The 71,855-nt window shown below is 40.1% G+C and overlaps 6 protein-coding genes across 7 annotated transcripts in view; 4 read left to right on the forward strand and 2 right to left on the reverse strand.

Moving 5' to 3' along the window:
• The first annotated feature begins 1,410 nt into the window (after window positions 1-1,410).
• LOC117461333 (CKLF-like MARVEL transmembrane domain-containing protein 8) lies at window positions 1,411-3,333 on the forward strand. Its single transcript, XM_034103154.1, is given in 6 exon segments — window positions 1,411-1,542; window positions 2,314-2,487; window positions 2,588-2,627; window positions 2,630-2,686; window positions 2,689-2,699; window positions 3,247-3,333. Coding segments are annotated over 6 exon segments (501 nt in total).
• A 185-nt stretch (window positions 3,334-3,518) lies between these two features.
• On the reverse strand, window positions 3,519-7,142 carry LOC117461332 (zymogen granule membrane protein 16-like). The gene is made up of 6 exons (XM_071206140.1): window positions 7,114-7,142; window positions 6,555-6,604; window positions 6,344-6,473; window positions 5,310-5,409; window positions 5,020-5,109; window positions 3,519-4,404 (listed from the first exon to the last, which is right to left on the reverse strand). The coding sequence occupies exons 2-6, from the start codon at window positions 6,601-6,603 to the stop codon at window positions 4,264-4,266; spliced, it is 510 nt and encodes a 169-aa protein (XP_071062241.1). The 5' UTR covers window position 6,604; window positions 7,114-7,142; the 3' UTR covers window positions 3,519-4,263.
• Window positions 7,143-48,512: 41,370 nt separating this feature from the next.
• ncoa7a (nuclear receptor coactivator 7a) lies at window positions 48,513-52,732 on the forward strand. The gene is made up of 6 exons (XM_034103155.2): window positions 48,513-48,705; window positions 49,751-49,897; window positions 50,006-50,158; window positions 50,269-50,364; window positions 51,226-51,299; window positions 51,454-52,732. The coding sequence occupies exons 1-6, from the start codon at window positions 48,568-48,570 to the stop codon at window positions 51,590-51,592; spliced, it is 747 nt and encodes a 248-aa protein (XP_033959046.1). The 5' UTR covers window positions 48,513-48,567; the 3' UTR covers window positions 51,593-52,732.
• A 5,485-nt stretch (window positions 52,733-58,217) lies between these two features.
• On the forward strand, window positions 58,218-61,099 carry hint3 (histidine triad nucleotide binding protein 3). Its single transcript, XM_034102671.2, has 5 exons — window positions 58,218-58,680; window positions 59,144-59,261; window positions 59,491-59,560; window positions 59,984-60,110; window positions 60,200-61,099. Exons 1-5 carry the CDS (start codon window positions 58,543-58,545, stop codon window positions 60,245-60,247), a joined length of 501 nt encoding a protein of 166 aa, XP_033958562.1. The 5' UTR covers window positions 58,218-58,542; the 3' UTR covers window positions 60,248-61,099.
• A 978-nt stretch (window positions 61,100-62,077) lies between these two features.
• Window positions 62,078-63,061, reverse strand: LOC117460637 (actin-binding Rho-activating protein). The gene is made up of 2 exons (XM_034102192.1): window positions 63,021-63,061; window positions 62,078-62,622 (listed from the first exon to the last, which is right to left on the reverse strand). The coding sequence occupies exon 2, from the start codon at window positions 62,612-62,614 to the stop codon at window positions 62,078-62,080; it is 537 nt and encodes a 178-aa protein (XP_033958083.1). The 5' UTR covers window positions 62,615-62,622; window positions 63,021-63,061.
• Window positions 63,062-63,637: 576 nt separating this feature from the next.
• The window catches only part of trmt11 (tRNA methyltransferase 11 homolog), a 13,345-nt gene continuing 5,127 nt past the window's right edge, over window positions 63,638-71,855 (forward strand). Inside the window, exons 1-11 of one of the 2 annotated variants that reach the window (XM_034102639.2) lie at window positions 63,638-63,749; window positions 64,102-64,167; window positions 64,280-64,353; window positions 64,511-64,592; window positions 64,695-64,787; window positions 64,876-65,010; window positions 65,100-65,256; window positions 65,369-65,449; window positions 65,877-66,041; window positions 66,191-66,263; window positions 66,487-66,621. In XM_034102639.2, coding sequence (XP_033958530.1) covers window positions 63,672-63,749; window positions 64,102-64,167; window positions 64,280-64,353; window positions 64,511-64,592; window positions 64,695-64,787; window positions 64,876-65,010; window positions 65,100-65,256; window positions 65,369-65,449; window positions 65,877-66,041; window positions 66,191-66,263; window positions 66,487-66,621 — 1,139 coding nt within the window. In that variant the 5' untranslated portion in view covers window positions 63,638-63,671. The remainder of the gene's footprint in view (window positions 63,750-64,101; window positions 64,168-64,279; window positions 64,354-64,510; window positions 64,593-64,694; window positions 64,788-64,875; window positions 65,011-65,099; window positions 65,257-65,368; window positions 65,450-65,876; window positions 66,042-66,190; window positions 66,264-66,486; window positions 66,622-71,855) is intronic. The other variant, XM_034102640.2, reaches the window with a different exon arrangement.

Raw genomic sequence — 71,855 nt, forward strand, 5'->3', positions numbered from 1 at the left:
TGTCAATATACAGCGCTGGTGGCTATCCGCAAATCACTGCCTGCAGTAAAGGCAACATTTACAGAGATCATGTCTCAGCCCAATGCGCGGAGGAAAACGGAGGCCAGAGCGGTGAGTGGACTAATTGATGAGCAGTTTGTCTTGCTTCACAGGCTCTTTAATATCTGATTTGTAAAACATCACAGACAGAAAGGTATCCGTAATTTAAAGGTAAGCTATTGAAATTCTGATTCCATAGATGTGTCTCCCATCACCCAAAACCCCTGACTAGTCCTTTTCTATCAGCTGTGCACCGTTATGGTGTAAATATAACCTATCTACCAATTGGATCAAATATAAAAGTCAGCCTAATTAGTGTTGATACTGCAAGGAGACGTATTGTGTGAAGAGAAATTGCTGATATATTTATGATCAACGTCACATATTCAGTTTCGGCGGCATTTCTTCCAGTGTTTCCAAAGGTCTTCTAATCAGGGCTCTATGAATAAAGAACTACGGCAGATGTGTAATATTTAATGCAGCCGAACTATGTATTACAATGCCGTTATGTGATGACTTTCAAAGACAAAAGCAAGCACACTCGGAATAAAGTATTATTTTCTTCTTTTAAAAAAAAAAGGTTTTCAGATTTCATATCGCATTAACACCATATCCCAACGTGTATTGCGGATAAACAATCCAATCACCGAGCTTAAACCATAGCTGAGGATCTTGGGTAATCAGTTCAGTGGGTTTGTATCTGTTTCCGGTTATTTTATTTTGAAATTCAGTTCCTGACGGACGGCACAAAAGCCCGAGATTATAGAATTAAACAAATAAATAAAAACAAGGATAATTGTGTGTTATTGTTGAGTAAATAACAGTGTGTTATTTAGAAAAGAATTAGAAATTAGAAGGAAAAAAAGATTTAAAAAATACAGATTTCAGTATTCTGAGGCTCTGAGCCCCATTTCTTTTCCTCATTGACGGCAAAAAAAGTCAGACATTGTACGATTTAAAATAAAAACAATAATCGTGGCTTGATATTGAGTAAGAACATGTTTTTATGAACCCCACAGCTTCCGGTCTTCCAAGACCCAACCGGACAAAAAGACGTGTTGCAGGCACGAAACATACTACCAATAGAAATACATTGCTTTTAAAATCGTTCTGTTTGACACGGAAAAAAAGGCGGAAATCGTGTTGGTCAACACGAATCAATAGATTAAATATCATGACTATAACTAACACGAAATGCCGTGAGACTGGGTTGATATAATACAGCGCACAAGTCGAAAGTTTCATGCAATTTTTGTTAACATGTGAGCTGAAACAGTTTTTATCCATTCATGGAGGGGTGGCCTTGTTGGATTCTGGGACAGGGACTCAACTCCCTCTGGCTGAGCGACAGGCTGTCTGCGTCAGTGCACCATGAACCGAGCTGCTGTGGGGTCGCCCCGCAGGACTCCCTCAGCCCCAGTATGCAACATCTCTACCCCCACCTTGGCCTTCGACCAGCACTTCACCACAACTGCCACAGGAAAACTCCACCTGGCTGAGATAGTAAGTGTGAATATGGATTTTAAGATGTTCTCTTCAGTGTTTGAAGAGAAATTGTTACCAAATTAGACATACAAGAGACGACTTGATCTACGTTTGGGTTGTTCCTGAGCTACAGTACTGCCCATATGAGATTCATGTGAATAACAGCATCATTTTTATGTAGTTTAAAGAAAAAAAATGTTTTCTATGAAAATAGGACATAAATCAAAGACAAAACAAGCAAACCCCGTCTTCCTCCTTGCTCTCCCTTATTGTGTTTCTTCCTTTCCAAATCAGCTGAGGAAAAGAGACAGGACGGCCTCTAAATACAGTCTGGCTGGCTGCCATGCAGAGGATGGGCAGGCCTCACTGAGTCATTTGATGACAAGCAATTGAAACATGGGGAAATCCTACAAGAGTTTCTATTTTAGGAAAGTAGAAACCAACCATGCTTAAAGGCGCATTCTTTGCACGAATCTTTTATCATGAAACAGGAAGAGCGGGTTTGGAATAGGTTTGGGTGTTCGGAATTTGGAAATGATTCATTGATCAACAAATACATTCGCCCAAAAGGTTTCTATCAACATTGAACTGATGTGACACTACCTTGTGGTGTTTTTTTAAGTTAGATATTTTTCAAGTGACGCTTCAAAATGCTTCACTTTGTGTTCCATATTGGTGACTTGAAAATATGTATCTGGTGAAATCAATGAGGGGTTTGAAGTGTTTACCTGAATGTATTCTTTCTTTTCTCCACACTCACATGCACTCTTTCTGTCCTCTCTCCTCCAGGTGTTTGGTATGTTAGTGTGGATTCTGGTTGGGGGTACAGAGTATTTTTATCCGTCTGCTCGCTGCTGGGTGATGTTTGTTGCCATTTTGTGCTAGGTTCTGACCATTTGCCTGTTTATAATGTACCTCACTGGAGCCCACAACAGGATACCACAGGTCCCCTGGACTACACTGGTAAAACAAACACTCACACACATTTCAGTTTTCGGCTTTCTTTTTTGCATTTTTACCAACTTGTCTGACTGCCTTGTCTCTTTATCTGTTGATCTTCAAGGCGCTGTGCTTGAACTGCAGTGCTACAGCTCTGTATCTGGTGCAGTAGATTTTCTCTCAGTCAACCAGGCTGTCAGGGGGAGACACAACTACAACTGCTGGGAGCATCTGCAGTAAGGGCACTTCTCCCCAACTTGTTGTAATGTTATACTGTATGTGTTTACAAAAGATAAATCACCAGGACTCCAAGATGGTGTCCTCAGTGTGGTATTTTTAAACATTTTTCTTTTAGGAAAGCCTCAGAAAACAGTATTTAACAGTTTTTTTATGTCCTTGTGACAAGTATATCAGTCTTTGTTTGTAAAAGAGAATTTAAAAAATGAAATCAAACTCGTCATCTCCTGATCCTGATTCCGATATTCAGGGTATCTTCTGATCGGACACCGGTGTTCTCTTGTACCAGAGTTAAAAAGTATGTATCTCATTGTGTAGAACTTCCTGACTCAGCTGTCAATGTTACAAAAAGGGACACTTGTTTATTTTTTAGCAAAAGATCATTGTAGTTTCAGGCTTAATTTTGGTTTTATTTATAGTGAACAATGGTTTCGGACTTTAAATAAAGGTCCTCCTTTTCATTGTTTCCCCGCCCCTCTTTATTTCCACATGACCCATGTCCTTTTTTTTCTTTTCTTCCCCTTTTCACCACCTCTCACACTTCAGTTATTTGCATTTCTGACCACACTGTGCTATGCAGGAAGCAGTTACCTGAGCTACTGTGCCTGGAAAACCGCAGAAGAAGGACAGTAGTTTGTTACTTGCTGAAAGCAACAATGAGAAGATCTTCTCTGAGTAATGTTTCTGATACCTTCACAGCAGGTCAAGGCTGCAGTCAAATGAACTGTCATATGTTCAGCAGAACGTCATAAAGTCAGATGTCACGTGCAGCGATACACGAACAAATAAAAATAATATGTCCACAATCCTGCACACAGTAGTTTTCAGTAATTTTATGTTAATACAATACAATACAGCTTTATTTATAGAGCACTTTAAACCTCCAGACCAAAGTGCTGTACAGGCAAATAAATAAAACAAAACATACAAAAAAATAACAGCACAGCTCACACATCATAAAACAAGTAGGCTACAAGTAAAACAATAGACAATTTAAAAGCAATAAAAGCAACGCTCTGAAAGATGTTAATACGCTAAGGAGTAGAGGTGCGTTTTAAGAAGCGATTTAAAAGCAGGCAGTGTGGAGGCCTGTCTGATGTGCATGGGCAGATCGTTCCACAGTGTGGGAGCCGCGACAGAGAGGCAACGGCCCCCTCTGAGCTTTGACTTGGTTCTGGGCACGTAATCCAAGTATAATTTGCCCCTGATATACGAAATAAAGTTAAATACATTGAGTATATACTTTTTGCAGAAGACCAGAGTGTGTTTGTTTACATACAACCAACTTGCTTTGAATGTGTTTGTTTCTTATTCATTTTGCATAATAGCCACAATGTCATAAGAAAAACGGAGTACCTTAAAATGCAACGAACGGTAATGAGGCTGAGATTGAATATCACATTCAAATCAAAATAATTTGCATACATATATACATTGTAAAAATAATCCATTAATAAACAGAGGTATTGATACATACAGCGATATACTATTATCACATTAAACAAACCTTATTCCATATTATTACATGATAAAGATAAAGGTTGATTATTCCCAGTTCCTGGATCAGTCCTGGTTGGTGCTGTTGTCTTGAGACTGGGGGACAGCCCAGTGAGCAGCAATCGAAAGGAGCCCTGCAGTGTTGTGGGTGCCACTCAAAAACACTAGCTCTTGGCCCGGGTGGGACGGGTAGAAGTTAAAGGACAGCTGTAAGAGATCATCAACAAGTTAATACCTAACAATAAGTACTTGCATTGATAATTGCAGTGGTGGAATGTAAGATAAATAATCAAATAATCATTTAAGGTATTTTTCATTTCCTTCTGCACTCTACTACAGTAGAATTCACAGATAAATATTACATTTCTTACTTCACTACATGTGTCTGACAATTTTAGATCCTTTAAAAATGCATTATTTCCCAAACAAAACATATAGAAAGCTGTAAAAATAAGATGTTTTGTAATAAATTAGCGACTCATCAGTTTACACAATGCAGCTAAAATCATTAGTCTATTCATTTGATGGAATAGTGACAGTAATATCCTGCATTTAAATAAGTGCATATAAAAATAATCTAATTATTTAATATATATATATCACCGTATAACAGTCACAAGGAGGTGTTTCTCTACATTATTTACATTTACTTTTAATAGTTTAAGTGCAGATTAATCTTCATTTCACTTAAATAACATTTAATGCAGGGCATTTACTTGTTACATACTGTAGTTCTTTTAAAGTGTGATCATTAAAGATCAGAATACTTCTTCCATCATGGTGTGATTGAAACAAACACAAATTGTAGAGGAAGGTATTTACTGTAATGGGCTGGCCGACAATCAGAGAACGTCCACTGGAGGTCACGAAGATCAGCTGATAGATGTAGTTGGAATGGTATTTCCCAGATACCTGAAACATGTCCGTGAGAGCACAATGACATGTTAGTGCGTGTGGTTTGTCCCAAGTGAGCAAACAAATGATGTATTTTTTGTTAACGATAGATGAATATAGTGTTATTAAATATAATATATTATAAATGTCAATACATAGTACAATGCATTGTCTTGTAAATGTTCAATGTATTACTTTAATATTATAAAGTCTCTCACCTGAATAAAGGACTCTCCTTCATTCAGGATCAGCTCTTGTACAGAGTTAAGTTCACGACCAACCATTTGTCCCCAACCAAATCCATAGCGCAGCTGCAAACTGCAAGGACACAGTCAGGAGTGAGGAAACACAAACAATGGGCAATAAGGGCAATATTTGACAGAAGAATGATCAGATTGAAACTATTTGGTAACCAATAGATGGATATTGTGCTAGAACAAGTAGAAAAACATTGAAATAGAAAGCAGATAAATGGGGGTTAACCTATGGTTGAATTGTGCACTTCCATAGCAAATCAACTTTCCATGGACCCTCCCCTTAATGCAGAAAAGGTTACTGCAACTATCCGTGCTAACAGTGGTGGTTACCTAAATAAAAGCAATAATACTACGCTGTACAAAAAGTATGACAGTATGAGGAAAATGTATTTCAAGTATAAGGAGTAAAAGGTAGTAATTGCAGATTTTTTTTTAAATATGTTAAAAATAAATGTAAGTATTCATAAAGAAATGCAGCAAATCTCAACATTTGAAAAGCTGGAACTGTGAAATGTTTGTACACAAAATGACATAAACAAAAAGTAAAATAACTGGCCAAAATCTTTTTTGTCAACCTCTTGTTTTAGGTGTACCTAAATATAACGTTGGGTAGTTTAATCTACATCATATTATTTCAAAAGTTCTGTATTCGTTTTCTGTCTTAAAATCTGAATCCATACAGTAACTAGTTAATAAAGCTATGAAATAAATGTAAAGTAAAAAGGACAATATTTCACTTTGAAATGTAGTGGAATATTATAATGTGCACATGAAGATAATACTTAATTAAAGTCGAGGTACCTTAAATTTGAACAGAATTTAAGTTAATATACTTATATATATATATTACATTTTATCACCTCCTGCTAATATTTCTTAAACAAGAAAAATCCATTCAATAGTTACGACCCATAAAATGATAGGATCCCCCATATTGCACATGCAATATGGCATTTATTATTCGCATTGGTGTTAAAGAAGGAGGACAGACTGACCCAGCGATGTAACTGCCGCTATTTTCCCAGAGTCTGATCCCTGTGATTGGTCCATTTTCATTTTCTGTGGAGAATGCCGTGCCTCCACCACTACCAACAGCGGGGGAGAAGGAGTACTGAGGCAAGGGAGCTGGAGAAGTAAAATATGTGTTATGTGAGAGGAAGCCATATGCTTATATACTAATATCTTATTTAAATCTTTATATCTTACCTGTCATGCAGCTGGCCCAGAGCACCGCAAGGAACAGGAAGGAAAGCATTCTGGTGGGTGAATGAGTCCAGAACAACACTGAAATCTGATTAAACAATTCATCAAAACACCATAATGATCAAATATCTGTCAACATTTATTTAGACAAAAAAACAGTCTGACATTCTTCTTTAAGAAGCAAAAATCCTCTGCATGAACAAAAGCCAGTGTGAATTATAATAAAGGCATTGAAATGTAAATGAGCTCTACCCGTTAACATTACATTACTTATCACTGAGCTGACGCTTTTATCCAAAGCGACTTACAAGTCAAAAACCATAAAAATTCAAACTCCGAAATACAAAGAAAGTGACAATATATTCACTTCAAGAAAGATCAGACCATAGTAAGTGCTGGTGAATAAGTTACAAGGCCTAACTTAACAAAAACAAGTATGCAATAATTGAATTGCCAAGGTACAATCGAAATAGATGTGTTTTCAGATGTGCAGAGTTTCTGCAGTAAGATGCTAATAAAGTTGATCTGAAAGTCCATTATCAACAACTGCACAGATGCTCACCTGCAAAGTAGATCTCCTGAAACCAGCTTGAGTCCTGAGCAAAGTGTGGGATGGCACTAGAAGACTGGCATTTATATATGTTCACACACACACACACACACACACACACACACACACACACACACACACACACACACACACACACACACACACACACACACACACACACACACACACACACACACACACACACACACACACACACACACACACACACACACACACACACACACACACACACACACACACACACATCAAGGAAGACATTATGATGACATTTCCTTTGTGTTTAACATACTTACGGGTAAGGACAGCCCATGTGCTTTACCGAGCTAAACCAGTTTTGTGAAGCGGTTTTGCAGGGCAATCACACCTTGAAGATCTTTGTCCTTGGAGGCTTAAAAAAATGAGTTAATAATAATAATAAAACATTTAAGATTAAGTTTTATTAATCCCTCATGGGGAAATTATTTCTCTGCATTTGACCCATCCTAGTGTTAGGAGCAATGTGCTGCCATTTTGAACGGCGCCCGGGGAGCAATGTGGGGAACGGTGCCTTGCTCAGGGACACCTCGGTAGCACTTGTTCTTTCGGGGACTTGAACTGGTGACCTTCCAGTTCCCAAGCCAAGTCCCTATCGACTTCGCCACCACTGCCCAATTTATATTGTATAGCACTTTTCCTGGTGCTCAAAGCGCAGTTTAACGTTTATTCTTGACCTTAGAGAAAGCATGGAAGATATAAGTGGGCATCTCTATCTGCAGGTAGTATTTTGTGATATAATAGGAGTCTTAAAATCTGCTAAATGGTCCATAAGGTGTTTGGTTAAGATGCTTTGTACATTTTTCTGGGTGCATCCCAAAATTCCGCCCCAAAATAAAATCTTACAATAACAAACAAAAAATAAAGACATGATTTAGTATAGTTGTGTTTGTTAATCTCAGGCTGCTTATGTGTTTTTAATTGCTACATGGCAAGTATTCAAATGTGTGAAGACACTTTTCCTCAGTAACTTGAACCAGGAAATGACATGCTGGGAAAGTTCCGTGCTTTCAATGGTTCTACTGGAATAACCTTTGCTATCATTATACACACACTTCCCAACAACACCACTTCCTGGTTTCAGATATGGTACATGGAAATAAAAGAATAATAATACAAATAATAATATATTAAACATTTTCCTCGGATCACTTTTAATGTTTTGCCAACCAATGACGTCTGTTGTTGACTTTATAATGTATTTGTCAGTCCAAATTAACCATTGTCCACAAAATGGTGAATAAAGGGAACAAATATATACAAATAACAAAAAAGTAAATCCACAAATGAGAATGATCATGGCAGTAGTTGGTGTAGTATTTATTGAATTCATTTTATTGTGAATACTTTGTGAAAAAGAATAAAACAAATTCAAAAGGCAACATTATTGATGAAGGTGCAAGGAAAAATGAAGGTGCTAGGGTGTCCATGGTGTTACAATATGAAGCGTATTTGTCACAATGCTACAAAAATGACTGGCCTGGATCATAACACTATTTTGTAATAATTGAATGGCTACCTATCGGGAGAACTTTGACCTGAACGATTAAGTTCATTTTGTCTATCGACAGCAGAAAAACATGAGAAAAGTCCCTCACGGGAAACACGTCTGACGTCAGCCATTTGAGAATGTTTTACGGTAGATGCTTTCAGAGATAGCCAGAGCTGACGTTGGGCATGAAACCAAGAAATACCTTCTATTACACGCAAAGTAAGAAAGAGTGTGTGTGTGTGTGTGTGTGTGCGTGTGTGTGTGCGTGTGTGTGTGTGTGTGAGTGTGTGTGAGTCTTAAAAAATGCCCTCGTCACACTGAGCTTATTGCTAACCACTAAAACCAACCGTTTGTGTGTGTCTCATTACAGCAAATGTCAGAAGTAATTTAACAGATGATCTGTCTGATAATGAGGATATGAACAGGTAAGGGAAAAAGAGGTTGAAGTTCACATCAAGATCACAAATAATCCTCCAAAGTGCTCTCACAATTTCTGTACATAACTATCTCTTTCAAACTGCACAGTCCTTCCACATTTGAATTTGTCATGTTCTCAATATAGTTTATTCGTGTATGGTTCAATTTCCTGTATGCATGCTGTAGCAGTTTAGCATCCAAATTAATAATATAGCGACAAGCGGGAGACAACGTGCGACTCACTCGAGGGGAATTTAAAGTGAAATGGAATTGGTTACAAAACCTAACTACACATCTCGATTCTCCGGTGTGACAGTATTTTGGATTCAAGCCAAATGAACGAGGCCAACCTACGGACTTGAATGAGCCGGTTTGTTGTATTTGTTTTAAAAAGTTAGCGACAAAAGCAGGCAATACCACAAATCTTAAACTACACCTAAAACATAACCACCCCATTCCGTTTTCCCAGCTGGGAGCAAACACGGCAGCTGGAGATGGAGATCGCCCCCACCGAATCCCGACAGTTTACAATCAAAGATGCATTTGCCCGACAATGCAAACATGTTGTTGTTCCTTGCTCTGAAACTTTAAAATACAGATTTGGATATGGCCTGTTGAGGCATCTGGGTCTTTGTATGGACATTGGACTGCACACTTGACTGTTGTTTTAAGGAGAGTTTTCTTTGCTGATGAAACAATGTGTGCTCATATTTATTTATTTATTTATATATAAATGTTATGTGGAAAAAAAGGTATGAATGTATTTGATGTGGATGAAATGTTATGATAGAGATAGCTCTGTTTTCCAGCCTGAGTCTATTTAATTTATTGTTTTGGTTGTGTGTGATTTAATTAATTTATTATCATTTAATTAATTTGTTTTATTAATTATATAAAATTTATATATTTTAATATTATTTCACATTGCATTTGCAATGTTGAATGTTCAATAAAAAGTTCAGCTTGAAAGGATGTACTTGAATTATTATTATATATTATCATTATGTCAGTGGTCTAAAATGGTCTTACAACAGTGCCGATAATATTATCGTTTATCGTAATAATTTCCAGGAACATTTATCGTCCAACAAAATTAATTATCGTGACAGGCCTACCTAATACAGAGGCACTGACTGCTTGTCTAATTTTCTGAATGTTGTCAGTGAAGAAGGAGGCAAATTCATTGTGGATAGAAATTCAGAGGCTACTGACACTGGGGGGTTTGTTAGTCTGTCAACGGTATCAATTGCATTAGCAGTAGCATTGTTTTTGGCAATGATGTCAGAGAAGAAACACTGTCGTGCAATTTTCAATTCCAAATTATAAAAGCCAAGTCTCTCTTTATAGATTTCAAAATGAACCTGGAGATTTGTTTTTCGCCACCTGCGTTCAGCTTTCCAACACTCTCTTTTTTCTGTTTTCACAGTCATGGCCTTTCTCAATGGAGATATTTTCTTGCCAGTCACTTCCTTTACCTTAGTTGGAGCAATGACATCTATAACATTTTAAATGTTTTAATTAAAATGATCAACTGTACTAGCTCATTTACTGAGATGTTAGCAGGGGCAAGTGTGGAAGAAAAATTCTGAGTAAACATTTCCTTCGTGTTTTCAGTGAAATATCGTGTTATAAATGAATCTATCCTTCAAATATAGGCCTTCTTATATGGCCTGATATGAAATCCATTTGAAAGTTTATTAAGCCAGAATTCAATTAGCAAAACATAGAATTCTTCTGTTAAAATGGACATTGAGATTGTTTCCCTGACTTGAATACATGATTTCCAACCCTTCAATATAAAACCAGGAAATGACATGCGAGGAAAGTTCCACAGCGGTGTTTTAAGTGTTTCTACTGAAATAACCTTAGCATTAAGACACACACTTCCCAACAACATACTGTAAGTTCCTGCTTTCGAACTTGGCAACAAGTATGTATATGAAAAAAATATATAATAATAATATTAATTATAATAACATGTTCCTCAGATCATGTTAGTGTATGTGCGTATGCATGAACAGAAAAACTTGCTAGGAATTCCAAACAGATCACACCCTTTTCTTTTTGCATCTTTTTATATGTCTTCCCTCCCTCTTGTTTTCTTTTAACCTCTCCCTCCCTTCTTCTTTTTGTTCAGTTTAGTCATTATTATTTAAACTTTTTTTTTTCTTTCATGTTGTTTCCTGTTACCTATCTGTGTCCTTTTAATGTTTGCAAACCAATTACATCTGTTGTTGACCCTACCCATACATCCTACCCCCTAACCCCTGACACCCTAACCCTACACCTTATCCCTACACCTTACCTCTACACACTTCTACTAGTGGGGAATAGGAGTGGGTTATCAAGTCCTCCAACAGCAAGACTGCATCGGTCCTGACTAACCACCTGCACTACCTGACCGGACACATGATGAAACACGCTGTTTACAAACAGCTCCATGCAAACATTTACCAGAAAACCACGCAAAACAAGAACCACTTCATGGTTGTGAACATGCACAATTCTGCAAATGTCAAACTATTCCTTTAAGTAGGTCATGCTTGTTTTTGAAGACCATTTGCAGAATTTGACATGTTCACATATGCAGAAAACGACTTAAACATATTCACACACATCCAGGAAGAAATGTTTTGGGTTGAACATACTTACGGGTAAGGACAGCCCCTGTGCTTTACCGAGCCAAACCAGTTTTGTGAAGCGGTTTGCAGAGCTATCTCACCTTGAAGACACTCTAGAAGTTACTTTACATCTTTATTGGCGGATAGACTTGACCCAGTTTTCATGAAAAAGTAGACGCTACATTTCTTTTCTTTCGGAGCAGATTAAGGATTTTTGTCCTTGGAGGCTTTAAAAAATGAGTTAATAATAATAATAAAACATTTATATTGTATAGCGCTTTTCCTGGTGCTCAAAGCGCAGTTTAACGTTTATTCTTGACCTTAGAGAAAGCATGGAAGATATTTCAGTCAGACAACTCACGTGTTCCTTTAACATGTTTATTAGAAGCAGCATATAGTTGAGTTTGGCGACTAGGCTCGGGCATCATCACTCCATAGATATACATAGCCTCCTCACCCACACCCGCTCCCGAGACCACATCACTCCCGTTCTCCAGAACCTCCGCTGGCTCCCCGTCCGTCAAGTCCTCCTCATTAATCAGGCCCCCCCCCTACCTCACAGACCTGCTGCTCCACCACCACGCCCCTTCCCGCTGCCTCCGCTCATCAGAAGCCAACCTCCTATCCATCCCCACCCGCACCAATCACCGGACCTGGGGGGACAGAGCCTTCTCCGTTGCTGCCCCCTCCCTCTGGAACTCACTGCCCCAACCCATCAGAGACTGCACTGACCTCACCACCTTAAAAAAACTCACAAAAACTCACCTCTTCAATCTGGCTTTTAATGTGTGATTGTTTTTGTATTATTTGACTTTAACTTTAACTATATATTTATTTGTTGTTCCTTCCTTTTCTTTTCCCTTCACTATATCTGTAAAGCGTCTTTGAGCACCTGTAAAAGCGCTAACAAATTAAATCTATTATTATTATTATTATTATAGCACGATGAGTGATGATTAAATAACTAACCCCCGAGCCTACAGGTGGAAGCTGGGGTGGTGGTGGGGCAGGCAAGCAGCAGCGACGTAGAGGTAACTGCAGCAATAGCAGCAGCAAGCAATGCATGGAGAGAGATCTGGCAGGTTAAATAGAGCGGCATATTAAGGAGACTCTGATTGGTTGGTTGTAGAGTGGCAAGGGGGCGTTATGTATGAATGCAGCATAAGTGCTCGAGTTGATTGCCTGAACTAGCTCGCAGGCTTCGCCCCATTTCAGTCAGACAACTCACGTGTTCCTTTAACATGTTTATTAGAAGCAGCATATAGTTGAGTTTGGCGACTAGGCTCAGGCATCATCACTCCATAGATATACATAGCACGATGAGTGATGATTAAATAACTAACCCCCAAAACTGCGTGGAGATTAGATACTATCCCCCAAAACTGCGTAGCCCGAGCCTGACGCTGGTGATGTAAGACTGATAAGTAGAGGGCCTGGCGAGCTGCCATGTGGCCATTCCCCCTAAGCACAGCGGCTTTAAGGGGAATATGCTACTAAGTGAGACTGCTATGTGAAGGCCCGGGAACAGCCCGAAAAGCCATCCCCTTAAGCACCGCGGCTTTAAAGGGAATATACTACCTAGTGACTGCTATGTGAAGGCCCGGGAACAGCCCGAAAAGGCGTCCCCCTTAAGCACCGCGACTTTAAAGGGAATATACTACCTAGTGACTGCTATGTGAAGGCCCGGGAACAGCCCGAAAAGCCATCCCCCTTAAGCACCGCGGCTTTAAAGGGAATATACTACCTAGTGACTGCTATGTGAAGGCCCGGGAACAGCCCGAAAAGCCGTCCCCCTTAAGCACCGTGGCTTTAAGGGGAATATACTACCTAGTGACTGCTATGTGAAGGCCCGGGAACAGCCCGAAAAGCCATCCCCCTTAAGCACCGCGGCTTTGAGGGGAATATACTACCTAGTGACTGCTATGTGAAGGCCCGGGAACAGCCCGAAAAGCCATCGCCCTTAACCTGTTAAACCCCGAGCCTGTTTTTCAGGTTTCAGGCTCGAAAATGACATTCCCAGAACAAATTACTATAACTTCACTTCTAAAAGGTTTATATGAATAATTGTTGGTATCAAAGCAAGGTTACATCTGTGAGTAGGATGTAGAAGTGTCAGAATTAATATAGATCTTTCTGTGTCAGAGTAAATTCAGATGGAACATAGCAACAAAAAGTAAATTCCTGTCTCCGCCTAAAGAAAACCGATTACTTATAGTGAAGACCAACCTTGAATGATGGGTTGGTAGCCTAAAAGCTTTAGGAATCCAAAGTATAACATATAATAAGTACCCTGTATAAAGATTGAGGCAAAACAAGTGAAATTTGATCTTTTTAGAGAGGTTTATGAAAATAAAGTCCAGGCAGAATAAGCTTTGGGCACATTTGGGCACATTTGGTCAGTGCCATTTGACCTTTTTCAGGTACCAGACTATAAAAATCATTGTATTATATTGAATCATCACTATAGGTATTCATTCCACCCAAAAAAAAAAAATATATATATTTTGTGTGTGAGTGTGTGTAGGTGTGTGCAAGTGTAGGTGTGTGTGTGTAAGTGTAGCTGGTATGTGTAGGTGTGTAAGTGTAGCTGTGTGGGTATGTGTAGGTGTGTATGTGTAAGTGTAGCTGTGTGGGTATGTGTAGGTGTGTATGTGTAGCTGTGTGGGTATGTGTAGGTGTGTAAGTGTAGCTGTGTGGGTATGTGTAGGTGTGTATGTGTAAGTGTAGCTGTGTGGGTATGTGTAGGTGTGTATGTGTAAGTGTAGCTGTGTGGGTATGTGTAGGTGTGTAAGTGTAGCTGTGTGGGTATGTGTAGGTGTGTATGTTTAAGTGTACAGTAGCTGTGTGTGTGTATGTAACTGTACCAACGCACTATACAATACAACTACACTGTGTGTGTAGGTGTACTTGCACAATAAAAAAAAACGGAAACATAGGTAACATTTGACTCCAACTGGGGCAGATTTATTTCAAACATTTTACCAACACACTATAGGCATGTAAAAACAAACATTTGACCAACGTACTATACAATAAAACCACACTGTAGGTTTGTAAAAACAACAACTATTTTACCAACACACTATACAATAAAATCACACTAGGTATATATAAACACTCGCAAAACGTTATACCTACCTGAACTTTATACCTACCTGAATGTTCCAGTATTTAGGTCGTGCCACTCCCTGAAACAGTTCTTTTTGACAGTGAAGCACAGAGGGACCTGGCACTTCCTGCAGTACACAGGTGTGAGTCCAGCATCTAGGCACCTCCTGCAGTTCTTCCTGACCTTGGTGGCATATTCCCCATAATACTTGGGCATGCTGTGAGTGGTGGAGGAGGGGGTGGTGGAGGTGCAGGGCCTTCAGCAAACTCCAACAATTCTGCAGCAAGCTGCTCCCTGAAAGTCTTCTGGGTGTGTGGCTTTGTCCTGCTGGTGTCACTCATCATCTAACAAATGTGGAAAAACAAAGAGATTAGATTAATTCACTGGCTTATACTTATAGGATAATATTGGACTATAAATGAATAATATTACACCAAATAAATAAGTAAACACATGTATATTCATTCACTGGCCATTCATTTCGAAAATGTAACTCCAAAAAGACAAGTAACACTATTTAGCATTTTGCCTAATCATTCCTGTAGCTTCTTGGCTAAGCTAGCACTGTGACGCAGTTCCACCAAACACATAAGTAATATATAAAAACAGATAGATTACATACCTTTCCCGTGTTGGAAGTTCAACATCCGAGTCACTACTGTCCGGATCCAGGTCTGGCTGGAGGAGATCTTCATCATCCGACGAAGAGTCATCTGGTATGATCATAGCCCCGCTATCGTCAGCTAGCATCTCTAGCACCTGCTCGGGGGTGAAGCTCTCCCTTCTGGCTGCCATTATTTGCTAAAATGGAAAGAGGATACACAAGAAAAAGATCTAAAAGCAAATAAATCAACGTCCTTGAAATGTGCTCTGTTACCTGTGTAGTGGAAATGTTATCTTACCTTATATGCTTAAACCAAATGCTTCTCTAAACATTGTCTAAAACAACTATATCATTTCCTGAGATGTGCTATTTTCTCTGCATACTCTAATGAGGGTTTTATGCCCAAGCGCTTCAAGGCCACAGAGCTGATTTGGCAGACTATGTTGAGACTACTCCTCTTCACACAAAGTCTCACAAGAACTTCCCTATTTTGAGCTCAAGGACAGTTGTCTAATAACAATATGAGACCGTGTGAAGACAGATTTCTGAGCTTCCCGCCCTTTCCTGTAGGCTATATAAGCTTTGCTATTTTATTACTACTGCGCACACTCCTGCAGACTATCCTATACTCTGTGAGACCTGTGTCTTTGTATTGTCTTTTTGTATTTGAAGCTTCAAATAAATAACCAGAAAGACAACTCTGTCTGTTTCACCATTTATTTTTGATCTTTCTGACTTGTGAATCTCCACAGTATTGACTGGGTCTCAGATTTCCATAACACCTGTTACCTTCTATCGGCTGCGTGCTGTGATGCTGTGGTGCTGTCCTGCTGCGTAATACGTAATGGAGCCGGAGCAGGCGTAGTTTATACTACGCAGGATCATATCTTTGGAACCCATTGGTCGATTTGGGTGATTGACACATTTTCTGAACCGTTAGAGCCAATAGAATCGAGTGACAGTTAGTAAGTCCCGCTAAACACTTACGTCAAGTAAGAGAGGTTTGCGTAAACAGCACGTGAGACAGCATTAGCTCGGGACTGCGAAACTTTATACCTACTCTGCTGCCATGAATGTAATGATAGATTATCAGGAACAATTCTAAAGTGACTAAGAGACATAGGTTTATCCTTAAGCCATGTTTTTATTCCCTTGAACACGAGCTTTGATCACAAAACAACAACGGTAAGACATAATTATTGTTATGGTTTTGAAAACTGTTGTTTTTTTTCTTCTCTGTTCTGGCTGCTAGCTCAGTGAGTTTGTGTCCTACAGTGATGATACTTATAACAAAAATATTCTGTGGAGTATCAGCTTTCAGATGATATGTAGTTTGTGCAGAAAATATTAAGTTTTAAAGATCGTTTTTGCTAGTTAGCACTGGAAGTAGCATCTGCCCGTTTTAGCTAAGGGCTAATGCTAAAGCTTTTTGTGAGACTTGTGTTTTGTTTCGGTAAAAATGGTTCGTATCGTCAGTTAGCTGAGATTCTTCTCGTTAATCTGGTATAACACATTAATAGGTTTTTAAATATTAAGATGCCCTGAGACACAGTGTTGTGAAAAAAACAAAACAGGGTCCCCGCCTTCGGGCTTAACAGGTTAATAAAATGTAAACCGATCTTTTTCATATATATGGGTGTTTAGAGTTGTACCCCTAGATCTAGCAGTAATTCTGCTCAAAGTGCACCAGATTGAAGCATTTTACTTTAAAATGTTCAACAAATTCTTCCCGGGGGGGCATACCCCCGGACCCCCCTAGACCTAGAGGATGTGACGTCCACCCCCATAATATTGTGTATTCCTTGGATACTCTATTGATCTTTATATTTTCTATTGTACGATTCTCTGGCTGGGGCGCCAGCTCAAATCTCGCCTAGGGCTGCAAATTGTCTAGAGCCGGCCCTGCATGGGACCTTTAAATAAAAAGAAAATATGAGGAGAAAAGGCATGTGAAGTTATACAACAAACACACAACGTCTAAATCCTCTATTTTTGCGATATTAAATCCAGAGGAACGAACCCGGGAGGAAGACCCGCCCATCGTCGAAGCAGCCAATGAGAAGAGGAGCCAGGAATGACATGTGCACACGGAGCACGGGCAGACGCGTTCTCTTTCCTCTGGACACGGCGCTGTGTTGACTTGCCTGTTTGTTCCAAACCAGCGTTACTTTATTAAATTACCCTTTTGAACCTTCAGAGACTCCATTAGTCTCTTTTTAACTCTCTCCTGGCTGTGAATCAAAGAATATATCTTCAGGCCCTGGAGAGGAAGATCAGCCGTTACTTACGACAATGGCTTGGCCTACCACGCAGTCTCAGCAGTGCGACTCTGTAGGCAACACACTCTCACTCCCTAAGCGTCCAGGAGCGACGTTTGGTCAGTGTCCGTGGCGTCCAGTTGTGACGCTCCAAGGCTCCTTCAGTGTCATAAAGGGACGCAAATAGCTTTCAACTGTGTCACGCCCTGGCTCAAGGACGGACAAAGGAAGGAGACCACACATGATTCATCCAATTGAAGTGCATTTATTTAAAGAAACTAAATTAACTATGAAGTCAGTTAATCAGTTATGTGTGTAGTGTGTGGGTGTGTGAACATGCATCAGTATATAGAGAAAGAACAAACAAACCAAGGTCCAGTAGAGCCAAGCTACCCAAGAGGAGAGAGAGACTGACTGCTCAGGCACCCATACTTGTAGCTGAGCAGTCAACCCAAATCAGGTGTCAGCAATCTCTCCTGATTTGGGGAGTGGCTAACCAGGGACCTGAGTCTAAGGCCTAGGGGCCGTCACACCTCCCCCCTTAAGAATGAGGTAGCACCTCAGATCCTGAAACAAAACAAGAATATTAGACACAACATTTTCTTCCAATTCATAAATCTGAGTAACACATCTCAGAGCACACACAAACTGCATTATAAGCCTATCAAAAGTGATACTAGGCAACTACCGATACTGAGGTGACTACCGAAATGTGCACAAAACCTGCAATCATTATAGCCTAACCCCAGGAAAAGCAACTACTGCTGCTTAGTGGACGAAACAGGGAATGCCTGTACGGCCAAAACTTCAAGAAGAATGGGACGAAACTCCCCTTGCCTGCCCCATCCTACCCAAAGAAGTTACTGTAGCTCTCTTTCACATACTTCCGTGTGTTACAAATGTTGCACTCTGACCTTCTAGCCCAATTGACATTGCCACATGTTTTTCACTTCCAATCATATACATGTACACTGAAGAGACCCCTGCTCTTTCCAGCCAGAGTTTTCCAACTATCTGTTCCTCCAGCTTTCATCATCTGTGCCCTCATGGGTTTCTTCCTGCCACATCTGTAACAACTTCTTCTTCTAGCAAAGTTCATCATTCCACACTTATCCGGACAAAACCAGTCCTCGCCTCTAACTTGAAAACTCTTTCCTGCAATGTTTATTTTGTTACCCCTGAATGGCTTTGCATGATCTGGCCAAACACGACTACCTGCCAGGTCATTTCCCAAAATGATGTCCACTCCAGTCACGGGCAACTCTGGACGAACACCAACCTCCACTTCTCTCTGGACCAAATCACAGGACAGAAACAGTTTATGCTCAGGCACAGAAATGGATTGCAGACCAATCCCTCGAACTGGAACACAGCGCCCCATGTCTGAATCTGGAGAAAAAGGCAAGATGGCCTCCCTCACCAAAGTATTCAAAGCGCATGAGTCCCTCAAAATCCTGACTTGAACTTTCTTGTTACTCCCAACTAGGGTTACAAAACCGTCAGACATAAACGAAGCATAACCCGACTCAACCTCTGAGATATCAATTGCCTTACCCTGCATTTGCAATGGAGCCAAGACTTCTGTTGATGGCAATAATTACACACATTTGCATTGCTTGTGCCATTAGGATGCTGTGCAAACTTTGGGGACAAAGATCCTGCTCTCTGAGATTCATTCCTTTCATAACGCTCACCAAAGATGCGCCTGTGCGTCAACACATACTCATCAGCCAGTACTGCTGCCTCCCTAGGACATGTGACTTTATGTTCATTAATATAGGTTGCAATGTTCTCAGGGATCGACTGTTTCAACTGCTCCAGAATGATTAAATCACATAACTGATCCAATGTTTTTACACCAGAAGAAGAGTACCAGCGCTTGAAATGCAAGATCAAATCCCGTGTAAATTCCACATGTGTTTTGTTACCACTCTTTCGCCAGTCTCTAAAACGTTGGCGGTACGCTTCAGGCACCAACTCATAAGCCTTCAAAACAGACGATTTCACCGTATCATAATCTTTACAGGCATCAGAAGATAAAGCGGAGTAGGCTTCTTGTGCTTTACTTGTAAACACACTGCAACATTAAAGTTCTGTCCTCATCAGGCCAGCCCCTTGAATCAGCAACACGCTCAAACAGACAAAAAAAGTGTCTATATCATTTTCATTAAACTTTGGCAACAACAGTAAATTACTTGCAACATCAAAGCGTGAACTCACAAGTTCCTCATTCAATGCCGATGCAGACATTTTACCTGCCCTAATCAAAGCCAATTTTTGCAGTTCCAAATCCAGTTTAATTTGTTCTATCCTCAAAATCAACAATTGTTCCTGTTGTTCAAATGTAAAGCCAGACACATAATTAGTGACCATGCTCTTACCTCCCCTGTCCATCAGTACCGCACAGTCTAGCAAATGAGCCTTTATAACACTTTTCAGGGTTTCCTTTGTTTGCTTGGAATCAAAATCAGAGTAATAATGAGCAATCTTCACCAACTGCTCCTTTGTACATTGCTCCAACAACTCAGCCGAGGGACACTGAACAAAATCTTCCACAATGTTAGCCATATCAAACCACAAAAATCTAGCAACCTAGATAACCACATTGAGGTAACATACACCAAACCTTTACACTATGCAATTAGTGGCAACAACAACTGGTGACTCCCCATGCTCAACTAACTCATTAGAGTATGTCCCTTATCTGACTAAACTCGTACCTAGTATTCGTACAGATACTTGTGGCGGGTATTTATTCACTGAAACCCAGTGGCACTGGAAAGCAACTGTATACACAGCGACCCCACAAGAAACCATGGACGTGATCCCGAGACAACTGCTCTAGCCACTTTCTCTGTCGCACTAAACCCAACCCCCGACAACAGACTCTCTATTAGAACCTGCTGCTTGGCCTCACAGAGGAGAACACCAGTCACATGCCACACCAAACATTTAGCATATTTACCTCAAAGAAAACTGGCCCAAACTAGATTATAATAAAGCTCTCCAAAACAACTACATCCATTTTTGATACTCCAACCTAAATTAGTACAGAAAATTCATACCAACAAAATGTATGTCAAAATTTGACTTTTGACTTTAGACGAGCCCCCATGTCACGCCCTGGCTCAAGGACGGACAAAGGAAGGAGACCACACATGATTCATCCAATTGAAGTGCATTTATTTAAAGAAACTAAATTAACTATGAAGTCAGTTAATCAGTTATATGTGTAGTGTGTGGGTGTGTGAACATGCATCAGTATATAGAGAAAGAACAAACAAACCAAGGTCCAGTAGAGCCAAGCTACCCAAGAGGAGAGAGAGACTGACTGCTCAGGCACCCATACTTGTAGCTGAGCAGTCAACCCAAATCAGGTGTCAGCAATCTCTCCTGATTTGGGGAGTGGCTAACCGGGGACCTGAGTCTAAGGCCTAGGGGCCGTCACAACTGATTGCAATGTATTCCCTTCTGCGGCGGGATTTGACGCTCATGGAAGCACGGCATTCGTTTGTGTCGGCTGCCCTTAAAGGCAATGTGAGCGCCCATTCCCATTGGATAACGGAGAATTGTACACCTGGAAGTAAGTATTCCTCTTACTGTCGATTGATTTTACAGTGATATCTGCAATACTCATCGACTAAAAAACACCAGATTATCGTTGTTAATTACACAACATTGATTGGTATAAATTGTGTGCAATGCTTTTGTATTTTCCCCCTTCGATTCGGAGAAACACATATTTGTTCGGAGTAAAGGATGGCAGAAGACACTACACTACCCAGAATCCCCAGCTATCGTTTGGACTACACCATGTGCTCTGTTTGATAAACCCCGTTTTTTCACCATTCATTCCAGAGCCATATAATAGAAGAGTTACGACATCTCCGTTCACTCCAATGAACCACTTTTTTACAGCAATGGCGGATCGTGGAGCCTCTCAATCGTTCCCCGGAAGTTAGCGCCAAGGCTAGCAGAGCTGTAGAGTTGCAGCATAATAGACCGTTCGTGACGGACTTTTAAAGGTAGAAGTTTAAAGAGTTTAAAGTTTAAAGATTTATATTGCGGATATTATCAGTACATCTGATTCAAATTAACATGTGTATTAAAGGATGTCAATGGATTATCCCTAAATTAGTAGATTTAGGGAACGTTTACAGATAACAGATTAAGCTAGGATACCGAAGCAAGTTAGCAACACATGTTGAACAGCCTTTTCATTGTAAATTCCGTTCTCTTAATATCATTTCGTCCAACGTTGTTGAATTAGAGAAGAGGGGCTTCTAAACGGGATTGTATGCGGGGGTGGAGGGAGTTAAATATTAGATAAATATAACTTTGGTGCGTGTAAGAGTGAGTGTTTTTAGCAGAGCCATATTGTGTCCTTGTGATTATGTTGATTATTACCCGTCTGTATAATGTTGCAGCTCAGCTGATTTTGGATTGATGGCAAAGGGAGAGGGACTTAAGTGAGAGTGAAAACACAAGGTAAGTTTAATACTACTGTTTTATATAAGTAAACACCGTATCTCCCCAAGGCAATTTCCCATCCAATAGGTGTGCTATATAGGTGTGTATAACCGTTACTCCCTCTTTCAGCACAAGAACCAGAGGGGGATTCAATGGAGCCTGAATACCTGCACTGAGCCACCTTCACCCTGCACCCTGAGTCTCAACTCTGTGTTTTTCAAGCCTTTCCCTGTTTTTTTGTATTAAACAAAACATTAAGCTTTCCCAATGGTGTGGTTTTCGTTTTGTGAAAAAGTGCAAATGCAGTGTTTGTATATAATTACATCACATATTTTTTTGCTGTTGATCGTGAAATTGCTCCTGCTGACTTGAGCCAGCCATTTTTTCCTCCACTCCGTGTCAGTGGGGAAGCCGTACATTCGTACTCCTTTCTCGGAGCGACTTGAGCATCCCCATGCAGCACAGCAAACCATGGTGGCGACTAGGAGGCAGCACAGCAAACCAGGACAACATGGAGGAAAAGGCACAGACAAACTGCATGATATGCTATTCAATGTTTATTGAATTCCATGTATTTGCAATGGATGTTCCTAAAACAACACATTTAACATCATCATCATCATCATCATGCTGCTGCTGCTGCTAGTCCTTTGATAGTCACCTGTCGGTCTCCTGTCCTTTCTGAAAGCCATAAAGATGACATTAGTCATTTAGATAACTTGTGTCCTCAATTACCATGGGATTACTGAAACTACCATGAATTTATCTAATCTGAATTTTAAAGCATTACTTTAGATCCCCTCCCTCTAAATATATCAATAAACATTAGAAAGTGATGCTCCTGACTACCATACAAGTTTAAGAAGATAATATTGGTTTTAAAGAATTCAAATCTATAAATAAACAACAACAGGCTCTTTAACCAAGGCACTGTTAGTAACATGTAAACTAGTTGTTCACACTAATCCTAATATTATCACTTAATATTAGCCAATTCTATTTTATTTTTAAAACATATTGATGTAAATACATACACATATCGATTTGTTGTATAAATATTGCAAATCAAAACCTTTATTCACTAATAATTACCAAAAATCGTAGTTCTATCTCCTGTTATCAATGCATTCACATTGCCCGCCATGAACTTCCGGGGAACGATCCTCGTCTACATGAACCACGTGACGATAACCGTTTTTGGACTTCCGTTGTCGTAACTCTTCTATCTATATGGCGCCAGTGGCGTTTTCTCCCGGAGGCCAAGGGAAGCCAGGCTTCCCCTGTTTTTTCGGATTGTAGTTATAATTTAAATAAATAAATAAAAACACTTTGTTTTGTTTCTGTAATTCTCCTTTCCTGTGTGTTCCTGCCGGACCGTCTCTCCGTCTCTCCCCCATTCTCATTGAGTATTTTACAAAGAGTGAAACAGCGCCCCTCTAGATGTCATGGTGAAACAGTAGATTGCATTCACTGTTGCGAGAGGAGGCCAGCAGAATCTAGCTTCCCTTGGTGAAAAAAAATTGAGGGATTAACCAATCAGATGAGGCCCACGTGATGCCCCTGCCAACCTGTGATTGGTCAGGGCCATGCCAGGGGAAGCCAGCCGCCTCTAGCTTCCCTTCAGGGGCGGCTGGCGGCTGGCGATTTGATTGGACACTGCCATCCAATCACATCAACATCAATTTAATACTGTAACTGTCATCACCGCCGTTAGAAATTATCAAGCAAATGAAGCATTATGGAGGGAGGAGATTTGGCGTACTTAATTAAGCATAACTTCACTAAACTTCCGCTACAGCAGCAACTAAAAATTAAAGCAGATGGCAGGACAACGCCCACACTCGAGCTGTGTACACAGAGGAATAAGGGATCTAATCGGACGTTCAATGAGGACAATTATGTCCGCACGGAGTGGCTAACTGGAAGCGCTAAACTTCAGCGTCTATTTTGCTGGCCATGTCTTCTTTTTGACAAGGGTTCGTGCTCCCTGAACAATCCTTGGGCAACTTCAGGATTCATCGACCTTGCCAACCTGTCACGGGCAATTGAGAGGCACGGTAAATCTAAAAATCATATAGATTGTGCTGTGAAATTAAAGCTTTTTGGACGCGTCAGGATTGCTGCACACGCTGTACAACAACAGGTTGTTTCACAAGCCACCAGGAGAGCTGATACAGCTTCTTATTGAGGATGACCTACAGGGCACACTCTCCGAGGTCTACAAGCTGCTCCAGCTCATGCTCACGATACCAGCCACCAGCACATCAGCAGAGCGCTCCTTTTCCTGTCTAAAAAGGATCAAAACGTATCTGAGGAACACGTGTGGACAGGACAGACTTGTCAACCTAGCCACAATATCCATTGACTCTGTTGTTGTGGAGGACCTAAAGGCCGCTGGGAAGTTCTATGACATTGTTATTGACCACTTCGCTACCATGAAAGACAGGAGAATGGCCTTCCTCTTCAAATAGGGTGAGTGAAATGCACACCCCTTTCTCTCTGTGCATACCTGTTGCCTGAACTGCCCGTGTAGCTGTGTGTGCAATTTCTGATGTGGTTCTGTTGGTTATTGTGCATTGCTTGCCTGGATTTAGCTGCAGGTGTTCAGTCTGAAGTAGTTGTTTTATTGCAGTTGTTTAATTAGCACAGGGTGCTGCTATCCGAAATCAGCACCGCAGATAGCATGCCATATAGGGCCCGATCACCTGAATAGATGAGATTGTTTATATTTGTGTGTTACTTTTGGACTACGGACTGAACTAATTACAGAGACGAGGACTGTTGCTGCACTTGCCGTGTGTTAGTGTAACAGATGTAAATATGCAGTGGGGTTTATTTAATTTAATTTGTATAATCACACACATTCTGTGTTTTATATTATTTATTCTGTGTTCTTCATTTTATTGAATGTTAAATACCTGGCAAGGTCGGAGAGCTGTGCTCAGGAGTTTATTGTTGTGAGGACTTTCATTTCCTTTCTTTGTGATTTTACTTTTTGTATATATTGTGTCCCTCACGTTTCCTCTTCCCTTTTTGTAAACGTTCCAATGAGAGGAGTCACTGAGGGAAATGTATGTAAAACTGATCATTTTATCTGTTATCAGATTCAGACATTAAACAGAGATCGTCTCAACTTTACGCTGACTCGGCGGGTCTCGTCCATTATCAACACAACGCATACTGATACTTTGATGTGAACGTAAAACTTTAAAGGTCTCCTGATTTAGTTTGTGAATGAATGCTTCTTATTTATTAATTACCGAATCTGCACTGCGCATTGAGCGGCTGGTATTGCATTGGTGGGGGGAGGTTGGCATAAATTAATAAGAAAATGCTTAAATTAATAAGACGAGAGTTTCAGCTGGAGAGTGCGTGCGGACCTGTCGCTTAGATAACAGGCGTGTACAAGTCCTGCATCTGTATGATACAAATGTGTGTAAAATGTTACCGGGCGCTGTAATCACTCATCTGGTTACGTTATTGACCCCCCCCCCGACCCAAAAACATTGGCTTCCCCTACATTTTTCCCCACCCCACGCTACTGTATGGCGCTGATTCATTCCAATGGCTGGCGTCTATGTCACGTGATCTTCAAATTTCTCCCTGCAGAAAAAGAAAACATGGCCGAACTTCGTTTTATTCTCGGTGGACAATGCCTATTTCAAAGTTAGTTTGGCCATTAAAATGCGCTTTGATGTCATTTGATGCGAGAAATATGAGTTGTTATTTCAGATTATGTGTGCAGTGGATGTACATGTTCTTTAGTTTGCTAGTTATTACGAAGATTACTTCAGGAAATCGCGACGTTTTCATTGTTACCAAGGTGGTTGCTAGGGACGCTGCTATCGATATTATTTCTGTTATGTTGTGTAACTGTTTAATAGTGTTATCTTTATTGCTACCCCCTTCCCCGTCAATGTATAGTGTTGGTCCACAGCGCAAACATATTAGTTTAACAAAATCCGCATCTAAAGATAGCCTACGTTATTTCCCCTGTGCAATTCCAGTCTCACATCTCACAGCACATCGTCATTAACAAATACCGGAAACAGACCGAAAACATTTAAAACAAATAAAATAATACTTTATTCCGAGTGTGCTTGCTTTTCTCTTTGAAAGTCATCACATAACGACATTGTAATACACGGTTCGGCTGCATTAAATATAACATATCTGCCGTAGTTCTGTATTTATAGAGCCCTGATGAGAAGACTTCTAGACAAACATGAGGAACTGAAAACGTGACGTGGATCATAAATATATCAGCCATTAAACAACATCTTACATTTATTTTTCACACAATACGTCTCCTTGCAGTATCAACAATAATTCGGCTGACTTTTATATTTGATCCAATTGGTAGATAGGTTGTATTTACACCATAAAGGTGCACAGCTGATATAAAGGGACACCTGGTGGTTAAAGCATGTTATTGAATTTCATTATTTTTATTATTAGATATTAATAGGATCCCTATAAAGTATATTCATTACTCGTTATTCTCTACTAATAGTTAATTAAAGACTGTATATAATGACTATTTTGCACATCCCTTTCAAGATTTCAAGATTTTCTAAGGTTTATTGACATATCATATAGGCCTACACAACTATGGTGTAGTTCTGCATTGAATGAAAAACTTGGGGCGCAGGTTCCTCAATAGTGCATTACAAGACATCTATCAATATTTATACCTCCAGCAATGTTAACTATGTTGAAGCACTTATTTTAACTGATATTATACATAATGTATTATACTCTTATAAGATGTATGTAGATATTTCATCTCCGGCCTTGTCAGGTTTTGAACAATCAATAAATAAAGAACACAGAATTGTTAAATATAAAACACAGAATTTGTGTGATTATACTAAATGATTTACAAATAAACACAACTGCATATTTACAACTGTTACACATGCTGATGTAACGCAAATATTCCAACTTGGGATCAATAAAGTATATCTTATCTTAAGCTGATCGATGGCTACTGCCATATTTGCAAAATGTGCCTCTGAACCTTGACAAGTACATGTTTCAGGCTTATCAATGAATGTAATGTAATGTAAAGTTATCAATTAACGACAGGGGTCACAAACATAAGACCAGCTGTTAAATAAAGCTCTTCTGACCTTAACTGGCATGTGTGTGTATATAGTAATGCTGCCCATTATGGGCACAAGCAATTTTCCCCCATTTATTAAATTATATGTTTTAAATTTCAGTATTTCCTATCCCCTAAACCTCCAGGGATGTACACAGTTCGATACTGGCAACTTCTTATTATGGGAAATACGAAAACGTCTTTTAAAACTACAACTCCCAGTAGAGACGTGCCATAGATAGAGAACATGTTGCGAAACAGAATAGCCAGCATGTGTAGTTCTGGGGACGGGGTGGGGGAGGGGGGGACGCGGTGGACCCGTTCAAATCCAGTTTTGGACAGTCTGCCGTGGTTCCATCCCATTTCAAGTGCTGTTCGAGAATCGGCGTAAACCTCGGAGCACACTCTCAAATCACAAAGCTTGAGGACTATCACTGGGTTTGTCAAACAGAGCACATGGTGTAGTCCAAACGATAGCTGGGGATTCTGGGTAGTGTAGTGTCTTCTGCCATCCTTTACTCAGAAAAAATATTTGTTTCTCCGAATCGAAGGGGAAAAATATAAAAGCATTGCACACAATTTAAACCAATCAATGTTGTGAAATTAACGAAGTTGTGTTTTTTAGTCGATGAGTAGTGCAGATATCACTGTAAAATCAATCGACAGTAAGAGGAATATTTACTTCCAGGTGTACAATTCTCCGTTATCCAATGGGAATGGACGCTCACATTGCCTTTAAGGGCAGCCCATTACGACTGGGTGAAGCAGGTAGGACTCAAATGCAGAATAACGAAAAGCGACCTTTATTAAATAAATTAAAGCTGTGGCAAAACAAGGCAGAATCCAAAATATCCAACACCAACGAGCAGCACAAGGAACACAGACCGTGGAATGACATGGAGGGGAAACAATGAACCGACATGGAACACAGGGGAAGACTAGACTAAATACACAGAAGGGTAATCACAGAACAAGACACAGCTGGGCAGGGGAGGAGAAACACAAGGACAACAGGTGAACACAATCGGGTAATCAGGGAGGGAAACAGACAGAAAGCAGAAAACGGGGGTGAACACTTTACACAATAAAACAGGAAACCCAAAGACAAGAAAAACACCAACACAGACAAAACTACAAACGTGATATAACATGAGAATCGTGACAGAACCCCCCCCTCAAGGGACGGATCCCAGACGTCCCAAAAAAAAAGTCCAGCAGGGTGGGTGGAGGGGGACCGGAGGGAGGACACATAACTAGGGCCAAGAAAGGGTGGGTGGAGGGGGTCTGGAGGACGGGTCTCGGGCGGACGGCCCGGGGGAAAGGCAGAGACCAAGGAGGGGGTCTCGGGGCGGAAGGCCCGGGAGCAAGGCAGAGACCAAGGACGGGGTCTCGGGCGGAAGGCCCGGGGGCAAGGCAGAGACCAAGGAGGGGGTCTCGGGTGGACGGCCTGGGGGCAAGGCAAAGTTCAAAAAGGGGCGAAGGCCACAGCGGGCAAACTCAGGGGGCCGAGCATGAGGGCAAAAGCAGCGGCAGGAAGAGTCAGGGGGCCGGGCCCGAGGACGAAGACCGCGGCACTCAGGCGGCCGGGCTCGAGGGAGAAGACCGCGGCTCTCAGGGGGCCGGGCTCGAGGGCGAAGACCAGACAGCTCCGGAGGCCGGGCAGGACCCGGAGCCAGTGGGACAGGCTTCGGCAGGATGCCCCACGGAAGAGGACCAGTAGTTGGCAGGACCCCCGGTGAGACAGGTGATGGTGGGGCCTCCAACGGAACAGGACAAGGGGTTGGCAGGACCCCCGGCAGAAGAGTTGTCGGCGGGACCCCCAGAGGAACAGGACATAGGATTGGCAGGACCCCCGGCAGGAGAGCAGTCGGCGGGACCTCCAACGGCACAGGACATAGGGTTGGCAGGACCCCCGGCAGAAGAGTAGTTGGCAGGACCCCCGGCAGGAGAGTAGTCGGCGGGACCTCCAACGGGACAGGACAAGGAGCTGGCAGGACCCCCGGCAGAAGAGCAGTCGGCGGGGCCTCCAACGGCACAGGACAAAGGGTTGGCAGGACCCCCGGCAGGAGAGCAGTCGGTGGGACCTCCAACGAGATGGGACAAGGAGCTGGCAGGACCCCCGGCAGGAGAGCAGACGGCGGGACCTCCAACGGGACGGGACAAAGGGTTGGCAGGACCCCCGGCAGGAGAGTAGTCGGCGGGGCCTCCAACGGCACAGGACATAGGATTGGCAGGACCCCCGGCAGGAGAGTAGACGGCGGGACCTCCAACGAGACAGGACAAGAAGCTGGCAGGACCCCCGGCAGGAGAGTAGACGGCGGGACCTCCAATGGGACAGACATACGATTGGTAGGACCCCCGGCAGAGGAGTAGTCGACGGGGCCTCCAACGGGACAGGACATGGAGTTGGCAGGACCCCCAGCGGAACCTCCAACAGACCAGGACATTGGGTAGGGACTTGAGACGTGACTCGAGAGGGGAACTAGAGACGGAACTCCAGAGGGGACTAGAGGAGAGACTAGAGGAGGAACAAGAGGAGGGACTAGAGGAGGAACTAGAGGAGGGAACTCGAGAGGGGACTTGAGAGGGGAACTAGAGAGGGGACTCGAGGAGGGACTAGAGAGGGGACTAGAGGAGGGACTAAAGGAGGGACTAGAGCAGGGACTAAAGGAGGGACTAGAGGAGGGACCTCGAGAGGGAACTCGAGAGGGGACTCGAGAAGTGACTAGAGGAGGGACTAGAGATGGGACTAGGGAATTGACTAGAGGTGGGACTTGAGTAGGGACTAGAGATGGAACTCGAGAGGGGACTGGAGAGGGGACTCGAGAGGGAACTGGAGATGGGACTAGAGAAGGGACTAGAGAAGGGACTAGAGAAGGGACTCGGGAAGGGACTTGGGAAGGGACTAGAGATGGGACTAGAGAAGTGACTAGAGGTGGGACTGGAGAAGGGACTAGAGAAGGGACTAGGAAAATGACCTGAGGAGGGACTATGGCAGCTGGGACCAGGACTGGGGCCGGAACCATGGCTGCTGGGGCCGGAACCATGGCTGCTGGGGCCGGAACCATGGCTGCTGGGACCGGCACTGGAGCCGGAGCCGCTGGAGTACGGGCTGGAATCCTGGCCTTGCATCTTCCAGAGACCTTTTGGAGGCTCCGTGGACCTCCAAACGCCAGACGGGTTCCTGAGAAAAGGTCTGAGGTTGGAACTGGAGCCGCTGGAACCGGAACAGAGGCCTGGACCATGGCTGTGTAAAAATGTTTTTCAACACTTCTAAACAATCAAAAGTTTAAATTGTATCTTTATATTGACCCTGGTAAATGCTCATGTTTTTCAAAAATAATCTCCTAATTTTGAGAGACAGATTTTGTCATCTCTAAACCCAAAAGATTGTGACTTAAAACATGATGTCACTTCTCACAACACAGTGTCACTTCCATGGATGTATAATAAGAACGGTTGTCACTACCCGATTCACACCCCTACCCGATCCGCATTGCGCATGTGCGAGATGGTCCGCCATATTGACAACTACATACGGCAACTGAAATAGGCAATTGACACAGTGGCGTTTGGCAAAGCAGAAAAAGAAAACAACAAAAAACCTGACAATATTAATCTGAACGAGAGAGATGATCTTCTGCAAAACCGCTTCACAAAACTGGTTTAGCTCGGTAAAGCACATGGGCTGTCCTTACCCGTAAGTATGTTAAACACAAAGGAAATGTCATCATAATGTCTTCCTTGATGTGTGTGTGTGTGTGTGTGTGTGTGTGTGTGTGTGTGTGTGTGTGTGGTGTGTGTGAGTGTGTGTGTGTGTGTGTGTGAGTGTGTATGAGTCTTAAAAAATGCCCTCGTCACACTGAGTTTATTGCTAACCACTAAAACCTGCTTGTCCCAACCTTGTGAGTTTGTGCGTGTCTCATTACAGCAAATGTCAGAAGTAATTTAACAGATGATCTGTCTGATAATGAGAATATGAACAGGTAAGGGAAAAAGAGGTTGAAGTTCACATCAAGATCACAAATAATCCTCCAAAGTGCTCTCACAATTTCTGTACATAACTACCTCTTTGAAACGGCACAGTCCTTCCACATTTGAATTTGTCATGTTCTCTGTTGGAGAAAATACTGTTGTCTCCTCTTTGGGTTTGTTTTAATGCACTGATCTCATGTGTGATTCTGAACTGTGTACGACCTTGCAGCTGCCTCTTTATGATAGGCAGGGCATTTCAGGTTGTTGTTCTTTATGAGGAGACAGACACATAATTGTTGTCTCCTACATATCTCATTTGGCATGAAGGAAGTCCAGAAGACGTCACAGATGACCCGACGCTTTTCCGACACCTGCGGCTGATATTAGCGCTACCTCGATTTAGGAGTTTGTTGTTATCTCCTGTATTTTGGACTATAGCCTATAAACCTGATGTTTTTTCCTGCTCCGTCGAGCAACATGCCCCATGTGTGTGAGTTAACCCATATCCTTTGTATGTGATTTAACTCTGCTCTTTCTTGCAAGAATAAATTAGTACCTAATTATTGATTCTCAACCTGGTGTTGAGTGATATTTCCCTAACATTCTCATTATAGTTTATTCTATGGTTCAATTTCCTGTATGCATCTTGTTTACATAGTGTTGTTTTAACAGTTATATATTTGCTTGAATTTCATGTTTGCAAAATGTGCTTTGCTTATGCCATTAAACACCAAATAAAATTGTCTAATGTGTTAATCTTTTTTGGGTCTGATTCTGAGGAGGGGGTGGAGAAGGTCTACATGCGTTGAAGGAAGTGGAGGCGGGTGTTGCAGTCAAGCGTGGAAGTCTGAGGACATCTGGTGGATGGAAGGACAATTGCAGAGGAATGATTAAAGGAAGTGGCTGAAGAGTGACACATGGAGGCAGGAAGTGACAATGAAATGAATAACACATCAGTGTGCTATGTAGTGTCCAATATATTATTCCTATACATTTGCACAACTAATTACTTTGAATACTTCAGTTGTAGCCTTCTTCTCGGATTCTGTATTATCGGAGGACCTGTGAGTCCGTTAAATTGAATGCATTCTTTGCATAATAATAAAAAAAGAAACATAATTATTATATAAAAACAAATTTAAGGGCAACATTTTTATAAAAAGTGACCGTGTGAAGGTGTTCCTCATTGCTCAACATGTCCTCTTCTCTCCACTAGGTGCCCTCCTTGTGCTACTCAAGATCAGCTGACCTGCATCATAGACTGTATATATAAACCTGCATGCGCTGCTGTTTAGTGAGCCATGCAGTGCACAGTAGCAGCATACTTCATTCACTAGACTAGAGAGTATTTGAGTCTGATGTTTGGCTGATAATTATCTCAATATAAGCATGGAGGCATGTGGCGCAGTGAACTAGTGCTGTGTTGGTGTTCGGATCAGGGGAGCACAGGTTCAAACCCCACTGCACTGCAGTCAGCATGTCGTTGTGTCCCCGGGCAAGAAACGTCACAACAAATTGCTCCTGTGGGAATTGTCCACAGTATTGAGTAGGCTATGTAAGTTACTTTGGATAAAAGCGTCTAACAAGTAACATCATGTAATAAAAGTAAAGTATTTTTATTTCCAAAATTGTCTGCCTATCACCTAAATCTATTCCAGCAGAGTTGAACTATTTGTCCGCCTTTTATTCAGATCTACTGCTGGTTTACATTTTCCAAACACATTCTTGAAGCTGTTTCGGAGCTGAAAATAAGCAGAAACAAAACAAATGTTGTTTGTTGCCTGTTTCAAGCCATGGTTCAAAGCACAAGTTTACATCTTTATCAAAGATGTACAAATTATTCAGGAACGATTAAATTGCACTTTATTTTCCAGGTATGAAGTGAGTGTGTGTGTGTGTGTGTGTGTGTGTGTGTGTGTGTGTGTGTGTGTGTGTGTGTGTGTGTGTGTGTGTGTGTGTGTGTGTGTGTGTGTGTGTGTGTGTGTGTGTGTGTGTGTGTGTGCAGGAGGACTATCTGTACAACGTAACATGGGGGCTTTCCAGGACATCGTCCTTACCCGTAAGTATGTTAAACACAAAGGAAATGTCATCATAATGTCTTCCTTGATTTGTGTGTGTGTGTGTGTGTGTGTGTGTGTGTGTGTGTGTGTGTGTGTGTGCGCGTGCAGGAGGACTATCTGTACAACGTAACATGGGGGCTTTCCAGGACATCTCTCTCTTAGCTTGCTAATTTTCCGTGTGTTACAGTATATAATTTGTACAGCAAGCAATTCAATATCACTTATTAAATCACACTATTAAATCAATACACAGTTAGAACATCAAAAAACTACATTTTTGAGTGCACATCAACCAATGATTTTGGAAATCAACCACTAGCCATAAGTATATCCTATATATTATATAGTAATTATGTATTATTCTTCCATACAGTTTCATAGTCGTGTTTTAATCATGTTTATTTATTTGTGTTTTATATTGCTAACTTTGAGTAATAATGTATCTGTTTCTCTTCTATAACTGCAAAAAAAAAAAAAAAGTTATTAGGATGTCAATATTCACATCGATGACCCTGCACACTGGCCATAAACGTCCTGGAACTGCTGCTCCACTGGACTTTCAATAAGTCAGTTCTCCGACCTCCATTTGAACACCCCTGACCATCTGGCAATACCAAAGGACATTGACATACCTATCCCCCACAACAACAACAAAATATTCTTCAGAAAACTAAAATCTTTTATTCGCCACCACTTTCAGTAAACTGTCCCCTGATCGGAATATGAGCGCACTAACCACATGAAATCCTTCTCCTCTGTCACAAATACTACTATTTAAAAATGTTTTTCAACACTTCTAAACAATCAAAAGTTTAAATTGTATCTTTACATTGACCCTGGTAAATGCTCATGTTTTTCAAAAAGAATCTCCTAATTTTGAGAGACAGATTTTGTCATCTCTAAGCCCAAAAGGATGTGACTTAAAACATGATGTCACTTCTCACAACACAGTGTCACTTCCATGGATGTATAATAAGAACGGTTGTCACTACCCGATTCGCACCCCTACCCGATCCGCATTGCGCATGTGCGAGATGGTCCGCCATATTTGACAACTACATACGGCAACTCAAATATGCAATTGACACAGTGGCGTTTGGCAAAGCAGAAAAAGAAAACAACAAAAAACCTGACAATATTAATCTGAACGAGAGAGATGATCTTTTATACAAATATAACCCGGTGTGGGCATGTATTACTCCTTGTGGTACATGACACAGCCTCAATATTACTGTCTCATGTGAACACAGTCACCAGCAACAAGGATCTCACCCACACACAGTCCGTTTCTCAATCACGAGGATGCTGGCTTGGTAGTCGCGTACTTCCAAGTCACTTTCACCTTCAGAAACGAAGCAAGTATACTTCCAAGCCACGGCTACGGAAAACGAAGAAGAATGGAACAGGCTAACAAGTGTGCCACTCTCTCTAACGGTTTCAACATAAACTGTACCAAAAATAAATACCTCACGATGTCTATCTAATTATGAACATGCTTTACTTTCACGGAACACATTTTTCGTGATAACAAACAAATGTAACAAAGTAACATATTTACCAACACATGTTCTACGCCACTACATACTTACATTTAAATGTGTGCTGTGTCGGTTCAGCCATTCTCCGCAAGGGTTTTTGAAATTGGTCCGTGCGCAAAGCATTGTGGGGATTTTAAGGACGCGAAGTCTACCCATGTGCAGCCTCGAAATTTCCCCCAAACCAAGGACGCGGCCTCGGTGGAATTCCAAGTATGCTGGACATTGGAACAGTACTTTGGCGGCACTCGATGACGTAGCATCCTTGAAATATTGGCTTTGAAGCCAAAATCCTCGCGATTGAGAAACGGCCACAGACTAACAGGAAAACAGAATCCTAAATACACACAGGACCAATCAAACAAACAAGACACAGGTGAGGGGGGAGGAGACAACACAGGGCACCAGGTGAACACAATTACCAACAATGAAGCTATACAACCCGTAACGGAGGCCGAGACCTATTAGACCCTCCAGAAAAACGCGATTCTGCGATCGCAGAATTTACCGCATAATCAGCAAAATGGCGCATATTTTTAAAAGGCTGCATATTTATCAAAAGGCCGCATAATCCCCGCATTTTTCCACACAAAGTTGAGGGGAAAAAAAGTTAACTCGTCTTGACGTGAAGTGATGATGATGATGATGACGCAACGTCATCAGCTCGCGCATCACAGAAGGTAAACAACACCGTAGAGTGAACGTGTGGAGCTCACACGAGAGAGAAAACACCAAGATGAAAAAATCTAATCCATCTCATTTACCGACGAACATTTCTGCTAAAGACCGGGCAAAGCAGTACCCCGATGTCTTGCACGAAAGTGGGGGGAAACTATTCTGCACCCCGTGCAACTGTGTGTTGGAGCATAAGAGAACATCGACGGTGACGACCCACTTTGATTCATTCAAACATTCGAAAATGCTTTCTGCTGCTGCGGACAAGAAAGCCAAACAACTCACGTTCACAGAGGCATCAACCTCCAAAACCCTTTCGAGGGCTACAAGAAACGAGGTGAGTAGCCTACAAGATTGAAGCTGGTCAGATAACGAACGAGTACATGAAAACAGAATGAGGCGGAGAAGTGTGTGTGTGTGTGTGTGTGTGTGTGTGTGTGAGAGAGAGTGTGATTAAAATAGCCCTATTGCTTTTACAATAAATAAACATTGAATGTGTTTAATTGAATAGTAAAGGGGTTTAACGTTAGTGGCAGGTTGTGTGTGAGAGAGAATAAATAAGACAGCCCAATATTTAAAAAGAAAATATTTCGCATATTTCGCAACTAACCGCAATTTCACCGCATAAAATCACATAAAAACCCTGAATGTTTAATCGCATAATCAAGGATTTTTGCCCGCGTTTTTCTGGAGGGTCTAATCTATGGGCCCAGAGATCACCTCCGTTACAATCATAAATACACAAACAACAATGAATACTTACAGGTTGTGTACCCAAATCTCCCGCTGGTCCAAACAAAGTAGGAACAGCATCGTTCTTCAGTGCCCTACGCTGTGCATATCCGGCAGGAATCGCTGAAAGGTTTGGGAAGCTTTGTTTGGTGAAAGGCTGGCAGAGGGTGCGGCCATAGCTCTGGGCGTGGCTACTGGGTATCCCTAAGTCACGATACCCAGGAAGAAAACATTGGAAAATGAGAAATCTCCAACGAGGCGTTTTGGGGAGTTATTTTCTGTGTTAGAGTTTTACTCGCTACAGGGTGTACTTTGAGGGTTTGTGACTCTGCAGATCGTTTACATGCAGAAAAACCTTCATAACACACAAGGGGACGGGTAATAACCGGAAAAGCATGACATGGGACCTTTAAGTTCGATCGGGAAGACTGTCTATAGATTCATTCATTCATTCGCTCAGGGGCACAATTTTAACCAATTATATTTTACTACAATCTCCAACAGACAATCATTGTGCTGCAGTCAAACTTTAAAATTGTTCTCCTCTCTCCTGCAGTCAGCTGTGATTTCAGGCCCGCCTCCACACATTTATTGTCCCAATAATTGGTCTGAGACTGATCTTCAGCAATAGGAAATGTAAGTATGTTTACAAACACTCAAACAAATACTCAAACAAGATAAACATGGGAACTTCCAGAGGGTACTTGAGTAGCGGGAAAGTCATAAAGAGATAACAGTAAGTAGCCCTTCAGAAGCTGAATGCACGCAATATAGTCCTCCAAGGGTTTTTAAAGTTCATATTGGGGTCAATAGACCCATAGTTTTGGTTTTACTAATCCAATCATCTTCGTTATGGCAAAACATATAATAATCTAACTTTCAATATTCATGATTTTTTTAAGTTCTTGAAATGTTAAACGTATCTTTCCTTGCATTGGACAAACAATTTGCGAACTGTGAAAACAAAATATGTTCTTATTGGTAAAAGTACTTCAGACCTCTCGGAAATGTAATGTATATCTGAGAGAAGTAAGAAGAAATTAGGTACAACAAAATAAGGACAAGGTAAAAATAAAATAAAAGTAAAAGTGCTCTTAACTGCTTACCACCTGAAGCCAATGTCTTTTTTTGTCTGTCCCTAATTTACAGTATATAATACAGATGATGAACAAATGCCAGTTTTAACTTGCGTCCTCCATTGGGAGTTTCTCTCCCACACACTCCCCCCCCCCCCCCTGCCTGAAATGCCTCAATTGTAATTTCTTTATTATGTCAGTAACATAGTGACATCACATCACATGCGATTCTATGGGCTAGCGCTCCAACACATAATAGGCAAAAGGGCAGGATATCTCTAAGCTGTTGAACAATCACAGCAGAGCCGGCCAGCTAACCAATCAGAGCAGACTGAGCTCTGGGGGGTATACTACGAAGCAGGATTTTCGCTTAGCCGGCTAAATTCAGGGAAAACTCCGGCTTTCCGGTCCTACGAAGCTGGTTCTCTTTTTAGCAGGCTAGATCTCCATGGTAACTTATGCTTAGCGGCTAACCTGGTCGGGACCAGGTTAGGTTGCAGGCTAAGAGCTCAACTCAGTGAAAGCACCGCCTGCTGACCAATCAGAGCTCAGTGTGCAGAGTTTAAAGCGATCATGTCATATTACAGGAGAAAGGAAATGCAGAAAAGTTGCCGTTGCAGGAAAGATGGCCGGCAAAAATCACCGACTATGTGAACGTGAAAATGAATAGAATATCAGCTCCCATCTTCAGAGCAATCTGACTATTATAACATTAGCGTTAAGAAAGCACTTAAATAGCTGCCACAACATAAGTACACTGAGTGCAGACGTCGATGTGTCCCATTATCATTCATATCACTTCATAATGTATCATATCTCTCCTTATCTGAGTCAGCTGAGCCGTATCTGGCCGTGCAACACTCAGTGTTACATACTGTATGCAGAAGTATTATTTTAAGCAACACATTAAGTTGACGAAACACTCGAGACAAATGTAATTAAAGTCAGATCGTGTTTTAGACGGGGCAGTGATATCATAAACCTGTTAATGTACGCATTCAAACACTCTTTCTTTTGCCAGCTGTATTCACCTTGCAGGTGCAGCTCTGTGGCTTTTATCCTGGATAAAGTGTTTAAGTCATGGATGTTTAAAGTTTAACTTCTTCATATTTGACTAGTATTAAAGTTCACTTTTCATTCAGGAAGTATGATGCTGCGCTGTCAGTGCGCTTCTCCATGTTTGTGATTGGTCGAATGCTCCAAATACCACCCCTTTTGTTAGGATTATGTTTTAAACAGGACCCAGGCGCAGGCAAGGACTGAAGATGTTTAAATAGTTTATTGCTTCGGAGACTCAGGCAGGTTTGGTGATATGGAGGTCCGGAGTGGAGGTAGGCAGTGAGAGGCTGGACTGATTACAAGGCAGGCAGGTATGATGCAGGAAGAAACAGGCAGGTTGGCTGGAAGTTCTGGTGGACGATGGCCGAGGGATTGCACTGGAAACACAAGAGAAACTAGTTACAAAAGGTACGGAATTAAACGCAGACAGGATGACTGAATGGGCAGCCAGGAGGATGTACTACCACTGATGTAGAAAACAATCTGGCGGTGAGTTGCTGGGAGACTGGAGTAGATAAGCTGTGTCCTGATTAGATAATGAGGGACAGCTGAGTCGGACGGCCAGGTGAGAGCAATCAGGCTGCTGCCTGCAAGGGAAACCACACCCTCTCCACACACAGGGGAACAAACAGGAACACAGTTTGGACCGTGACACCTTTCATGTGAACGCGCACCTCACTAGATAGGACACGGCTGGCTTGAGCGATCCACTTGATAACCCGCGTCGTAGTACAGTTTAGCGACAGCGCGTATGTTTTGGATTAGGCCAACCGGCTAACTCAAACATATCCAGGTTAGGTTGAACCAGCTTCGTAGTATAGGCCCCTGGTCTCAGACAGAGGGCGAAAAGAGGTGCAGAAGCACAGGCAGTATGATAAAAGACCTTTTCGAACATTAAAGCATTTAAACATGTCCCAAAGGTGGCACAAAATACAATCTGAAAATGAACTCAGCTGTGGACATTTCTTTTTTTATTTAGATATTTCCATCTTTGGAAACCTGAAACCATGTTTTATTATGTTTCTACTAGCAGCGGATGCATTGAATAACCACATTTCATATCATCATTAACCCACTAACATTTCCCTTAAATCAAGACCCCAGTTGCAGAAGAAGTCCCATTGTGGTTTACTATTTGACATGCTCAAGGAAGTGCTCACTTCCTCTATGTCCCACATGCCACTTGTTGTTTAAGTGGGTCATAAGAGACGTTTCTCACAATTTCTCACAAACAACACTGATTAACCCTGATTGACACAGCAGAGTCAGAGCCATTACAGTGTCTTTAACCCGTGCCTGCATAAGTTGCATCAGGGTCACTAAATGGCATGTGCGAGGTATAAGCATTATACCTCCAGAGAAGTTGTTAGTCAGAGAATAAAACATAATGGGAGAAAAATTATTTGAATGCCAACTATAGTCATATATATGTTGTAAGTCCGTTATTGGTTGACTTCTGTATGCTAACACTTTGTATTGATGGTGTATTTTCTCGTCATTGAAAGTTGCACAGCCACAGGTGAACATTTATTTAAAACCCTCCAGAACTCCAGCTAAATACACTAGGATGCATCTGAAAGCCACAGAAAAAGAACAGCATCTATAACCACAAAAATATAATGAATTTCTTAGAGACCAATTCAAACTCATTATTTTGCATAAGACGTCCAACAATCTGTGAAAAATATGTTTTGTCAATGTTACATGTACACACAAGGACACACAAGTTGACACACGTTTCACATGTAACCTCAGAGTGAACTCTGCAGTGGACATGCTCTATGAATTGATTGGCAAATATTCAGTCCTGTTTATCACTATTCAAACACGTACAATGTTTACTTGCATGCAATTGAGACTCCCCACACATAAACAGAGGAGGGTGTCTTACGTATTAATACACACTCATACACAGATCAAATCTAAGCAGGCAAGAAGCCAAAATGCACACAAAAACAAACGTACAGGAAGTCCCATGCTGAATCTACCACCATGCATTCACTTTTGCACGTTTTAGCAAAAAAAAAAAAAAGGGACTTTTGGATTTACAGAAAGAAACCATGCCCTGCAGGGTTCGGATGAAGGTCATGTCACTTTTACTGTCCTCAATGCTTCATTTAAATGTGTATGCAGACTTTAGAGACAAACACACAAGATAAACTTTGCAGTGAAGATTGATAATCAAATATGATAAGCGCACAGAAAATAACACATTTAGGGTTGTATTTACTTTTGCATTTATGATGTTATAATGTCACATTTTGCTATTTCATTTAGTTAGTATTCATTTTTTTTTTTATCATTGACTGATTCTAAACAATTGATTGAAAAAACAAATGTAGTCATGCCTTTGGTAATGTGACATCAGCAGTGAGAGAAGGCATTAGTGCAAAAAAACAGCACCCTGCTCTTTGTGTTTATGCTGCACCTCTGCAACTCTAGCCTTTAAACCAAACCGCAAAGGGGGTTAACACCTTGCCTACCCGTTAAGGGAAATCTTATGACCATATTTAGCAGATTGGTGTCTGTTATTACAGTACGAACCATTTTAAACTGCAGCCGGTGGATGTTAAGCTTGATTTGACAATCTAATTACACTTTTCATGCAATCAGCTGCAAGGTTCAAGGTTCTAGGTTCAAGGTTCTTTATTGTCAAACTAACATAGCTACAGAGTAATTATGTCGTTGAAAATCTTAGGTCACAGGCTTCTCCAACAATGCAACACAATAATACAGATAAGCAGACAATATTAACCAATATTAAAATATACTATATTAAAAGTAATACAAAAAGAAAAAAAAAAAATTTTAAAGTGAGAAAAAAAAAGTGGAATAGTGCAATACGAGTCTATATACAAGTTATTGGAATTATATATTAGATAATAGATAAATAATTACTAAGTAGCAGATGAATGTTATGAAATTGTTTCAGCAGATCAGTTGTTTAACAGTCTTATTGCCTGTGGGCCCAACAGCGGTAATTAAAGTTATAAGTCTCAAAATGCTACAACTATGTCACAAACTGGATGAATGTGAAGTATTTTGTTAAAGGAGGATGAAAGCGTAATTAAGGAGCACTATTGGAGTGACTTTGATGGTTATTGGACTCAGGATTAATTCATTTGGATTCCCGCTGTATGAAGAAATTAAAGGACGGCGCAAGTGGAAACAATTCACAAAGGGATGAAACTGTTTAAAACACATTCAATGCTGTATCAGCATTCCAACTAAATGAAAGTAACTGCTTGGTGGACTTCATTGCACAACAGGAACCTGTTTTAATTTTACTTTTATGCAGACCCTATATGTTGCCAATGGCAGAGGACACATCATAACCGTGAAAACATGTCAATGGTTATCTTATAAATAGGTGTGATATTGGTCAGACCAAAACAACATTCATGTTAAGTGGGGTTGAGAACCAAAATTCAGTTCAGAGTAAAAACCGATACCAATTCCCAGCACTGGGTGCCAAAAGAAAGACAATGAATTTCAGTGCTCATCAGTTCCTTAACATGAAATGGTGTGCTCTCTCTGGACTGGCTGGTGCTTAGAAAGGGAGACATTTTGTCTCGGCACTATGGCAGGATTCATCACTGCTGGGAGGACAGAGACCATGCCCCAGGGATTAATACAAATGAATATACATTTTAGACTCATTTTTACCCTCTGAAAGAACCAGGGGCGATTAAACAGAACCAACGTTGGGGACCGGAATCGTTTCAATCGAGAGACAGTGTTTCAAAAGCACATACCGTATGGCCCCATGAGGCAACCTCAATGCCTCTAAAACAAAACAATGCCCTCAACAAAGAATGTATCTCCCAGTGATAGATACCACAAACTTTTTCAGCTTACTCATGTACAACTGTTGCTTGTAACTCCAGTGTGCTCCTGCTCGCATCTGACAAATCATAAAACTGCAATTATATTCTAAGTGCTAAATACTTGCACGAGTAACTAAGACCTAATATCACAGCCTGCAGAGTGATGCTTGTTTGTGTGTACCTGTACGCCTCATTACAGTTTTGTTTATCATACTGAACGCAGAGAAATGAGACTGCTGGCTCATAGAGGCTTTTCCCATGTCTGGTTGGAGCATGCAGGGGCAGAGAGGATTTACGGGAAATGGAGGAGAGGTGAAGAAACAGCGGCTCTGCAACAACTGCCTGAGCCTACTGCCAAGAAAATCATGGAGGCGTGTTGTGTATGAGGGTGTGTACACTTCATGTCCCTCACTATGAGAAAAACACCTTCACAGTATCTCATGGTTTACACACATTCATTAATTATTTTTACTCCCAATCACTTTGTCTCACTGTCGTGCCTCAACAAGACAAAATATAAAAAACATTTGTGTTATACTCACACAGACTGTTTAGCCTGGATCCATGTGCATCAAAATGTGAAATGTCTAATGTATTTTTTCAACAACAAATTATTTATCAAATAAGAAACCTGCACGGCAATGTAAACTCAAAATGTACATCATTTAATGTAATTTATCATTATACATATATACATTCCCGTAGTGATTTACAGATATTTCACCATATAATGACACACTCTAAAAAAGACAGATTGATACTAAATGTTCAGTAATACATGAATTAACTTCTCCATTCTTATTCATTTTCTTTAAGTTCAATTTCAGGTTTTGACGGTTAACATTTACTTGCTTGCTTTGCTGTAATGGAAAGCAGTGGGTTGATTTGGCATAAGATGGAAGACAGCGGTAGAAATACAAAATGCTGAGGAAAATTATTTTTGTCCAATTTCAGTCTCTGCTGGTAACATCTCAATTTTATACATGGTAGTCCCAAAGTCTTCCATCTAAAAAATGGCACCAGACTAATTCAATCAGAGGACAAAGAGCAGCAATGCAGAGGAACCATAGACGAAAATAAAGATGGACAACAAGACAGCTCTATGGATGTATAAAGAGAACTGGATACAGCTCAGCGTACCCAATTGGGATTTGCTTAAGTTCTGCCTCCAGTCTGCAGAGTCACGGCCGGTCACGGCTCAGTCAAATTAATGGAAAGGTAACATTTTACCTTTCCAACTTTAAGTGAATTTTACAACTATTAGACACTAATGATTTAAATAAGGCCAAGTGTTGGTCCTGTGTAGTTGATTCAATAACTTTTTGGGCCCAATGATTTCACAGACTGACACAGAAGTGGTAGTACCACCGTATGGCCACTTTGGACATTTGCTTTAACACTTCCATGGGACTTGCACAGCTCCCCAACAGTGAAGCAGAATATCTTGATGGACGCCTTGTGCATTATCGAACATGAATCTGACTACGTTAGCTTATGGGACATGGGCCAAGCCAAATCTCGAATGTATCTAAATAAAGTAGTGTCTTGCGAGATGTAACCTAAACTTTCCATAACCTTCACAGAGTTATAGAGATATTATGTAAAGTTGCTGTGTTTTTCTAAACCAATCTCTACCATGGCGTTAACGTCTAAGTCAGGGGTGGGGAACTTCTTTCCTCTCAAGGGCCATTTCAATGTTTTCAACATCCTCCGAGGGCCGTACAAATTATTAACCTCTGCTTAAAAATACTAAAATCACAGCCCACTCATTTCACCTTTCTTTCATGCTGTGCAAAGAAAAAGCAACCTCTTAATCCAGATATCTTGCCATGACTCACGCATGCATGCACGTGCACGGTTGTGGCATGACCACCCAAACAGAAAGATATGGACACAAGATGTGTGCAAATGTATTTAGACTCCTATCCATGTGAACATGATTTAAGTCGGGGGGACCTAACCTCCTCTAGGGGGGTCAGGGAAGATTTTTTTTTAAATGTTGAAGTTAAAAGCATCAATCTGGTGCACTTTGAGAGCAACATTAGTAGATCTATGGATACATCTCTCAACACCCACATGAAACAGAACTGTAAACAGATTTTCTTTTTCTTTATGGATATTTTACAAATCACTCCCCTTTCAAACTGTATTCTTGTTTATTAATAACAACTTTTTTTTACTGTCATATAGTATTTTATACCTGTTTACTTTATTCTCTTATTTTTTGATAATTATAATGATCATATAAAGATGTGCCTTTACCTCACTGGTTGTAGAAAAAGCTTCTTATATTCGTTAGCATAGCTAGCTAACCAGATGCTAATAACAACAAAGTTATTGACTGTATGATCAGTATGACAGATGAACAGATCGACACTGGGCTTACAACTAAGACACAGCCACGCAAAAACTGCAGCATGTGTACGGCTCCTTATCGGTACTGCAATTTTTGGAAGTGCCGGAGCGGAGCTGCGTTCTGATGCTCCCCGTCAGAACTACACCCCTGTCAGACATATACCACGTGATGACACGTTAGGCTTGTGTTGTGTTCAAGGACCCTGACCTTGGCCAGGAAAAACAGGCACTCACTTGTTTAATTATTTTGCGGTCTAGATTTCTTTAATTTTTTTCTTTTTTGCGTGTGTTTATAAATTACCTCGAGGGCCACACCAAATGGTCTCGCGGGCCGTATACGGCCCGGGGGCCGGAGGTTCCCCACCCCTGGTCTAAGTGGTAAATGCTATCAAGCTTGTGTCATGCTCGGCTTGCGATTGGCTCATTCTTGTATGGGCGGGGCTTCGATACTGTGGCTTCAGCCCCTCCCATCTGATCACTACTGCTCAGATTCTGGCTCAAAATAATGCCAAAATATCAAGATGGCAAGATATTTTCCTCTGCTTTTGGGAAATGGGAGAAAGCGGGGACGCATCCTCCATCTTTATATATATTCTTCGACAAGGACTCAAAATAATAAATAAGGAATTACATAACAAATATAAATACATCCTGAAAAACTGAAATTGGTACCTCCTTGGAGTTCTGCACGTGTGTGTGCACTTGTAAAAGACTGAAGATTGCATGCAAAGGGTCGTGCTTATGCACATGTTTGCACAGATGCATTTATATATCTATCTTTTTGTCGTGTATACATGTGTTCACTTATAGATCTTGTCTGGTTGTCAGACTGGACACCGTCTGAAATTGATCTCCTCCATCCTACTTGACTTGTGTAAGAGCATCATGACTGATTGTTGACCCAGTATCACTGTTGTAGTCTCCTGCCCTGATACCTGAACATTAAGAAACCTGTGTTTAAGAAGTCAGTTTGTAACTTAGCAAAATTCAGTTCTGTCATTTTTATGAATTAAACTTATGAATGAATATGTTGTACTTTTACCCTACATATATGAATGAACAGAGAAGATTGTAGAAGGTTTGAATAAAAGATGAAGATAATCTGAAATAATAAACACATAGAAGCTCTCACAAGTAGGATTACTTGTGCAACAGCTCAGCACGTTCAAATCATCTGCTCCATTGACTTTATTTGTGTGTACCTAGTTAATCCTAATGACCACTGATAGAAGACACAGACAACTCTGTGATTCTGTTTGAGCATTAGTGTAGAGAGATAACAGGCAACACTAGAAACTGATCAAGTCTGAATGACTCGTATTGAACATCAATCAATTGTAAACAGTAAGCACTACAATCGGGTACGCTGCTTTGATTACATCTTGATTGGAAGGCTCTAGCCCGATAGAGCAGAGAATGTTAAGATTGAGGCCTGAAGTGATGGCCGCAGGGAGAAAGATTACATCTGAGTCTATGTAGTCATCCATTTCATTGCGTGCAGTCAAACTCAATATGTGGAAAAGAGCCAACCAAACACGGACACACATACACACTGTGAACATGAACAGCAGTTTCCTGCCAGTGAGTTAAACCAACGCACCCCCGTCATTGTTCACAACATTTCTGATGTTGCATAATTACAATTAACTGCCAAAAAGCAGCCAAATGACAGCCTGCACCAGGTGTCTCTTTAATACAGAGCACAACCAATCCTTTATTTAGGTTTTATTGTCCTAAAATGTTAAGCTGCTAAAACAAACCGTTACGCACTTCCTTTTTTGTATTGTCTAGCTGGTCTACCTGCATGTGCCATCCGACCTCTGCAGCTCATCCAGAATGCAGCGGCTCGTCTGGTCTTCAACCTTCCTAAATTCTCCCACACCACGCCGCTCCTCCGCTCCCTCCACTGGCTTCCGGTGACTGCTAGAATCCACTTCAAGACAATGGTACTTGCACACTAACCAGCACATCTAAGGCTCACAATGTACCACTATTTAAGTATAACCTGAACCATGGAAGCAACATGTAATTACATTATCAAAAGTAAAAGTATGTATACTTTAGATTTTTATATATTTGAATGTTTTTACTGATGCATTAGCAGCTTTTTTTAATGGTGTAGGTGGGGGAAGTTATACTTAATTTATATATCGCATGTACTGTATAGCAATGCATTTTATCATCTACACCTACAGTAGTATATGTTTTGAAAAACCTAATCTGTAAAGTCATCAGTAACTGTAGCAGGTTGAGACAGACAGAAGTAAATAGAGGCCTTTAACTTTCTGTCACCTCATCCCCTGTGTGACCTCCAGCCAGATTTAAGGACAGGGACAATGGGCAGGTCAGGTTAATGTGTCAACAACTTTGGCTTTCAGGCCCCATTGTGAAATCCTCATGTGAAAAAGTGCAGGCCACATTAAGCTGTCATAGCAGAAAGGGAGGGTTTACAGTCTAATCTTAGCGATTGACCCTCTGGTATAAGATGCTGCCGGTCGCAGAGAATTAGTATGGACATGCTGCTTGATCACAGAGCCTCCAACCATTTCCCCTTTTCCCCAACAGTTTACCATCATCTTCATCAGCCATGGGTGTTGCCTACAGCGTCGTAGAGTAAGTGAATGGAATCATCAAGATAGCGGTGAAGATTGTTATGCCAGCTCCTGAATATAGTTGCGTAATCTGGAGTTCAATCAAACGGTACTTTGGTTCACTTGTTTCAACACATTCAAGCAAGAAAATGTAAGCTTAGAACTGCAAAGACCTTTTAATCACAAGAAAGTTTGTAATCCAATCTTCTAATTGTAGTGATTAGTGTTCTTGGTGTTTTGGCAATTGCTACAAATGTGCAGAGAAAGCAGGAGTTCAATAAGTCATTCTAAGGTAGGAAGAGGTTTACTCTGAAATGAGTACTGTAACTGCTATTAGCAATGGGATGGATTTCAGCCTCATTTTGCTCTGAAGTTGCTCTCTTTTGGGGAAGGCAACATAATTCAAAACAGGGGCTCCTCCTTCCTATTCCTGTAATTAGCTTTCGTCAGCCCAGCATGATTAATGCCTGAAAACATTCAAAGCATGCTTCACTTTCCTGCTATTCATGTCCAGGCATGACTCACAAGATAATAGAGGTTTAAGAGTGACATTCTTTAACTTTGAATTTGATTTATTTCTCATGAGAAATAGAGAGGTTGGGCCAACTGTCATTATTGCTCAAAAGTTAAAACAGTAACATACTGCATGATTGATCTGACCATACTGATCTGAATGTTATAGATGTATTTACTGGATAGCAGATAAGATAATGTAATACAGTTATCTGTTTATTTATTTTCTAATACAGTAGGTAATTGTAACCTCCAATATTTCATGATAAAAGCCCTTTGCTTTTCAAGTTGAACACTAATGCTTTTAGCGAAAGCAGGCTGCATAATACACTCTAATCTGTTGAGGTACAATATAAAAATGTACTTTCTTCTTTTGCTTCTACAGGGTGGACCATTTCAACACTTTCTTTGTGCAGTTGTCCCCACAAATCTACACTAAGGGCAACAAGAGGCATCGCAAACCCCGCTTCCTGTTCAGAGAGAAACACCAGAAAGGCTTTCTTGTAGTGGAGAATGAGAATGTGATCAACAAGCTCCTCAGTGACCCTGTCAACCCCACTGCTAACAACTGGGAGGTAAGATTTGCAAAAATGCACACATGCTGTTAATATGTCACAAAATCCCTCTGTGGCTCTCTGACGGCAGACAATAAACTCCACAAGTTTATAACATTCCCGTGTAGTATCTCTGACTTACAGTAAGTGAGGCCAGTGCTTGGCTGTTATCCCAGAGGTTGTGGGCAAACCCACTCTCTCTATATATGGACATCCTATCTCTAGTACCCTCCTACAATCCCAGAACCCCGCTTAACTTTCCAGTTCCAAAGAAAGGAAACTGTTAAATGTAAGAGACAACCAATGAGAGGCCCCACCACCACAGTGTCAAACCAATAGGGTTTCTGACACAAAGGTTGGAAGTAGACCGAAGGAAACATAAGTGATGAACACTGGCAGATTTTTGAGAGCAGACATGTGGATTTGCAGAGCACAGAGCTTGAAAGCAAAAACTATGAAGCTGCTGCCAGATAATATCAAGGTGCTTTATTTTGCCAGTGACTATGTGGAGCCGTATGTTGAGGTATGTAATCTTGTTAGATGTAGGCCTACTGCATTTATGATGTAAAATGTTTCTTTACTTTGGGTGGAAAATACATTTTTGTAGTTACTGATATTATTGCATAATTGATACTGCATGTATTTTGTGAATGGTATTATTATGTTTTATATATCACGGTTAGCGCCAATGTCTGTAAATAGATATTTTTCCATACATCCTTACACAAGTTGTGATCCAGCTATCCAGTTATGAATGATTTTGTGATGAAGTTTGTTAAGGCGCCACTACCGGCGCAATAACATGTTGACCCTTCAGCTTTTCAAGTCTGTAATGGTGCATTTCCACTGCAGCGAAATCCAAGTTCTTTCCGGGCCAACAACCGGGCTGAGTCGGGCTGAGTATGCTAAACTTGAGAGAATCGCTGGCAAGGGGGCTACAACTACAACACAATGAACACATTTTACCGTGATTTAATTGTAATACACGTTTCAAAATGATGCCGAAGTAACAACATACTGATACCGGTTAGTAAAAACCATGAATTAATGCTTTGACAAGTCTGCAGACAGACGGCAGGCGAAAAACCCTTTAAAATGCGTGTTTTCTGAATGGAGATCGGCTAAGCTAACGCAGTATATAATCCGACCGTCTACACTCACAACAACGGCCTATACAGACATAAATAAACCAGCGACTGTATTCGCCATGACACAGACAGTCTGTGGTTTGTACTTGTTTAACTTTTGTCTAGTTTCTGAACAGATATGAGGAGCTGTGAGCTCTGAGTGCTAACAGCTAACGGCTGATGTTGTTTTTCTGTGGTTCGCACTGAAGATGACGTCACGGCTCCACCTACACTGCGTTACTATAGTTACTGCCCCAGCTACTAAACTGTAATGAAAACGCAGCATAAAGTGAGCCTGGCCTACCAAGGCCTAACTATACCGTACTAAGCCATGCGAGGCCCTGCAGTGGAAATGCGCCATAAATGAATCACTCAACCACAAGTTTCTGTATGTGGTGTGAAGGAAGCTTTCGTTTAGTTTCATTTTGTGTCCTCCTCCAGATTATCACAGTAAAGGACCCCAAGCGGCGCCTGAGTCTTTGCAGCTCAGGGTACTCGGAGGGGCCGGATTACCAGGAGGAAGTTGAAGATGCTCTTCCTGTTCTGAGCGACGACAGCCAGCTGTTTGAAGACCACCACCTGGAGAAAGTACGTTATATCCGGCCTCATTTAGAAATGATCTAAGTACACAATTTAACAACGATTCCTGCCAATTACATATGAGAACATTTAATTAACATCTAATTTTTCCTACAGCTTACTGCTCACATGCCAGTGAGGACCCAGGTCCATCCCTGGCAGCTGGTCTACAGCACGGCCATCCACGGGAGCAGTCTAAAGACTCTGTACAGGAATATGGCGGGTCTGGAAAGCCCTGTGCTGCTGGTCATCAAAGACACACACAAAAAGGTTTGCACCTTAATCTTTACTCGACAAGGCTGTTCTTCAAATAAATGTAGTCAACCTGATTATTAAATATGTGAGTACTCCTTAATGACCCGATGTCTTGGTCCTTGCAGGTGTTTGGGGCTTTTTCTTCCGATCCATTTAAAGTCAGTAAATACTGCTACGGCACGGGAGAAACCTTCCTGTTCAGCTTCAATCCTGACTTCCAGGTAAGAGTGGACTTCCACTTAGTGTGGTTAAAGAATCGTATCCATCAGCAAGCCTGATTATTGGTGTATTATTATTACCAGTAAAGTTTGCAATAGGGCTGAACGATTAATCGATTTTAAATCAAAATCTCGATTTTAAATCAAAATCTCGATTTTAAATGATGCGATTATTAAATCACAAAGCCTGCGATTTTTTTTTTCTTGTTGTCAGTCATCCACACCAATCAGAAATGCTGTGCTCCACATGTACCATCCATTGTTAATCAATCAGAAGTGACCCATGATAGAAGGTGATAGACAGATTGATCCAATCACCTGCCAAGTGTTTTTGAAAGTGCCTGCCCTTTCCAAATGGCTTCCAATGGAGCTTTCCTAGATGGTTCGGTGAAACAAAGCATCTGAGTCAGGTTAGTAATGCTCCATCACATGTTTCTATTACAGGGTGAATCTTAAACTGAAGCTTGACTTTAAAGCAACCCAAAGGAAGTTTCATGTAAGTTTAGTTCTTTCACTCGTAGCTCGGGCTGCGGGGGTGCTAGAGACGGGAGTACGTTGATACGACCTTCCTAGCCGGAGTTATGGCCACATTTTACAATAAACTTACATTGGGTCGCTTAAAAACAAATATCGCAATTCGAATCGCAATATTTGTCAGAAAAATCGCAATTAGATTTTTTCCCAAAATCGTGCAGCCCTAGTTTGCAACCATTTAAGGCAATTCTCTATAATAGGTGCTTAACAATTTCTCAGGAAATATTATGTGTCAGAAAAAAACATTTTTGAGGAGCAAGAATTACATTTTACTTTTGAAACATTTTACCAAGATTGAATGTAAGTGTAATATATTTTCATTTTGTTCAGGCATACAAATGGAGCGGTGAGAATTCCTACTTTGTGGGCGGCAACTTGGAATCTCTGCAGATTGGCGGAGGAGGGTAAGTAATGTGGTTATTGACCGTAATATATATATATAATAGTAACTTTAAGTGCTACCTATCGGATATCTGAGACTGCAGCATCTAAGAGCATACAACATGATCTGCTTTAAAAGGTTTTGAAATTAAAGTTGTATTATTTCCTCTTCTGTAGGGGTGGATTTGGCCTGTGGCTGGATTCTGATTTGTACCACGGCTCAAGCTTCTCCTGTCCCACCTTCAATAACGAGTCTCTCTCCACCAAGGAAGACTTTATCGTACAAGACCTCGAAGTCTGGACTGTGCAGAGATGATGATAGAACATCTTAGAAGATGAGCTTAAAACAAAAGCTGAAGCCACTGTCCTGTTTAGAGTTAGAACATGCCAAGACTTTAAGGAGCATGTGTGGTTTAAGCCACTGCTGTAAAAAACTAGAGTAGCTGCTATCATCGGTGTAGCCGGCTCAGATCAGCCCACATACAGTAGAAGCCTGTTCTAGCGCTTCTCTGGCTGTCTGTTTCCGCTGGCTCAACCTGTGCCTGTTAAAGACAAGAGGCAATCCTGCAATCCAGGGTGCTGCTGTCTTAAACTGCAGGCTATTCTGGCTGCTGCTTAGACCAGTCAGCAACTGGCGCTTTAAGCCCTACAAGCCATCCTTTTGCTTTGGGAGCATTATAATACAAAGTTCACAGTAACACTGTTGAACAAAAAGTGTCTAACTACTGCAAGCACATTCAGAATTTCAGGGGAAAATATTCCAATTTTCTTTCAGCCATGTGTGTTTGAGACATTTCAAAAAGTGTATTTAAAGTATTTATCTGCGTGAAAGTTGGTGTAAGAATAAGTGTACACATATTCTGTTATTATGACAAACAAACTTGAAGACAGAAAGAGACACAAAACTAAACTAAAGGGCACATTTTTCACATCCTGGTAAAACGCTTCAACAGATGCACTCTGGAATATGTTCTTAAAGGTCTTGTTTTAAATGTTGTCGTTTTTGAAAACTATACTGCTGCAGTTCGAACCACTCACGTTAAGAAAAGTTAATGATAGAGTTGCCCAACAAACTTCTTTACTTTCTGTGAGGTGTGTGGTTATAGATATAAATAAAAGGAAGAGACCTCAACTGTTAACTGTCACTTCCGTTTTTGGAAAGTCTCACCTGTCTGCCTATTTGCATAAATAGACAATAGTGTCTATGTAAAGTCTTTTACATGCTTTTATGTGAATGAAAATAAATATATAATAATAATAAATAAAATCTAAAAAGGAAAGCAAGCTACATTTTTGGGCTGTTTGTTTGTTTTTAAATTGTTTGTATGTAAACCAGAAGGTGCTGGTACTGCATGTGTCATTTTGTGGAACCACATAACAATTTTGGCTATCCTTGCAACAAATAATGTGTTCATAGCTTTCATAGTTTATTATGAATAAATCTTTAAAACAACATCATCTTTTCCACTGAGTATTTTATGTCTTTTATGTCTTTATTAGGATCCCCATTAGCACTAGCATGAGCATTGGCTATTCTTCCTGGGGTCCTCACACACTCAAAACATACATAAACATACAACAAAATTAAAACAAAACAAAACAGCTCATAATTTCATGCTATTTACAGTGAAATGAAGTGAAACTAAAATGGTCATTCAATTATCGCCATCCTAAGGCCAAACAAAAGTAAATACAAATAAGTGTACATAATAATATATGCATACATAGCCACAGGCACAGTTCAAATTTACTTTGTAATACTTAAATAATTTTTTAGCAACCATTTGAAATGTACTTGAGAATTTTCCTGAATGATGTGAACCGGTAAAGAGTTCCAGCTGATCATGGCTCTGTACATGACTGTTTTCTGTCCCATATTTGATTTAGATTTAGGTAATACAAACCTTCCTTCTATTGTATGTCGTGTTTGATAGTTATGTTGTGCATATTGCGCTATAAATCTTTGTGATAATATATCTGGTGAGTGAGTCACTGTAATATTTCTGACAAAATTCAATAAAATATAAGTTGACCTCTGTCTGACAGTTAACCATTTCAGTGTCTCCAGCATTTCAGTGACTCTGGTTCTGTAGGAGCACTGCAGTGCACATCGTGCTGCCTTATTTTGTGCTACTTGTAGTTTGTTTAAATCTTTTTCAGCAGCACTAGACCATATAACCAAACAATAATCAAGCTGCGACAGAACCAAAGCATCCAAAACTTGTCTACTGACATCCATAGGCAAATATTTTACAATTCTTTTTACAAGTGACACACCCCTTCCCATTTTACATACAACATTATCAATTTGTTTAGACCAAGATAATTTATGATCCAGGGTTATACCTAGCAATTTTGTCTCCTTGACCTGTTCAATTTCAATATGGTTTAAATGTAGTTGCAATTTTGGTTCACCTTTTAACTGATGATTTGATCCTATTAATAACGATTTTGTTTTTCCCGCATTAAGTACCAACTTATTATTTATGACCCACTCTGATATCAGTAGTAGATCTTTATTCATAACATTTGTCAACTCTCTTGTAGTTGATGCTGCATAATATATTGTTGAGTCATCTGCATACATTACAATTTTAGCTTTTTCTAACACTAATGGTAGGTCATTTGTAAAAATAGAAAATAAAAGTGGTCCCAAACAACTACCCTGAGGTACTCCACAGGTGACTTTTTTCATCTTTGAGAGACTTCCATTAAAAAAAACAGTTTGACTTCGATTTGTCAGGTAACTTTCTAACCACTTCAGCGTTTCCAAATGAAAACCATATTGTTCCAGCTTGTGTAACAACAAAGAATGGTCAATGACATCAAAAGCAGAACTAAAATCGAGTAGTACTGCACCCACTAACTTCCTATTATCTAGTTCGCCCTTCCAGTCATCTGTCATTTGTGTTAAAGCGGTGCATGTGGAATGGCCAGGTCTATAAGCATGTTGATACACAGTATTAAGTTTGTTACCTTCAAAGTATTTTTGTATTTGATTGAAAATTATTCTCTCCATTATCTTTGCTAATGCTGGTAATAAACTTATTGGACGGCTATTTGTACCAGAAAATGGTCCAGCTGGATTTTTTGCAAGTGGAATAATTTTTGCTATTTTCCATGCCTGTGGGCAAATACATTTATCAATACTCAAATTTATAATATGACAGATGGGCTCTGCAACAAAATTAGCAACATATCTAAGAAATGTACCAACTAAATTATCCACTCCTGGTGGTTTATCATTACATTTACCTAGTAGACATTCAACATCTGTAATTGTCACTTTTTCTATTTTAAATGTACACTTCTTATTTTTCATAATTAAATCCTGTATTAGAAATGTGGAGTTACTATTTATAGTTTGATTCATATTTATCCTCAAATGTTTTACTTTATCAAGAAAATAATCATTCAGATGATTAGCAATTTGTACTGGTTTCGTCAAAAATGTCCCATCCACCTCAAGATATGTTGAGGTGGATTTCGGCTTACGGCCCATCATGCCATTCACTAAGCTCCACAGTTTTTTCTTGTCATCCTTTATCTCTTTAATTTTATTTCCATAATACAACTGTTTTTTCTTTTTATTTAATGCTGTAACATAATTCCTTAACCTTCTATAAATGTGCCCGTCTGACTCATAACTTGATGAGAGAGCTACATTTTTTGCATCATCTCTTTGTTTCATTAGATCCCTTAATTCCTCATCTAACCAGGGTGCTCTAAAGTTCCTTACAGTCTGTTTTCTAAGTGGAGCATGTTTATCAATCACCTGCATGAATAACAAATTGAAGACATCAAGAGCATCATCTGGATCGACTTTCTCAAAAACATGTTTCCAACATATCATTTGAACATCCTGGATAAATGACTCTTCACTAAAATATTTCATTGATCTCCTCACAATGACTTTTGGTCCAGCTTTTGGCACCTTTGTCTTTCTCACGATAATTATTAAATTATGATCAGAACACCCTACTGGAATTGATATTGCCTGAGAACATACATGGCTAAAATTAGTAAATATATGATCAATACAAGTTGCACTTTTTGACCCATCTTTCTTGATGCATATCCTAGTAGGTTTAGTCACCATTTGTACCAAGTTACATGTATTAATTATTGTCTGCAGCTTGTTTTTAAGGGCACAGTGCAACATATTCCAGTCAATATTTAAATCTCCGATAAAATAAATCTCTCTGTCAAGATCACAAACTTTGTCTAACATTTCACATAATTTGTCTAAATAAATTAAGTTTGCATTTGGAGGTCTGTAACAACATCCTACCAACAAAGGTTTCAAGTGAGGTAAATTAATTTGCAACCAGTATGTGAGCCAATTTAAACCCTTTACTTGGTAACTTATTCAACATTAAGATGGCAATTTAAATGTTATCTCTTTTTCACTTCCTATCAAAATGAGAGCTGAACTAAAACATACATGTAACACAATTTCAACCACACACACCATCACATACATAACCCAACATTTATCTGCACATAGATTGCTATAAATGTGCATACTCACTCGCTCAATTAGACGAGCTTCACGGTAGCTCCCGAACATTTTAAATAATAGTATGAAATATATTCATGGTAATGTCTCGCAACACTAGATCTAATCAATACATCACAATTACATTTTAGGAAGAATAAACAACAATAGAGACAAGTTGAAATTTGTCTCTATTCAAAATCTAATAAACATAAATTCATACTCGCAGATGATGAAGTAAATAACTTCAAATAAATGAGTAGATAACTCATAGACCAGTGAATATTGGCCCACAAGAAAATAAAACAATTGTGGAGATCACCAAAACTGCAACAATTTCCATTTTCATAATACAATTAATTTCTTCTCCTATATGTATAATCATACCATCTATCTGGTGATGTCAATCAGTCATTTCCCACCTTCATTTCTGGTTTGAACTGAAACCGGGCTTATCACTGTTTTATAGAAATGCTCAGCTTCACTACAGTCCCGATAAAGTTTGGTTTGTCCATTGAAGGTTACGATGAGCGTTGCGGGGAACAATAGCCCATGCCTCACCTCAGCCTTGCGCAGCTTCATCCTGACGTCATTGAATAGGGCTCTCTTCCTGGCAACATCCGGAGTAATATCAGGAAATATCTTCACTCGCATGTCACGGAAAAGAATCTCTCCCTTGCTTCTTGCCAGCTTCAAGATAGCTTCCTTAGCTTGATATCTCTGCATAGTGACAATCATAGGTCTGGGTCTCAAATCAGTCCCCTGCCCAATCCTGTATGCAATCTCGACTGCCGGTTCACATGAGAGCTCACTTCCGAACACCTCCTTTAAAAAGTTTGTCACAAAGGCAATGGGATCGCTCTTCTCAATGTCCGTTTTCAGTCCAATCACACGTAGATTAAACTTTCTGCTTTGAATCTCCATCCTCTCTATTTTGTCTTTGAACTCTTTGCTTTCCTTCATTAGATTGCCATTTGCGGTTTCGAGTATAGCAACCCTACAATCCATGTCGGTTATCCCCTCCTCCATATCACCGAGCTTCTGACAACATGAGTCAAGTTCTCCCTTTAAAGCATCAAGCTGCGGCTGGAATTTCTCGAAAGCAGCCCCTATCTCCTCTCTTATTATGGAGCGTATTAGTACCGCCAGCTCCGAGTGGTTCACCTGCGAGGCCCCGCTCTCCATGGCGTTCTCCTCTGCTGCTTGTGTGTCAATCACTCCCGAAAGACCGCTGCTCTCATTCAATGGCACTTTAGCCTTTTTGTTTGGTTTCTTCGGTGGCATTACATTCCCCACATCGTATTTCGCTATAAACTTTGAGTGATCAACTTGCTCATCTGATCATAACCTGATTTCTCAAAAAGTTTGGTACGGGAGCTACACGCTCTCAGACTTCACACACAACTTCCACGCATGCTCCACCTCAGGTGCATTGTGTGGCATTGTAGCCTACGCTGTTTTTAATGCAAAAACAGGATTGGACTATACTGTATTTGAATTGTCATAGTTTTGTGACTCTCATCCTTTATATATACAGTCTATGCTCTCATCACAAATTGATGCTGCGATAAAGAGAACAACCACATAGGCCTTTTCCTGATAAATAATCACACAAAAACGTAAAAAGGGGATGAGACTGTAGAGAACAATTGTGAATTGTGAACTTGCAAACAACATGTTTGCTGTAAATGTTCAGGCAGCTGAAAGCCTACTCACCCATCAAAGCTGCAATGCCACAAGCTTACATGACAGGACACCATGCATGGAAATGACCCCGCTCAATGACCTGCACAAACAGAACAACCTAAATTGAGATATTAATACAGTACAATTCAGAAGAAAAGAGGTGGTTCTATGCCTTAAATCACGGGTGTCAAACTCAAGGCCCGGGGGCCAAATCCGGCCCGCGACTTCATTTTATGTGGCCCCACAAGAGCTTGCAAAGAATATATATATGTTTATTATACGGATTTACAGAGGAGCTCAGAATTTGACTTTTTTTCTGATTGCTTTTCTTTTTAAATCATTTTGTGACATTCTCACTGAAGAGACTTGCAATTATTTGCCCTAGACTTCTGCTTTCAGTCGTAGTTATTTATGAAGTTATTATTACCCTATCCGATAATAATCCAATGCAGAGGCAATAATGTAATATAATACATTATTTTATATATATGATATATTTATATATGTATTTTCATATAGTCTTAAAGTTACAACCGGCCCTTTGAGTGCAACCATAATGCTGATGTGGCCCGTGATGAAATTGAGTTTGACCCCCCTGCCTTAAATGTTCATTGGGGCCTTGTTAGCCCTGGAAGCTTCACACACTGCTCACTAAGAAAACACATACAAATAAACACAATACAAGCCAATTTGACAACAATTGCACAGCATTTAAAAAAAAAAAAAGTACTTTAAAAAGAAAACATAACAAACTACACAGTTGGCCAGCAATGTGCCATACCTGGGACAACGGGAGCTGTCCCAGAGGGAAAAAGCGTGTATTTGTTCAGATAATTAGCAAAAGGCTAATGCTAGGTCAAACAAAAGGACCATAATTCCAAAAAAGGGGGAGCGAAAAGTTAGAAAGAACTGTAAAATAAGTCACTGTAAGTCAATATCATATATTGAACCACGTCGCTCTCTGGTGGCAGCATTCGTCCCTTACAATTGCAATCTGTTGCGACACTCTTTTAGTTTCCCTTTGTGAGCTCGATGAGCTCCGGGATAGACTGTGCAGGACTTTCTCTTGACAGTTCACAACAATGGCAGAAATCGAAGCAGCACAACCGGCTCAGGTTGATGTTTCCAAAAGTAGCAACGACCCAGCTGAAGGATATGAGAAGAAATGTATTTTCTGCAAGATTGTAAACAAAGAAATGGGAACGGAGCTTCTTCACTGTGTGAGAATATGGCAATGATTAAATAATGTTGAGTGTCAAGCTAGCTAGCTTTAGCCTGCTGCCTTTGCAAAACACTTGTGTTAATAAGCAGCCCTGTGACAAATAGTGACTTTGTGAATATATAGCTAGAGTTGCAGTGTGATTTTCTCTGAGACCATCTTAGTTTACTGAGAAATTATTTTATATAATTAATGCTATTGATTATAGTTGTCTGCTTGTGTTTCCCATAAGGTTATTGTTACGTATTAATTGTGTCTACTCTCAGTGGAGCTTTCCATTTTAAAACCACAGCTGTAGGAGAGATAAAGCTTAAATGACATTTACCCGGGTAACTGACATGTAGTCAAAAACTCAGGTTGGTTCTTCAGTAAACACTTTAGTTTCACCCTACTACGCTGCTTCTATTCCTGAAGCTGATCCATTCATCTGTATTTGATGACTTGATTATTTCTCTCTGCTGCAGGATGAGGAGATCTCATGTTTCAGAGACATCAAACCTGGAGCTCCTCACCATTATCTGATCGTACCAACCAAACATGTAGGAAACTGTAAATCACTCAGCAAAGAAAACGTGCCTTTGGGTAAGGTTTAGCTACACTACTACTGCTACTATTGCTTATGCCTGTGTAAGGGTTGCTCTTGTAACTATTTACAGACTGCTGCACTTTATAGCTAACTAATAATGTGAAGTGGAACTTTTAACTTGTGTTAACTATTTGCCACTAAATTAAATATGTTGCTGTGCTGTATTTTTAATGGAAAAGTGTATTATGTTCAAAAAGTAACACAAGCTTTGGTTGTCATACCCAGTGAAGTGCATGATCGAGACAGGGAAGGAGATCCTCCAGAAAAACAACATAACAGACCTCAATGATGTCAGGTAAGCTCGACTCAGTGGTACTTAGTTGCTACAATGGGACTATTTGAAAACATTCCTTAAATGTCAGTGATGCAGCTTTTGTCACTTGATCAGCAGGTCATGGTCCAGGTCAGTATGTCTGTTATCCAATAGCGTCTGACGGATAATTTAAGGTTTATTTTCCCTTTACAACCAACCACCACAATAATCATCACTGTGACTGTCAAATGAACAAGCAAACAATCAACAGTCTGATACAGCTCAAAGATAACAAACATTATACTATCAGTACACCCTAACAGTATCCCAATAGAAATGGATCATCTTCTAAAATAAATAGATAACATATCTTAAAGGGACACTTAAACTGTGTAAACTTTTAAAACTTGTCATATCTTAAGCTAGTGAGCATGTGTGCAATACAGCTCTTTCCTTTGTCTGCAGGTTTGGTTTCCACTGGCCCCCCTTCTGTTCTGTCACACACCTACACCTTCATGTCCTGGCGCCTGCCAGTCAGATGGGCTTCATGTCCCGCCTCTTCTACAGACTCAACTCCTATTGGTTCATCACAGTAAGTTCCACCTTCAAAAACCTGAATCTGCAAATATTGGAATCAGCAGTTCAGACTTGAATTAAATCAGTCATTTTAATATTTTGCAGGCGGACCAGCTGATTGAGCTTCTCAACTCTAAAGGAGACACAAACTGATCACACACCTTCAATACTTACAGTTCTTGACTTTTAACTTCTTTCTTCTTGAAGATGCCATGTTTGATGATACACGCTAACATTTATGTTAATTTATGTTAATATTAATATTTATGGCTTGTAATGAATAAGTATTTTAAACTGGTGACATATTAGTAATGGAAGCCGAATCGTGTTTCTTGCTACTTGAGATGTGTTAGATATGACACACGTTTTTTTTTCAAATGTTTTTACAGAAGAAGATCATTCAATCTTTTTTAATATCGGACGTAATAAAAATGCACGTATTGTATGGACCAAGGAGCAAACGGTGATATTCACCTGTTTCAACTATTAACACCAAAGGAGGCATTCTTTTTTTTTTTACTGAATGTGAATGTGTGTTGAGTACAAGAATATAAAGCCCATATGAATAACAAGCTGTTTTTGATACCTTGATATGCTTAATGATTTGGAAATCAGATTTGATGCATGTATAACTGAGAAAAAGTATAAGTAAGGAAAATGAACTAGTGTTATTCATATATTGATATAACATTTTGGACAGCTGTGAGTTCCTCAGCTATGTTAATGTATTTATTTAATGATATACAGAGTAACATCTTCATTAACTATGTACTGTAGGGCTCCTTTACAGCAATAGCAGCTACATATTCATGAAATTCTGAGGATTTTTGAAGTTAATGATTTGAACTAACCTGTTGGTGAATGAAGTGAATATGTATGCTATGACAAAACTGCTGTATACTAGGGAATGTAAAGAATAAACATCATACTGTATATACTGTATGATGTTGTATGCACTTTAAGAATTAATTTAACTAAGAATAAATAATAAATTGCCAGCTCTCAGTGTGTTCCTAATGCAGTGAGTCCTAGGTATCCGTTTACTCCTCTCTTCAGTCATTAGTTTAACTACAGCAGCCAGTGCTTACAGTTCACAAAGCACCCACACTCAGCATAACAGACAGGGCACTACTCATTTCTTTATTATAATACCGAAAGCAGTTATTGCAAATTTAACAATCTACTACTGCCTTATCCTAAGAAATAACTTTTACAAGCAGCATTTAATATGGCATTTATCAGTCAGTGCATAGCTTATAGTGCATTTCATTTGAGCAGCATTTGTAGTTTATTGTACATCTATCTCAGTGTGGTGCAGGTGTACGAAATTTCAAACCGTAAAGGGTTAAATTACAAAGCACACTTGTAATAAATTCATGCTCTCAAGCACGCTGGGATCAAGTTCATCCTATAGCACCATATTGTCTGTCACAGGCAGCCTCATGTTCTCTTTGGCTTTAGTTCAACCACATTAGAAACCTAGCAAAGGGAATATAGTGAAAGGTATTTGTTTGGCAAAGATTTGATAAAGCAACACAGAGAAATTTAGTAAAATAGTGTAAACATGAAAATTGTAAACATTTTGAAGCCACTTAGAATACATATTAGGTTGATTTGGTTACAATATCTTAGCTGTGTCATTGTCACTCTGTTTCTCTTTATTTGTGTTTTTTATAGTTGTATTTTATCATTTTGAATAACTCTTGTTCCAGAGTTTTCTTTTTCTGCACTTTTTACATTTTTAGAAGATTGTTTGTAGCATGAGGAGAAAATATGTCTCATATACTAATGGAGGTGTTTTCCTTGTGTGAGCAACTCAAATCAAACATTTCTGTCTTAATAGGAGCATCATTACATAACTTAAATACAAATATTGCAATCTTTCTGATATATGAATACCACAATGAGTGCTGCCATGAAGTAGCTCTATACTTGCCACTCAATTTTCTGCATGAAAGTTGAATGAAGGCATAAATGTTCTGATCACGGCAACAGAGTGATAACTGCATGGTCATCCTTCCCCTGCCAAAGCATCTCCCCCTCAAAGTCAACCAGCCTCTGCTTCCTCGCTCGTAGAAGAACCCCCACCAGTTTATTAGAGATGGTCACATAATGCTCGAACAGTTTCCTAAAGTCTACGGTCACCACCTTCCCATCATCTCCTCCATCCCCGTCGTTGTCTCCTGGCTCCCCAATGTTCCTGATCACCTCACACAGCTCCTCAACTTCTCTGCTTATATGTGTGTGAGCATCCTTCCCCCTCTGCTCTGTCATGGAGCCCTGCAGGGGTTTCCCGTAGTCGTCCTGGCCTCTCTGGGGGGTCGCCACACTGGGCCTGGTGCCGTGGCTGAAGGGGTTGAGCTTCTGATACTCCCGGTGCTCATTGGACCACTTCTGCCAGTTCTCTTTTAAGCCTTTCACAGATACAATGCACATTGCAGCTTCATCGCAAAACTGATTGGAATTGGGGATGTCATCTTCAGTTTCTATGATGGTGGTGCTCTGGCTGCTCGTCCCCATCACTGTCTCTAATGAAGAGAATATTACAAAGCTTTAACTGGTATGGTATACACACATTACTGCAATGTTATCACTCAATGAATATTAGCCAATTGCTGTTTTCATTCAATTGTTATTTTCAAAATCAACTTCCTTAAATAATCTACAAAAATAATAGAGAAAAAAAATTCTATGAATTTAAAGCTTTACATTATTTACCTAATTATTGACGTTGTCCTGTTTGCTGGGTTTTTATGGGGAGTATTGACAGATTTAACCCACAACAACAACAACAACAACAACAACAACAATACAATTCATTTAAACTAAAGAAAATTAAGATCAAGAATTATACAACCTGCTTTATAACACAACCTATGTCTTTACAACCTATCAGAGATTTGGAGTAAACAATTATAAAACATACTTCAACTCAAATATCACTCACTGCCTCGATCCTCACTTCATCTGCAATGAGGTTTTATTTTATCCAAAGTGCAAACAACACACGTGCATTAATACTGGAGTAGTCACCGCTGACAGAAGCAAGAGTGCTGATACTTTTCTCTCCTGAGGCAAAAATCGCTCTGATGAAAATCTGTCTCAACCAATGGCGTGTTTGAGAAGCTCCGAACAGCCAATCACTGGCCAGATAGGGCGGCAACGACAAGGTGTCAAGGAAAGCGAGTTTATCCTAGGAAGGAATAGATGATAAAGCGCATACGACTGAGTGAATGTTGACAAACAAATGATTATCGGCGCGACGGTTACTCTTTTGGTAAATCACGCGAACCAACCAACTTTTTTACAGTAACATTTTCGACCAGTCTACCCAATTTCATTAAACAGCTCAAATGGACAGCAGCAATAGTAAAACTATTGGTTTAACCGCCTGTAGTGTAGACAGTATACTATACGCACATAACACATACACATTCCACAATATAATGTCATACAACGTAGTTACACTGAAAGAAAAATAACATGCCTTTCCATTTATGGTAATTTGGAACCCAATCGGTACTATTCTTTCGCAGCCCTGGTTTCAAGTCGGACGTATTTTGAATCCGCAACAAATATGGCGACCTCCACCCGTCAATCATGCCTCAAGTATTTGTTACATCTTGCCCAAGATAATCTGGACTTCAGGTTGCCGGTAATTTATATAATTACTCTCAGTTTCTGTCTGACTATTACGAATGTTTATAGTTCTTCGTTTGTAAAATCTGTCAGAGAAGTGTCCCTCCTCACGTGGTTTGCTGCGTTAGCTACATGCTAATCATATATCATTGTATATAGATGCTAACTGTCAAATCAGTGTGATAACGTTTAAGATTTGATGTCACTCAAGAATAACACACTTACACACTGTTTTTCCAGCTGGAACTACATATGTGCGCCTGTGTTATTTGGTTAATTCTACAGGAATCCCCACTGATATTACTCATGAAATAATATAATTACTCATGAAGATTATATTGAATTGATTGTGATTTCTGATCTTGCAGGAGATTAAGTCCTTGCTGGCTCTCAGAGGAAAGCCGTTCCATTATAGTGGAAACTTCCAAGAAAAGGTTTGCAGATCAATAGCACCTATTACAAATCTTTATTTTCCAAAACCCAACTGATACATTTATTGGCTTTGATGATTTATGATGAAGGTTTCTTCTTGTCTCTTCTCTCAAGACTCCTTTCTGGTGTCTAGATGGGTTGTCCGAGGAGGATGTCCGCGGCGTCATGGCCAGATCTGTTTGTGCAAAGTACGTTTTAGTTGTTAAGTTAGTTTATTTTTGCTTTATGGTCTTTCACCCGTAGTAATGCAACAGCCTAAACATGCAGCATATAATGGCATCCATCTGAACATGTGCCACAGTAGTCAAGATGTAGCTGTAATTTTTGCATTATCCTTGCTTTCAGGTCTGCCTTTGAACTTTGGGGCCACGGCAAAACGCACAGTGAGCTCAAAACATCCCTCTTGAAGTACCCAACAGAGAACATGGTTTGTGATGATATGGTGTTGGACAGACCCTGCTGTTGATATAAAAACAAACATGTTGTAAGCTAATATGTTTATTTTCTATCTGTGCTCTTCTCCTTATAGTCACCATTCATGTGCAAAGACTCAACTTACAGAATCAATGTGTACACTTTCAACAAGACTCTGGAGTTTGAGGACAGAATCAAAAGGATTGATGTGAGTATTTAGATGTCCTAGTATCTTTGATTGCCTTCATGTATTTATATGTGTGTGCAGGATGTCATGTTTTGTATTTTTCCGCCAGTCCATGGACTATCTTCCGTTTGAAGGGACAGTGAACCTGAAGAGCCCTCAGCACATCTTCTGTTTGTTGGAAGATTACGGCACAGACCCCAACGACATCCCCGAGCATCCTAACTACATCTATTTCGGTCGATGGGTGAGATACATTTGACATTTGTTTGCATTCAACTGATAAGAGGTGATCTGCAACTAACCACTGTTCATCTTTACACCCTGCTGCGACAGATAGCGGATGGACAGCGGGAATTGATTCGCTCCCACAGCGTGAAGAACAGACACTTCATAGGAAACACCAGTATGGATGCTGGACTATCATTCATCATGGCCAACCACGCCAAGGTCAATAAGAATGACCTTGTCTTTGACCCGTTTGTTGGCACAGGTGAGATGATCCTGTCAATGACTCTCACTCAAATAAATAGATATATAAATAATCACTTATTAAGAGAAATCTTTGCAAATTAATTTGTTTTTGTCTTTTGATCTGTTTTCAGGGAGCCTGTTGGTAGCATGTTCTCATTTTAGAGCCTACGTCTGTGGAACGGATATAGATTACAACACTATTCATGGTAGAGGTAAATCTACTCGGAGCTTATTTTCTTTTCTGGCTTCATCTTAGGTTATGTTTTAATTCAAGCTTGCAGATAAAACCTGTGCAATTATTCACGCAATAGTTTGGTTTCATCATTCATATCTTTATAACACTAATATACCACTGTATCTATTGTTATACACGTGTTTACATTTGTATTGTTGTAGTACAATGTGCACCATTTTACTTAGCTTCCTTTACCTTCTTTTTGCACATTTAAATTTCACTTGTGTTGTATAAAATACAAATATTATTATTTTGTTTTATTTATAGATTACATATTTAAATAAAGTGTTCTGATTCTGAGATATTGTATCAGGTCATTTCTCCGTTCACAACCAACAGTGGCCGGAACCTGCTCTAAATTTCAGATGCTATCCAACATTTCTCAAAGTGCCTTCCTCTTTCAGGTCGGTCAAGCCGTAAAAACAAGACGTGGCGAGGACCTGACGAGAACATCAGAGCCAACCTGCGGCAGTATGGAACAGAGGACATGTATATAGACGTCATGGTGTCTGATGCGTCCAAGCATGTGTGGAGGGAGGCGGCTCTGTTTGATGCCATCATCACTGATCGTAGGTCTTTAGTATTACAAACTTGTGATAAATCAATAGCTTTTTTTTCACTGAAGCAGAGTTGCAGCAAGCATGTACTCTAGCTACACAAGTGCAAACATATTAAATTGGCTATCATAATGGGATAAACTATTTTTTTCTGACCTCAGCTCCGTATGGTATCCGTGAGTCCACAAGGAGAACAGGCTCTCACAAAGACGTGATCAAACCCCAAGATGCCATGTAAGTTCACTTGATGCTCAAAACATACCAACATTTGTTCCTCTGCATTAAGTATCACTTATTTACTCTAGTTGGACTGTATTGTAATCTAGTAAGTACAATTTCCTAATTAGGTGGACTTAAAAATCGGAAACACTTTGAAATGTTTTGTATCTTTTGTTAATGTTAAGGTTTTTTTGCCCTGGTCCAAACTTGTTTGTGTTTCTTTGATTCTTCTGCCCAGCTATGAAGAGTCTCACGTCCCTGTCACTCAGGCGTACCACCTGAGTGACATCTTCACAGATCTGTTGAACTTCTCTGCCCACCACCTGGTTTTGGGCGGGAGGCTGGTCTATTGGCTGCCTGTTTACAGACCAGAGTGAGTATGCTGACTTAAAATACCTTATTTAGATGTATTGGGTTTCCCTTTCCTGTAGTATGGTGTAGGTTTTTGTGCATGTAAATGGTCTGCAAAGGCTAAAATCCCAAAGTGCACGCCAGAGGATGTTTCTCTCCCACACACCCTCCCTCCCGCCTGAAACGCCTTGATTGAACTCCTTTGATTTCGGCGACATAGTGGCTGCATCTCACTTCTCTTAACTTCAATCCTTGCGTCCCTCACTTGCGTATTTTCCATGGGAAAACCACGAGAAATGGAGAAGAAGCAGGGAAATGAGTTTTAAGAGCAATGGAACGTCCTTTCCTCGGAGCGTCACGTGAAGCGACGTCCGTTTGTGATGACGCCGCACAGCTAATCGTCTGACAGCAGCCAGCTCTGTCCCCCGCCTCTGTTAGTACACATTTACTAACATAAACATTTGTATCATATGGAAGCCCATTTCCGCCACTTGAAAAAAATAAAATCCCCATGAAAAGTCATAATTATGAGATAAAAAAGTCGAAATAATGAGATAAAAAGTCATAATAATGAGATAAAAAAGTCGAAATAATGAGATAAAAAGTCATAATTATGAGATAAGAAAGTCGAAATAATGAGATAAAAAGTCATAATAATGAGATAAAAAGTCATAATTATGAGATAAAAAAGTCGAAATAATGAGATAAAAAGTCATAATTATGAGATAAGAAAGTCGAAATAATGAGATAAAAAGTCATAATAATGAGATAAAAAGTCATAATTATGAGATAAAAAAGTCGAAATAATGAGATAAAAAGTCATAATTATGAGATAAGAAAGTCGAAATAATGAGATAAAAAGTCATAATTATGAGATAAAAAGTCGAAATAATGAGATAGAAAGTCATAATAATGAGATAAGAAAGTCGAAATAATGAGATAAAAAGTCATAATTATGAGATAAGAAGTGCGCATGCGCTGCAGTGGCGCTGTCTTTAAAGGTCCCTTCATCACCTTGCTGCTCTCCACCATGCAAACAGCATCTATCTAGTCCTAAATAAGGTAACTATTACAGGTGACTTTTGTAAATGTTAGATGTTACATATAGCCTATGCAGCTATGAACTACAACAATGCAGTTCATAGCTTTGACATTACCTGTTATGAACTATAATATATATGCCTATAGTTTTGTGGTAACGTTCACGCCACTAATGACAATAGTGTAGGCATACTGCTGCTGTGAGTTGCTCTAACTCTAACCCGTGAACGTTACCACACAACTATAGGCATATATATTATATATATTATATTCATAACAGGTAATGTCAAAGCTATAAACTGCATTGTTGTAGTTTAGCTGCAATATAGGCTATATGTAACATCTAACATTTACAAAAGTCACCTGTAATAGTTACCTTATTTAGGACTAGATGCCGTTTGCATGGTGGAGAGCAGCAAGGTGATGAAGGGACCTTTAAAGACAGCGCCACTGCAGCGCATGCGCACTTCTTATCTCATAATTATGACTTTTTATCTCATAATTATGACTTTTTATCTCATTATTTCGACTTTCTTATCTCATTATTATGACTTTTTATCTCATAATTATGACTTTTTATCTCATTATTTCGACTTTCTTATCTCATAATTATGACTTTTTATCTCATAATTATGACTTTTTATCTCATTATTATGACTTTTTATCTCATTATTTCGACTTTCTTATCTCATAATTATGACTTTTTATCTCATTATTATGACTTTTTATCTCATTATTTTGACTTTCTTATCTCATAATTATGACTTTTTATCTCATTATTATGACTTTTTATCTCATAATTATGACTTTTTATCTCATTATTATGACTTTTTATCTCATCATTATGACTTTTTATCTCATTATTTCGACTTTCTTATCTCATAATTATGACTTTTTATCTCATTATTATGACTTTTTATCTCATTATTATGACTTTTTATCTCATAATTTCGACTTTCTTATCTCATAATTATGACTTTTTATCTCATTATTTCGACTTTTTTATCTCATAATTATTACTTTTCATGGGGATTTTATTTTTTTCAAGTGGCGGAAATGGGCTTCCATAGTATCATCTGTTGTAGACCCAAATAAAATAAAATAACTCATTCTCAAAAAAGATAAACGCCATTCTTAAAATGTATAAACGAACAATAGTTTGATTAATATTGATTAGAGTGCACAATAGAAATACAATTATTGAGAGAAGAAAAAGAGATATGTTATCTATCAAAACCATTTGGATTAACATTCATTGGATTGTCCACTTTGTTGTTCAGATATATCACATATTTGTAACTAAATGATACATTAATTGAAACAAAACACGGTATAAACTGAGGAGTGTCTCCCGTGAGGTTCATGTATTTTCTTCACTGCGCTGGGAAACTGCTCTCATGTCAAGAAGCAACAGATTAGTGCATGCGCTGCATCGTCCAATCAGTGAGCGATACACAGTATGGGGCGGGGCGAGTGGCTGAGGATTTCACCGGAAGATGGTCTGGTGGTTCCTCGATTATTGCTCCTCCGTTATCGCTCCTCGCTCCTCCGGCACAAATAAGGGCATTGGGACGCTACTCAAGATGGAGCAGAAAAATCAACTTCCGGTGGGACAGAGGAGCGAGGAAATGAAAAATAAGAGAAGTGAGATGCAGCCAGTGACATCACTAAGTAGCACTTGCACTTCTATTGGCTAGCTCTCCAACATGTATGTTATAGAGTAAGGGGCGGGACATCTCTAAGTGGTTGATCAATCACAACAGAGCCGGCCAGCTAACCAATCAGAGCAGACTGGGCTCTGATTTCAGACAGAGGTTGAAAGGAGGTGCTGCAGCACAGGCAGTATGAGAAAAATAAAGACCGTTTGAACATTAAAGCATGTAGAGGCACAAAATACAAATATATGATCCTGAAAATACGCATAATAAGGCCCTTTTTATTGTTTGCTGTCATTGGCTATCACAGTGCCATCCAGCACTTTAAAGCTTATTCATTTCTGTTATAAGTAAAGTCAAACTGGGTCTTTGACGAATGTATTGTTGATTGTTCAAACCAATGCTTTAGTGTGCATGTAGCTGTATATTTCATCACTAAATTGGACGTTTATTGTGTCCTTATTGGTTTATATTGAGAACTCCTCCTGCTGGTGCCTCTCTCAAAATATTAATTTGCATCAATAGGGGGCAGGCATAAACCAGAACTGCACGAAACAGGCTTCTAGAACAGGGCAACATACAACATTGAAAATCTTTTTTTTGGCCGGATTAATTCCCACAATTTTGAACAAAGACTTATTATAATGTAAACATGGTTAGTTGAAAGACGATTAATTTATAGGGTAGTGTACATTAAACACATACAGTAACGGATGTCTATGTATGAATTAGTTTAATAATGAGAAACTAGTTAATGAGCTGCTTAGTGCTTTTAAAGACCTGACGCTGTGTAGATGTTTCAGTCCAGCAGACTGGCACACAAGGACTTTTCCACCCTACTTTTCCACTTTCTACCCTCCAGCATTTCCCCTCTAGCTGTAGAAATATTCCATTCCCTCTCCTATAAAACCTCGTCCACCTGTGTGAATGACGGTGTTCATACAGAGAAGTATACAGGTGTGTTGAGGTTTCCCCGCTCGTACAGCTGCTTCCCAGTAAACCACAACTGTCGGCTCCTTTGTATGTGGGTTCCATGAGACGGCTCTTCTGAAACAAAGTTGTGCATTGTTAAATGTTCTGTGCACTATAGCACAAAGTGAAGTGCTGACTCGGAGTAAAGGTGTTTGACTGTAAAGGTGTAAACCACAACACACAGCGGATGTTTGGGGAAGGAACAAAAATCCCTGCTGGGCTTGAGTTACTTCTGCTCGCTGATTATAAGACCAGGAGAAGATGAGATAACCATTCATACTCTATTTTTATAGTATGTGAGAGGAAAAGCAAGCAGACTGTATCTACTCACACCTTGCAGATATGTTTCCCTTTGTCTCTGTATGTAAGCATCGGAACACATGTGTGTGTGGTCTTGCGTATGGGCCCATGCATACATTTGTGTCATCATGTTCACACATTTGTCTTTGCTACTCATCTACCAGTGCCTGTCAGAGCGCTGTGCCAAAATAAACGTCTGGGGTCAGGCAAGTCGTGTGTGTGTGTGTGTGTGTGTGTGTGTGTGTGTGTGTGTGTGTGTGTGTGTATGTGTGTGTGTGTGTGTGTGTGTGTGTGTGTGGGTGTGTGTGTGTGTGTGTGTGTGTGTGTGTGTGTGTGTGTGTGTGTGTGTGTGTGTGTGTGTGTGTGTGTGTGTGTGTGTGTGTGTGTGTGTGTGTGTGAGCCCAGACGTAGCCTGTCTCCTGGGTCTAATCTGGGGCTCTACGGGGGAGATATCGTGTTTCTGTCACCCCCACATGTGTGTGTATCTGCGTCCATCGCTGTGGTAGAAACAGTGGGGATTGTGTGTGTCTGTCTGATTCAAGAGAATGGGGAGGTTTGTGTGTGTGCGCGATGACAGGTGACACAAAGTCCTGTCAGCAAACGACGTCGTCTAGACCAGACCAGGCCCCTTAAACTCTCTTCCCTTTCTCCCTTTTTTTAAAAATAAATGAAAGAGGAAAAAGTATCAAGACAGATGACGTTAAATCAGTCATCGCAGCCATAAAATTACCTAATTACAACATAAACAAGTGAAGAGAAGAAATGAAGCGCTTGTATTGTCAGGAGTTAGGGGATATGTGTGAATGAGTCTAAATGAGCCATGTTTTTTATTTTTAGATCATCATTTTTCACCTTAGTATAAATGTCTGGACGTTTTTGAATTGTTTTTGAATTCATCTAATGATACTGGACATAGAGGCTGCATGCCACTGCTTTTTTTTAATCAGAATATGCATGTTAAAATTGAGAGCATACATGTGCTTGATTTTGAAATACTATGGGACTAATGATATCAATTTAACATTAATTTGATCAATTTTAAACCTGTGTTGTGTAAATACAGTATACATCCTATAACTATTTAAATGTGTCCTGTGGGATAATAACCTCTAAATTATTGGACAAAGCAAAGGCAGTTGCAAGGCCAAAAATTTAAATACGGTTTGATTAAGTGTGACAAATAAAGCTGTGAGCTGAGTTCTGGACAATAACGGTAATGCTGGAATTCACAGTCGTTGCGACCACAGCTGTGCATGCATCTGCATTCTGCACCGTATCTTTTTTTCGC

This window comes from Pseudochaenichthys georgianus, chromosome 16 (genome assembly GCF_902827115.2).
Source record: "Pseudochaenichthys georgianus chromosome 16, fPseGeo1.2, whole genome shotgun sequence".
Classification (NCBI taxonomy): domain Eukaryota; kingdom Metazoa; phylum Chordata; class Actinopteri; order Perciformes; family Channichthyidae; genus Pseudochaenichthys; species Pseudochaenichthys georgianus.

Coding starts and splice junctions, on each gene's coding strand:
- LOC117461332 (XM_071206140.1), bottom strand. CDS start 6,603: ATGCTTTCCTTCCTGTTCCTTGCGGTGCTCTGGGCCAGCTGCATGACA. Junction 6,474..6,554: donor CTGGGCCAGCTGCATGACAG/GTAAGATATAAA, acceptor TTACTTCTCCAG/CTCCCTTGCCTCAGTACTCC. Junction 5,410..6,343: donor AGCGGCAGTTACATCGCTGG/GTCAGTCTGTCC, acceptor GTGTCCTTGCAG/TTTGCAGCTGCGCTATGGAT.
- ncoa7a (XM_034103155.2), top strand. CDS start 48,568: ATGAACACTGGCAGATTTTTGAGAGCAGACATGTGGATTTGCAGAGCA. Junction 49,898..50,005: donor AAGACCACCACCTGGAGAAA/GTACGTTATATC, acceptor TTTTTCCTACAG/CTTACTGCTCACATGCCAGT. Junction 50,159..50,268: donor TCAAAGACACACACAAAAAG/GTTTGCACCTTA, acceptor TGGTCCTTGCAG/GTGTTTGGGGCTTTTTCTTC.
- hint3 (XM_034102671.2), top strand. CDS start 58,543: ATGGCAGAAATCGAAGCAGCACAACCGGCTCAGGTTGATGTTTCCAAA. Junction 58,681..59,143: donor GAACGGAGCTTCTTCACTGT/GTGAGAATATGG, acceptor TCTCTGCTGCAG/GATGAGGAGATCTCATGTTT. Junction 59,262..59,490: donor CAAAGAAAACGTGCCTTTGG/GTAAGGTTTAGC, acceptor TGTCATACCCAG/TGAAGTGCATGATCGAGACA.
- LOC117460637 (XM_034102192.1), bottom strand. CDS start 62,614: ATGGGGACGAGCAGCCAGAGCACCACCATCATAGAAACTGAAGATGAC.